General features: G+C 43.3%; 5 protein-coding genes across 7 annotated transcripts; 1 reads left to right on the forward strand and 4 right to left on the reverse strand.

The window, feature by feature from the left end:
• Positions 1 to 2,970: 2,970 nt before the first annotated feature.
• On the reverse strand, positions 2,971 to 11,662 carry LOC121533999 (zinc finger CCCH domain-containing protein 6). Of its 2 annotated transcripts, none has more exons than XM_045217030.1 (12): positions 11,578 to 11,662; positions 11,155 to 11,273; positions 10,849 to 10,984; positions 10,164 to 10,395; positions 9,750 to 10,072; positions 9,488 to 9,604; positions 9,189 to 9,303; positions 8,809 to 8,918; positions 7,043 to 7,179; positions 4,977 to 6,703; positions 4,761 to 4,871; positions 2,971 to 4,529 (listed from the first exon to the last, which is right to left on the reverse strand). In XM_045217030.1, exons 2-12 carry the CDS (start codon positions 11,226 to 11,228, stop codon positions 3,862 to 3,864), a joined length of 3,750 nt encoding a protein of 1,249 aa, XP_045072965.1. In that variant the 5' UTR covers positions 11,229 to 11,273; positions 11,578 to 11,662; the 3' UTR covers positions 2,971 to 3,861. The 2 variants fall into 2 exon arrangements, with proteins under 2 accessions (XP_045072965.1, XP_041696339.2); XM_041840405.2 differs by having other exon boundaries at positions 11,155 to 11,270; positions 11,578 to 11,605.
• Positions 11,663 to 13,542: 1,880 nt separating this feature from the next.
• LOC123485904 (group XIIB secretory phospholipase A2-like protein) lies at positions 13,543 to 16,392 on the forward strand. Its single transcript, XM_045217047.1, has 4 exons — positions 13,543 to 13,923; positions 14,870 to 14,958; positions 15,691 to 15,856; positions 16,229 to 16,392. Exons 1-4 carry the CDS (start codon positions 13,668 to 13,670, stop codon positions 16,345 to 16,347), a joined length of 630 nt encoding a protein of 209 aa, XP_045072982.1. The 5' UTR covers positions 13,543 to 13,667; the 3' UTR covers positions 16,348 to 16,392.
• Positions 16,393 to 22,432: 6,040 nt separating this feature from the next.
• LOC123485903 lies at positions 22,433 to 24,404 on the reverse strand. Of its 2 annotated transcripts, none has more exons than XM_045217032.1 (3): positions 23,088 to 24,404; positions 22,804 to 22,908; positions 22,433 to 22,633 (listed from the first exon to the last, which is right to left on the reverse strand). In XM_045217032.1, the coding sequence occupies exons 1-2, from the start codon at positions 24,093 to 24,095 to the stop codon at positions 22,822 to 22,824; spliced, it is 1,095 nt and encodes a 364-aa protein (XP_045072967.1). In that variant the 5' UTR covers positions 24,096 to 24,404; the 3' UTR covers positions 22,433 to 22,633; positions 22,804 to 22,821. The 2 variants fall into 2 exon arrangements, with proteins under 2 accessions (XP_045072967.1, XP_045072966.1); XM_045217031.1 differs by having other exon boundaries at positions 22,800 to 22,908.
• Positions 24,405 to 33,493: 9,089 nt separating this feature from the next.
• Positions 33,494 to 47,985, reverse strand: LOC123485905 (peptidyl-prolyl cis-trans isomerase G-like). Its single transcript, XM_045217048.1, has 5 exons — positions 47,752 to 47,985; positions 41,209 to 41,754; positions 37,918 to 38,064; positions 34,741 to 36,489; positions 33,494 to 33,880 (listed from the first exon to the last, which is right to left on the reverse strand). Exons 2-5 carry the CDS (start codon positions 41,701 to 41,703, stop codon positions 33,494 to 33,496), a joined length of 2,778 nt encoding a protein of 925 aa, XP_045072983.1. The 5' UTR covers positions 41,704 to 41,754; positions 47,752 to 47,985.
• A 153-nt stretch (positions 47,986 to 48,138) lies between these two features.
• Positions 48,139 to 51,690, reverse strand: LOC121533996 (YLP motif-containing protein 1; the record flags this gene model as incomplete). Its single annotated transcript, XM_041840402.2, is given in 3 exon segments — positions 48,139 to 48,575; positions 48,771 to 48,845; positions 49,012 to 51,690. Coding segments are annotated over 2 exon segments (2,736 nt in total), but the record flags the coding sequence as incomplete, so codon positions are not given.
• Positions 51,691 to 57,518: the final 5,828 nt, after the last annotated feature.

Here is a 57,518-nt window from a genome sequence, read left to right on the forward strand (position 1 = left end):
AAAGAGTTTGATGCATCTGGTGGACATGAGGCATAAAGCTTGGGTCTCCTAATTTAATCTATGCAAATAAGGGCACACAATTACAATTCTGAATAACGGCAGAGCTATTTATTGTAGAAAAGGGGCCGCAATACATGCCATGTTGACATGATTTTCAGTTTGCTTCCACATGACTGATTTCACATTAGTCTCCAGTGATCATAGGGAAAAACCATCTAAAAACAATGGCTGTTTATTTACAATCCCCTTCTCCAAGCTGATTACTCACTAACCTAGCTCTTATCAATTACAGTGCATGGAGAATGCTGTTATTTCTATTGAAAATAATCAAGTATATTAATTTTCCACTCAGGTTCGCTCAACCTAATACATGTTTCCTCATGCGTAAAGGTGTGGCATTAAGTCAAGGTCAGAATATGACGTATCTTTATACACACCTCCACACCTTTATTTCTTAGATCTCCACCCCGAACGAATAGCAGGTGAATAGCATGCTGTTCTCATGCTTAAATTAAAGGTCAGAATAGACAAGACAAAAGTGTATAAAAAAGGGAATTATGAGCGCTTACCTCGAGTCGGATTCGGCCCCATAGAGAATAACTGCTAAATGAATTAATATAGTCCGACCTGACCACAGAAGCAGGAAAATCACTCAGTGTGATTACGTCTGAAAGGCTTTTTCAAAAAACAAAAAAAAAAATATATATATATATATATATATATATATATATATATATATATATATATATATATATATATATATATCTATCTAATGGACATTGTTCGATAAAACATGACCAAAGTCATTCAATATTATACATACTATACTGTTTCTATGTTCATGTCATAGTAAGCATGTCTTTGTATGATTGATGTAATGTTCTTGCTAGAGAAATGTACATTGGCAAAAAGGTAAATTATTTGCTGTTTCAAGTTATATTGTAAGATACATTGCTGTAGAACGCAAAGGCTATTTGTATAAGCTGTGGGTTAACAAGTAGGGAAATAAGCAAAAGGTAATCATGATTCCAACATGTTCGGTTTGTACAGTCAACCAAAATAAATGATCAATGTTGAATGCTTGTGTTGTACAAAACACATTCATTGTATACTTATGAGCACTGAATAAATACAATTAGGTTGATTGATTGACTCAGGTTTGCCAAAAAGAACCTGGAAGATCATCAAGAATCTTGGAAGAATATTCAATTGACAGATTAGTCAACTTTTTGGACGACATGGATCCCATTATGCCTGGCGAAAACCAAACCCGCATTCCCCAGTAAGAAGCTTACACCAACGGTCAAGCATGGTGGTGGTAGTGTGATGGTTTGGGGATGCTTTGCTGCCTCAGGACCTGGATGACTTGCCTTAATAGAAGGAACCATGAATTCTGCTCAGTATCAGAATTCTACAGGAGAATGTCAGGCCATCCATCTGTGAGCTGAAGCGCAGCTGTGTCATGCAGCAAGACATTTCCAAAACACGCAATCAAGTCTACATGAAAATGGCTAAAAAACAACACATTTGAAGTTTTGGAATGGCCTAGTCAAAGTCCAGATCTAATCCCATTTGATATGTTGTGGCAGGACTTGAAATGAGCAGTTCATGCTTAAAAACCCACAAATGTCGCTAAATTAATGCAGTTCTGCATGGAAGAGTGGGCCAAAATTCCTCCACAGCGACGTGAGAGACTGCTCAATAACTACAGGAAGCGTTTGGTTGGAGTCATTGCAGCTAAAGGTGAAACAAACCAGTTAGTGTAAGGGGCAATTATTTTTTCACACAGGGGCATTGGGTGTTGCATAACTTTATGAAATAAGTATGTAAATCTATTATTTATTCACTCAGGTTCCTTTTATCTAATATTAGGTTTTGGTTGAAGTTCCGATACAGTGCCTTCGGAAAGTATTCAGACCCCTGGACTTTTTCCACTTTGATATGTTACAGCCTTATTCTAAAATAGATTAAATAAATACAAATCCTCAGCAATCTACACACAATACCCCATAATGACAAAGCGAAAACAGAAATACCTTACTTAAGTATTCAGACCCTTTGCTATGAGACTAAAAATTGAGCTCAGGTGCATCCTGTTTCCATTGATCATCCTTGAGAAGTTTCTACAACTTGGATTCCACCGGTGGTAAATTCAATTGATTGGACATGATTTGGAAAGGCACACACCTGTCTATATAAAGGTCCCACAGTTGACAGTGCAAAAACTTAACCATGAGGTCAAAGGAATTGTCCAAAGAGGTCCGAGACAGGATTGCAGAAGGACAACCATCTCTGCAGCACTCCACCAATCAGGCCTTTATGGTAGAGGCCAGACTGAAGCCACTTGGAATTTGCCAAAAGGCACCTAAAGACTCTCAGAACATGAGAAACAAGATTCTCTGGTCTGACGAAACCAAGATTGAACTCTTTGCCCTGAATGCCAAGCATCCCTTCTAGAGGAAACCTGGAACATTCCTACGGTGAAGCATGGTGGTGGCAGCATCATACTGTGGGGATGTTTTTCAGCTGCAGGGACTGGGAGACTAGTCAGGATCGAGGCAAAGATGAACGGAGCAAAGTACAGCGAGATCCTTGATGAAAACCTGCTCCAGAGCGCTCAGGACCTCAGACTGGGGGCAAAGGTTCACCTTCCAACCGGACAACGACCCTAAGCATACAGCCAAGACAGCGCAGTAGTGGCTTCGGGACAAGTCTCTGAATGTCCTTCAGTGGCCCAGCCAGAGCCTGGACATGAACCCGATCGAACATCTCTGGAGAGACCTGAAAATAGCTGTGCAGCAACACTCCCCATCCAACCTGACTGAGGTTGAGAGGATCTGCAGAGAAGAATGGGAGAAACTCCCCATATACAGGTGTGCCAAGCTTGTAGCGTCATACCCAAGAAGACTCGAGGCTGTAATCGCTGCCAAAGGTGTTTCAACAAAGTACTGAGTAAAGGGTCTGAATACTTATGTAAATGTCATATTTCCGTTTTAGCAACATTTTCTAAAATCCTATTTTTGCTTTGTCATTATGGGGTAGTGTGCAGATTGGGGAGGAAAAAACAATTATCCATTTTAGAATAAGGCTGTAATCTAACAAAATGTGGAAAAAGTCAAGGGGTCTGAATACTTTCCGAAGGCACTAACATTCAGTATAAAAAATATGCAGCAGTAGAGTAAATTAGAAAGGGTTGGCAAATACTTTTTCACAGCACTGTACCTTACTATAAGGAGGGAGAAGCACTACATGCACATAGAGCAGAACTGGTGCGGCATTAGTTTAAATAATTACATTTTCCACATGGTAATCAGAATCAGTTGAGTGTAATAACTAATTGTTCACTCAAATAAGAGGAAATGTAGAAGACAGGAGTGGAGGAAGAGGGCAACGGTTAATTGTTACTAGTTAACTGACTAAGTGTTCCAAAAGGTTACTTTCTGCTTGAATAAAATGTATGAAATAAAACGTAATTTGTTTTTTTAACCTTAATGTACATGATTGATAATTTATTACGTAAAGAAACATCAACATTTGCGAGCTGTATGCCTCATCTAAGAAAATCCCTAAAACAATTCACACGAGACAGACTAGGCTGACTATTCATCAGTAACATTAGCTGATACTAAGTAATGATATTAATATGAGTAACACTGTTTATCAAATGGAGTTAAGGAGGGTTTTGTGTGTGAGCGCGCAATGGTTTCCTCCATTTTATACAATCATTTTGCAATTAATTGCTTTTCTGATCTGTTAGCGGGAAAATACACTAGAGCAAAAGCATTCATATGAAGGCTAAGTGTTTGTGTAAGTCTTTGGGTGCGTAGTCCATTGACAATATGAGCCATAGTCCAAATGCAGTTACTGTCCGAAGGGAGATGATGTGGGGTCAAAAGTCTTAAAAAGGTCTTTCAGTGTTTTTTTGTCACGTAAGTCCCCACTTTTGCTCCTCATTTGTCCAGACAGTCGCTTTGGTTGTACATCAGTGTGAGGTGGAGTCATCCGTACCATCGCTTGGATTGGTAGGTTGTGAACGCCGGGGGTATCCACCTGGACCGGACTCCTACCTGAATTCCTGGAGGGAATGAGATGCTCTCCTGCAGCCTCCTGGGAGTTGGAGTCCTGTGGGGAAAACTGTGGCCTGAGTCCTGCAGGGCTGGAGAGTCCAACAGCAGGACCTGATGTTCTTTCAGTAGAGGGGGAGGCCAGAGGGACAGACAGCTGGTGATTGAGCGAGAGGGAGATGGGAGGAAGAGGGGCAAGGTCTTCAAGGGACCAAACCACATCCTGGGCCAATGTGGACCGTGGCAGGGTGATGTCCACCTGGTGATGGTGGTGAGGGTCACCGAGTGTCACGTAAGGTACTAACGGTTCTAATGGATTTACCAACAGCTCATCTCTCAGATCGCACTCCTCCGGCTCACTCTCCATCTCATCAACCTCCTCCTCCACTTCCTGGCTCCGCTGTCCTGTAGAAGTAGATCCTCTGGTGATTTGGTCCTCATCACTGGAACACAGGACATCGCCTCCTGAAATGGGTCACAACAGGTCTGACACACTTCCAGCGGTAATGGACACAATCCTGAATATATTTTGATACACACTAAGAGCACCCCCCAAAAAAAAACAACAACAGTTTAGCCAGAAGTAGGTGAGAGGAAATAAGTATAAAACATGTCGATGCAACACCAAGCACACCACAATGCATTTATGTTCCAAAAAAGACAAATGCACTACTTCTAGCATGTGTCTGACAGTACCTGGATCTTTGCAGCCGTTACTGCTCACCTGCTCCCCCTCCTGGCGGCATGGGCTCAGGCGTAGGAAGAGGGTCCTCAGAACAGAATTGGTTGTGGTAGGCTCTGGAGGCACTGCATTAATTCAAGGAGGGTACGAAGTGGTGATGAAATACAGCAAGATGCATTTCACACAAAGAGACAATTAAAGTATTGTTATTGAGTAAAGCAGGCCCTTACCAGTGAGTGGTGTTGGGTCTGGAACCTCATGTTCAGGCTCGACTATGCAGGGATACGGCCGGGTCTGTGTTGGAGGGTCAGGGAGGGTTGTCTGGCTGATGGGCCCTGCAAAGAGGCTGCGAATGGGTTTTCCCAATTGCGTCTGAGTCTCAAGCACAGCCTCAACTGAATGAGAAGCTGGTCTATTACAGCCAGTGACATTTCTGGGGGGATCTGGTTGGATCGGTGTTGGATGGCCGGAAGTGGAGGTCTGTGTGAGGGGGCCGGCAAAGAGGCTACGGAAGGGTTTTTCCATGGACTTCTGGGACTCACTGACAGCCTCAACTGAAGATGTCCATCTCTTGCAGACTGGAAGAGGCTCAGAAGACCGAATGGGGTCTGGAGGACCAAATGTAGTGCTGGGGGGATTTGGCCAGGTCTGTCTGGGTCTGGGAGGGTGGTTAGTGGAAGTCTGGCTGATGGGACCTGCGAAGAGGCTACGGAAGGGTTTTCCCATGGGCTTTTTAGAAGCTGGTGCCTTACAACCTGGGGAGTTCAGAGAGTGTGAGGGAGGGTCAGGAGCGGTCTGGCTGATGGTTCCTGCAAAACGTCTGCAGAAGGAGTTTTCCACGGGCTTACAGGGCTCAAGCACAGCCGTAACAGAATACGAAGCCGGCCTTTTACAGCCCGCAGGAGGAGCAGAGTCTGAAGGACCCAATGCAGTGCTAGGGGAATCTGGTTGGATCTGTGTGGGAGGTTGAGGAGAGGAGGTCTGGCTGATGGGGCCTGCAAAGAGGCTGCTGAATGATGGTTTCAAAGATTTAGGAGACCCAAGCACAGCTGAATAATAAGCCGGCCTCTTATAGACTGAAGGAGGATCAGGGAGCCGAATGGAGTCTGGAGGATTTAATGTAGTGCTAGGAGGATCTAGTTGGGTCTGTATATCAGGGTGGCGAGTGGACTGGGTGATGGGGTCTGTAACGAGGCTGCGGACAGGGTTTTCCACAGGCTTGTGGGACTGATGAACAGCCTTAACTGAATAAGAAGCGGGTCCCTTACAGCCTGGCATGTTTATGGGAAAATTAGCAGACTTCTGTATGGGAGGTTTAGTGGAGGTCTGGCTGATCGGCCCTGCAAAGAGACTGCACAATGGTTTTTTCACCGGCTTCTGGGCCATAGAGACAGCCTCAACTGAATAAGGAGCCGGCCTCTTATTCATACGAGGATCAGACGACCGAATGGGGTCTGGAGAAATTAACGTATTGCTGGGGGGATCTGATTGGATCTGTGTGGGGTGTGGGAAGGTCTGGGTGATGGATCCTGAAAATTGGTTGCAGAAGGCTTTTTCTACAGGCTTCTGGAATCCAAGCACAGCTTCGACTGAATAAGGTACATTTATCTTGCCACATGTAGAGTTTAGGGGTGGATCAGGGGGGCAGATAGAGTCTGGAGGAACCAATGTAGTTGCAGGGGGATCTGGTTGGGTCTGTGAGGTCTGGCTGATAGAGGCTGCAAAGAAGCTGCGGATGGGTTTTTCCAGGGGCCTATGGGACCCAAGCACAGCCTCAACTGAATAAGAAACCGGTTCCTTAAAGCCAGGAGAGCTTGGGGGAGGATCAGGAGACTGAATGGCGTTCGCACGACGGGCAATGTCCTTCTCCACGACCTCAGCTGACACATTCTGACATATCGGGGAACTTTCCTCAGCATGTGGCTCAGAGGGGCATGAGCTGTTGTAAAAGTTTGGCCTGAAATCCAGACAAAAATGTAGTCAATAAAACACTAGTGAATAACTTATTTACTATCAACAGTGTAAAATGTAAAGCTCAACCACATAATATACACTACTATTCTACTACAGCACTGTGGTGTGTTGGCTTCCATTACTATCCTTGTGGGTACCGGAAATCCCCAAAAGTTGTAAAACAATGAAAATTCTCCTTCGTGGAGACATTTCTCAGGTTCCCATGAGGACTAAGGCTATTATAAGCTTAGGGGTTAGGGAAAATGTGAATGGAAATACATTTTAGGTCCCCACAAGGATAGAAAAAGAAACGTGTGTGTGCATGTGCACTCGCGTTCTTAACCTTAGTGGATTCAGGAATATGTCAATGACAGGCTTTGTCTCAGCTGTCGCTGACTCCTTTGTGGCCACTGGCTCCTCCATGCTGATTGGCTCGTTCTTTTTCGCCAGTTCCTCAATGTCCTTGTCCCTCTTCAATGCCTGCATAGGAGAAATAAGCCCTAGTTTGTAGATAACAGGGAACAACAATATGTCAGTCTAAGGGCAGGAGTGTCATCTCAGGGTGGACATACAGTGAGGGAAAAAGTATTTGATCCCCTGCTGATTTTGTATGTTTGCCCACTGACAAAGACATGATCAGTCTATAATTTTAATGGTAGGTTTATTTGAACAGTGAGAGACAGAATAACAACAAAAAAATCCAGAAAAACGCATGTCAAAAATGTTATAAATTGATTTGTATTTTAATGAAGGAAATAAGTATTTGACCCCCTCTCAATCAGAAAGATTTCTGGCTCCCAGGTGTCTTTTATACAGGTAACGAGCTGAGATTAGGAGCACACTCTTAAAGGGAGTGCTCCTAATCTCAGCTTGTTACCTGTATAAAAGACACCTGTCCACAGAAGCAATCAATTAATCAGATTCCAAACTCTCCACCATGGCCAAGACCAAAGAGCTCTCCAAGGATGTCAGGGACAAGATTGTAGACCTACACAAGGCTGGAATGGGCTACAAGACCATCGCCAAGCAGCTTGGTGAGAAGGTGACAACAGTTGGTGCGATTATTCGCAAATGGAAGAAACACAAAAGAACTGTCAATCTCCCTCGGCTTGGGGCTCCATGCAAGATCTCACCTCGTGGAGTTGCAATGATCATGAGAACGGTGAGGAATCAGCCCAGAACTACACGGAAGGATCTTGTCAATGATCTCAAGGCAGCTGGGACCATAGTCACCAAGAAAACATTTGGTAACACACTACGCCGTGAAGGACTGAAATCCTGCAGCGCCCGCAAGGTCCCCCCCTGCTCAAGAAAGCACATATACACAGGCCCGTCTGATGTTTGCCAATGAACATCTGAATGATTCAGAGGAGAACTGGGTGAAAGTGTTGTGGTCAGATGAGACCAAAATTGAGCTCTTTGGCATCAACTCAACCATGTTTGGAAGAGGAGGAATGCTGCCTATGACCCCAACACCATCCCCACCGTCAAACATGGAGGTGGAAACATTATGCTTTGGGGGTGTTTTTCTGCTAAGGGGACAGGACAACTTCACCGCATCAAAGGGACGATGGGCGGGGCCATGTACCGTCAAATCTTGGGTGAGAACCTCCTTCCCTCAGCCAGGACATTGAAAATGGGTCGTGGATGGGTATTCCAGCATGACAATGACCCAAAACACACGGCCAAGGCAACAAAGGAGTGCCTCAAGAAGAAGCACATTAAGGTCCTGGAGTGGCCTAGCCAGTCTCCAGACCATAATCCCATTGAAAATCTGTGGAGGGAGCTGAAGGTTCGAGTTGCCAAACGTCAGCCTCGAAACCTTAATGACTTGGAGAAGATCTGCAAAGAGGAGTGGGACAAAATCCCTCCTGAGATGTGTGCAAACCTAGTGGCCAACTACAAGAAACGTCTGACCTCTGTGATTGCCAACAAGGGTTTTGCCACCAGGGGTCAAATACTTATTTCCCTCATTAAAATGCAAATCAATTTATAACATTTTTGACATGCGTTTTTCTGGATTTTCTCACTGTTCAAATAAACCTACCATTAAAATTATAGACTGATCATGTCTTTGTCATACTTTTTTCCCTCACTGTAGTTACTGACCGCCTCCAGTAGCTGTTTGGTGAGCTCAGTCAGGGGTTCATGGGAAAACCTGCACTGGTCTCCTTGGTAGCACTTCCCGTGGGTATGGAAGAACTTGCAGGGGAAACTCTGTGGGTACTTGGTCAAGGAGAGAAAGCTAAAATGTCTGCATCTACCCCTACGGCAGCCATTTTGTTGTTAAGGTACTGTTCGCTATGGGTCGTTAAGGTATTATTTTGCGATCAAATTCTAATTTTTTCACAAAATATAGCAAGAGGGAGAAAGACAAACACACAAGGATACAGTATAAAAACATAACCAGAGTACAGTCATTTCCCACTCACCCACCCTGTGGCAACCACTACATAAGAGACATTTAGAATAAGCTGAGAAAAGGATATTGTGCATGTATATGCAGCTCTGTCCTTTCGAACAGGATCCCTGGACGTAGAATTTACACACTTCGTTGATAGAGTAGTTGATGTCCAGAGCATGTTCTAGCTGGCAGTCATCACCCTGCAAAACACACAGAAAATAAGTTGTTGGGGTCTCTATACAGATGGGTCATGCCACTGACAGTATATACTGTAAAAGATATCAACATACCTGACTATCATTTGAATATATTGGGTTTAGGTTCAATGACAAGGGCCCATTAATATTGTTACAATTTCTAATAATAAAATATATAGAAACTTGCCTTGATGCACTTTCCCCTGAGGAAATGTCGACAGATTAACCTTCCGTCAATCTCCAAAGCATTCTGGTCTTTGAATTCCTTTGTCATGTTCTTTTTCCCCTTTCCAGTCAAAGTTTCCTGGAAGAGGTTGGAATCAGCTGTTAAAATGTACATAAGACTGAAATCACTGGCTTGGGTTACTTAGCTGTAACCGAGCACATCGTAAAGCTACAAATGAAATTTCTATGGATATTGACAAGGAAGTTTGCATGATATAATTTACTAGTGTTAAACGTCCATCTGGGAAATGTCGTCCACCTCTACGTGACTGGTCAGTGCCTCGCTTTGACCAATCGCCCCTCTTGTCACAGCCCGGGCCTCTATTGTTCCACTCTCCACCCCTGTTGGAACCACCTCCACCCCTGTTGGAGAAGTCTCTGGGCTGGTTAGTGCCGCGTCCACCCATTCCGGTAAAATCCCCACCCCTCCTGGCAGAGTTTTCCCCTCTGCCTCTGGCCTGGTTGTCAAGTCTCTGCTGCTGAGGCTCCCATTGCTTCCGTCCTTTCTTCCTGTTTATACCTTGAACATCCTTGTTCTGATCAGGATCTGTGGAAAAAGTTAAATAAAAATCCTACACACCTTTTAAAGTCTGAATGCATTGCTAATAGTAAAGGGTTAATGATCCATAAAAACCCACCCTTGGCTTCTCCGGGCCTCATGTTCTTCCTACCCGACTTCTCTGTATTGTGTCCTGGGTGTTCACCTTCCTTGTTATGGCTGTAGAAGTCCAGTTCTCTACTGAAGTCAAGGCTTGGTTGCTCGTAATCACACTTCACCATGTTGTAGTCTCGGGCCACAGAGTCAAAATCTTTATAAGATTGTGGTGGGCCTTTATGAATCGTACTTTTCTTGGCCTGGCCAGACTGCTCCTGCGGAAAAAACACGAAAGGGTAACGTTATAACCTCAAATCACAAGGAAAGGGGCAATACCAAATCGTAACAGTTTGCGGCCTGTTTCTATACGAACATTATAATCTACAGCAGGGCTCGCCAACCCCGTTCCTGGAGCGCTATCACCCCAACCCTAATCTAGCGCACCTCATTCTAATAATTAGCTGGTTGATAAACTGAATCAGGTTAGTTACAACTGGGATTGGAGCGAAAACCTATCGGAGGGCAGCTCTCCAGGAACAGGGTTGGAGAGGCCTGATCTACAGGTATGTGGTGTGCAATTAGCCTAGTAGTGTAAAGCACTGCACAAAACACACAATTACAGGTCTATGTTAGTTAGGCTTACGTCAATGTTTAGTAAAAAAACTTAAAAAAACTTCTCCATTCTGAATTGGCCTGTTCAGCATCTGTTTAGTACATGACAAGTTCACCTGTTGGTCCCCTTTTTTTCTCTTCCTGGGGCCACTCTGCTGACCCCTTTGCAATGGCCTCTTTCTGGACTGGGCATCTTTTTCGTTATCCTTCTCCATTTTAACTGGTTCCAGTTGCCTTTCATCCCTTTGAAATCTGAGAAATTGTAGAATCAATAAATTCTCACAGTTGGCTATGTACTCCAATTCAAAGCTGAAACACATGACTAAGTTAGTTAACGTTAGCCAAGTTACATGAATTCAGCATAGTAGAAAAGAGAGTAGAAATAATTACTATTTGTATTATAGCTAACGTTAGTAGCTTACCTCTCTCTCGACTCACAAGGCGTCGTGTCAAATTCTTTGTTTGGAAGACTTGAAAAAAGGCTGGTGAATGCCATGTTGCTGACATACAATGTTGAGTAGGGTAGACCTACTCCTCTCTCCTCAAAATAGAAATGAGAGGTTATTAATTCATGACCACTACAACATGTGTCTAGGTCATAGCTATATACAGCAAAAAGCTAGCTAATGTAGTGTGTTGCTACTAGTCGTGCTGCTGCTCACTACAGACAACATTGCAAGTGCGTGTTGGCTCGCGCACCTGCACCCCGCTATCTTGAGGCTCGCGCACTTCACTTGCAAACGTTTCGTCTTGTTAGATGAGCGAGCAGCACTAATACGTTTTATATGTTTCCATAATAAGCACACCCAAATATATAATTTCGATAACGAAGCCAGTGCTCTCACCAAATAAACAGCTCACTAGAGAACGGCATGACGTTTTCCTTGCTTACTTCCGAGCACGTGTGCACTACGTCGCCGCCTATTTGTCAACTGCGTTCCTTCATAAATTTAGCATTTTGAAACGTTTTGTGTCTGTCGCTGGCTACGTCAAAAGGATACGTTCAGTTGATTAAACGTTTTGCTACGGTTTGAAACAGTAACGGTAGTACTAATCGAAGGGCAGTGGCGGCTCCTGAAAAAATTCTCAGGGGGGGCAATTTTTCTGATGATTTAGGTGACCTACACACATTTAAAAAAAGATATGTCCAGCAACAATATGAAGACAGGGGCAGCATATAAGTCAATACCAGAAGCATTTATTGACTGATCTCAAAAGTGTTGGCTTACAAAAGCAAAATAAGTTATCACAGTAAAAATAATCAAGGGTGTTCTTTCACATTCCTCAACACTGCATATGCATTTCCATAAAACACCTCATCTAATTGTGCCACAAAGTTGACAAGTCCAAGAAAAATACCAGGGTTGGTGGAGCCCTCAGTTTCATCTTTGCCTCGCAAAGCTAACTCAAACACTCCGCAAAACTTCACACACTGGATTAGCCGGCTGAGGATGTGGCGGTTCTTGCTAACCTCATCGTTGTGGCGGCGGACAGCTAGCCTGTATCCCTCATCCAGTTGAGTGGCAATGTTCACTCTCCCCAAAGCAGACAATCTCAAACAGCTATCCATGTGGGTCTTTGACAGCTCATGTTTCTTTATCTTTTCTGAAAGATGGTGCATGTCCGTTACACCAGTCGCTGTCCAAGCGGTGCTGTCTGCCGTGCCGCCTTCAGGGTGAAAGAGTAAGCAGGGGTAGCAGAAGACTGCATTAGCTACATCGCAGCCTGCTAGCCAGGTTTTTCGTTCGTACCAATTTTTGGAAAATCCTCGGGTGTAGGACTTTCCCCCTTTAGTAGAAACCTGTTGAATTATTAAATTTGGTCTGGGAGGTCCTAATTGTTTCGTTGCCAATTTATCTTGATTTGTTCGCCGACAAAAAGGAACTTCTTTCAAAGAGACAATCGAGTTGCACTGAACGCTAGCCATCTTGACAGTAGTACGTGAATTGATTGACACTGCTACCCGCTCTTTTCTTAGTTACGTTCATGGTTATGTTACGTATGACGAAAGCGCGTAAGTGCAAGCCCTCCCGGAACCCATAGAGATTGTATTGAAAGCTCTGATATTTGAAAAAAAAGATTTTACATGAGAGTCTATGAGAGACTTCTGGGGCGATTTTCAACCTGACTGAAATCGCCCCCAAAAAGGGGCGGGGCCATTTGAAGCACGACTTTAGCCTGATTGGACATTTAGTGGCAGATCAGACGTCTAGATTAGAACACTGATAACTACTGTTGCCGTGATATAATTGATTAGAAAAAAAATCCCTTCCTTTTCCCGTTTGGCAGTGCGTCGCCCATATCGCCCTAATGAACACACCGCCCCTGTCGAAGGGCACTAGTAAATTTACACTAGTAAATGTTGAAAGATCATTTATCAGTAGAATTCATGACACCATTAGGTCTCTGGGCCAAGCTTTACCAATATTATCTTTGAATTTGTTCAATAAGTCATGTCTAGTAATGCAATGCATTGATAATTTTTCAAATCATCATTTGTAAGAAAATTGAATAGTCAACAAATGTGAAGTACAATTAGTTACTTGACTGTTTCATGCCATAATCATCAGTCTACTGATATAGTCAAAATTGGTGACAGAACATCAGTCTTTATAGGAGCATAGTCAAAACATCGAAACCAATATGATTACAACGAAACACATTATCATTACTAACAGACAAATATAGCACACCTTGGGCACCTTTAAAACATAAATACAATCTAGATAGGCACTGACCTTCGTTCCTCCACAGTGGAGGCTGTCCCGGTATCTAGCTCAAAGTCCAGGTCAGGGTGCCGGTTGACGCGACAGAGTGAGTTGTCTCTTTCTCTCTCTCTCTGTGTGTGTTTGTGATTCTCTCATTCCCCCAGCTGAACTCTGTGGATCGTCAACGCTGTGTCCCTAGCTGCCCCTCTGCTTCTCTGAACCTCAATATGACACACTGGGCCTCACTTGCCCTCCTTCTGGTTTTGGGCCTCTCCATCCAGGGGACCCTCTCCCAGGATGCTGAGGAACCTGCACCAGTGGACCCAAGCCAGGCCCCTGTCGACCCCTCCCAGGCAGAGGATGAGGACGAGTGGGGACTGAACTCCGTTAGGGGAAGCTTCGAAGCCGTCAATGGATACTTTGATTCCATGCTGGAGCTTATGGGCGGACGCGATGGAGTGTGCCAGTACCGCTGTCGATATGGTAAGAACATGACCAACTCCTCTGGCTAGCCTATCATACATGTATCATATGCGTGGCATGCCAACGATAGTCAGAGGAGTTAGCTAAACAAGCCCATCTAGATATAGACCAGGCTAGTGATTAGTTAGCCAAGATATTCTGTTTTGTACAGACCGCTTCAATGTGATCCTATAGTTCAAATTGTGATTATCCGGCAGGTAGATCCATTATAGATTAGGGAGATGGTACACAATGGAGGTACACATGGACATTAAGATTTTCTGAAGTCTTAACACATCGTCATCTTAAAGCCATTCAAACTCTTTAATGCAAGAACACCATATAACTGATTAGGGAAAGCTTACACCTGGAATTCCTTTGACATTACTAATAACCTTTATCACCTCACATCTGATAATGCACCTCAGTCACTGGACTATGAGCAAGGGAGAGATAGCTGGCAGAGGTGTCATGAGGTAAAGTGTGAAAAACTCAGCGATTCACAGCTAGGCTGTAGTCTTCACCAATGATATCGCATGTCCATGGACTTTACCTGTATTGACATTGGATCCTGTTTTGGTTACCACCATTGATGAACTGATAATCTTTCCCAACAACGTCTGACGGACATCCAACCTCCCACTGGGCACACACTGGTTGAATCAACTTTGTTTCCACATCATTTCAATGAAATTACGTTGAACCAATGTGGATTAGACTTTTAATTGACATCTGTGCCCAGTGGGCTCCCTTCGCTGGGTTAGTCAATCAAGTGTGGATGGCGATCAAGGTTGGGTTCAGTTCCATTTCAAGTCAATTCAGTCCATTTATGAAATAAACAGAAATTCCAGTTCCATTTTTCCTCATTGGATTTAAAAAAACATAAAAGTGGAATTATTCCTAAAATATTCCTAATTTCTTGAATTGAAGGGAACTGATGTTGTCTCTAACATTCTTTCTACCTCAGGTAAAGCTGCTATTCCTCGCCCTGACTACCAGATGCCAGAGCCCAATGGATGCAGCTCCTACTTCCTAGGTCTTCCGGTACCCAATAGTGTATGCATATGTGGATGATTGGAAACACACACATCAATGCTCAGTGAAACATTTCCACAATGAAGTATTTTTCTAGAATGCAAATCAAAATAGTACATTGGTCATACAACTCCAATAATATACAGATTGAAGTGTACACATACACTGAGTGTATAAAACATTAGGAACACATGCTCCTTCCATGACAGACTGACCAGGTGAATCCAGGTGAAAGCTATGATCCCTTATTGATGTCACTTGTTAAATCCACTTCAATCAGTGTAAATGAAGGGGAGGAGACAGGTTAAAGAAGGATTTTTAAGCCTTGAGACAATTGAGATATGGATTGTGTATGTGTGCCATTCAGAGGGTGAATGGGCAAGACAAAATATTTAAGTGCCTTTGAATGGGCTATGGTAGTAGGTGCCTGGCACACAGGTTTGAGTATGTCAAGAACTGCAATGCTGCCGTGTTTTTAAACGCTCAACAGTTTCATGTGTGTATCAAGAATAGTCCACCACCCAAACGACATCCAGAGAACTTGAGCATTGGAGTCAACATGGGCCAGCATCACTGTGGAACGCTTTCGACACCTTGTAGAGTCCTTGCCTGACAAATGGAGACTGTTCTGAGGGCACAAGGAGGTGCAACTCAATATTAGGAAGGTGTTCCTAATGTTTTGTACACTCAGTGTATAACACCATCATAGCGCACACACACACATACTCACCACCCTTGTCCTGTTCCATCAAGGTTGATCTGGGTATCCCAGCCATGACTAAGTGCTGCAACCAGCTGGACATATGTTACGACACCTGCGGCTCCAACAAGTACCGGTGCGACTCCAAGTTCCGCTGGTGTCTCCACAGCATCTGCTCTGACCTTAAGAAGAGCCTGGGCTTCATGTCAAAGGTCGAAGGTCAGTCAACCTGATGCAGTGTACATGGAAAGTTCCACAGTCTGAAAAGTGTAGAAGCCGTCAAGCCCTTGATTCCTCTGTTCCTCAACTCCCTCTCAAAGTCCATTGCAGGAGGCTCCAACGTCCCTCCCCTCAAACCACCTTCTCCAATGAACTTTGAGGGGGGGGGGGGGTGAGGATGGGGGGGCAAGGAATTAAGGAGAAATCAAAGATTTGACAGCTTGTATACTTTTCATACAGAGCCACAGATTACACCTACAGCCCTATACCTGAACTTCATTGCACATTCATCAGGCCTATTGATATTTTGTTCAAGATGTTTAAATAGGCCAGTAATTAACTCTCATCCCCATGTCCCTCTTTACCTTCTAGCCTGTGAGACGGTAGCAGACACCCTGTTCAACACAGTCTGGACTCTGGGCTGCAGGCCCTACATGAACAGCCAGAGAGGAGCCTGCCTCTGTGAAGGAGAGGAGAGGGATGAGCTTTAAATTAGGGTTATAGACACACACACACTCACATATGCACACAACACACACACACACACTCACGTATGCATGCACGCACACACACATACAAACAAACACACGCACATAAACACACACACGGCTCTCCTATTCACCAAGTAATATGGGAGGATATTTCACTCCAAATGACTGCTGGAGATGCAACTTGATTAGGGTTTTTTCAAAAGACTCCTATTTTGGTTATTTGTGTAATTTATTTGGAGGTGTGTTTTACTAGGTTTTGTTTAACAGAACAAGTGCTGTATATTTGCAACAACTGTTGGTTTCTTTTTTAAATCTGCAAAAAAAGACATACTACAGTACAATCTTGTATTTGTCTTCTTGAATTGTAGAAAATCTGAAATGACATGTTCCATGCCATGTGCTTCAGACTGTATCTCTTCCTGAAAACAGAGGAACACAGAATACTATGGATAATTTTCTAGTACATATGTTGTAGAATGAAACACCTATATGCCTTAAATGCTTATGGATTAAGAACCAATTAAAGGGTTAAAACAGAGCAGAGACATTTTTTTGGTGCAAATGCTGTGGTTCTAATAATGGATGATTCCCTCTAACTCCCTGCAGCTGATCTGGGTATGGCAATGAAGAAGAAAATGTATCGTTGTGGCTGTGTGGAGATAGGAGTAACAATGGAACTGGTGTTATCACTTGTTTGTGCTTATGACCTGATGCACATAGTCACAAGGAAAAACCAGAGGGTCCTGGGAGGATGGCTGTGGAGAATGGGTTATGAACACGACATGTTTAAACCATGTTTAAGTATTAATTGATATGTTTTATAATGTGTTATGAAATGATAAAGGTAAAACAGAATGAACATGATTGATATTTTGTACTCCAGATGCATGTCTGGATAGTGAGTATAGTCAATACAGAGTGTGATTGTTCTTTAACGTACGTATGTATATAATTTTTTGAGTCACGCCACTAATAAGAGACAGAAGCCCCACTTAGAGAAATGCACGTAGCCTCGTGAGTAACCAACATGTGACACTGAAAGATGTTATTCATTCACATAGAGAGGAGTAACTATGTATGTTGTATAAGCTTGACTATGCATTTGTGTCTGTATAAAAAGAGAGCTTCAAGTCATGGCAAGCAGCTACTCCATGGACCAGCTCAGCTTTTGTTGCTTCATGTAATAAAAGTCTGTCTTGATCCAACAAAAACTCTGGAATAACTTTTTATTGTTAACAAGTATAGTGATAATTATCCACGACAATACACACAAATCTAAAGTTCAAACTATACACTATCTACACAAATATAATGTACATGAATTTACAAAGATGTATTATCTAATATTAAGTTCAAATGTGTTTTATGTCTAGACATAACTTAATTCATGATTAATTTTTAACCCCATTAGGTAGAAATTATACATTACTCCACACTTAGTCCTGAGATACAAAGAAATCTGTTTATTAAGTTAAATATATACAAAGTGAAACAGGACAGGATCTATAGAAATAGAAGCTTGGAATTGAAAATAGTCAGACAGTTTCCTGTCTTTTATAACTAAAACAACCTCTTGGCACTGCCAATTCCATAATAACATAAAAGCAACCTGAACTTACAGTACACTGAAAAAAACGTCAATATGAAGCCTCAGAGGACATGGCCAGAAGACAACAAATCCTATGGTAGTATTATTATACATGCAACAATTTCTCATTTTTTACTGAGTTAAGAGTTCATATAAGGAAATAAGTCAATTGAAATAAATTCATTAGGCCCTAATCTATGGATTTCATAGATGATCCTGCAGGTGAAGAAGCCGGATGTGGTGGTCGTGGGCTGGAGTTGTTACACGTGGTCTGCGGATGTGAGGCCGGTTGGACGTACTGCCAAATACTCTAAAACAATGTTGGAGGCAGTTTATGGTAGAGATATTAACATGAAATTATCTGGCAACAGCTCTGGTGGACATTCCTGCAGTCGGCATGCCAACTGCATGCTCCCTCAAAACTTGAGACATCTGTGGCATTGTGTTGTGTGACAAAACTGTACATTTTAAAGTGGCCATTTACTGTCCCCAGCACAAGGTGCACCTATGCTGTTTAATCAGCTTCTTTATATGCCACACCTGTCAGGTGGATGGATTATCTTGGCAAAGGGGAAAATCTCACTAACAGGGATGTAAACAAATTTGTGCACAAAATTTGAGCTAAATAAGCTTTCTGTGCAAATGGAACATTTCTGGGATTTTCTTTTTCAGCATTTACATGTTGTGTTTATATTTTTATTCAGTGCACAAATCTAGAAATATTCTGGTGGTAGAATGCAATGACATTCCAGGTGGTAGAATGCAATCAGTGGTGGAAAAAGTACCCAATTATCATACTTGAGTAAAGGTAAAGATACCTTAATTGAAAATGACTCCAGTAAAACACTCCTTGAGTAAAAAGTCTTAAAGTATTTGGTTTTAAATATACTTACAGTGGCTTGCGAAAGTATTACCCCCTTTGGCATTTTTCCTATTTTGTTGCCTTACAACCTGGAATTCAAATGGATTTTTGTGGAGTTTGTATCATTTGATTTACACAACATGCCTACCACTTTCAAGATGCAAAATTAATTTTATTGTGAAACAAACAAGAAATAAGACAAAAAAAAACAGAAAACTTGAGCATGCATAACTATTCACCCCCCCAAAGTCAATACTTTGTAGAGCCACCTTTTGCAGCAATTACAGCTGCAAGTCTCTTGGGGTATGTCTCTATAAGCTGGCACATCTAGCCACTGGGATTTTCCCATTCTTCAAGACAAAACTGCTCCAGCTCCTTCAAGTTGGATGGGTTCCGCTGGTGTACAGCAATCTTTAAGTCATACCACAGATTCTCAATTGGATTGAGGTCTGGGCTTTGACTAGGCCATTCCAATACATTTAAATGTTTCCCCTTAAACCACTTGAGTGTTGCTTTAGCAGTATGCTTAGGGTCATTGTCCTGCTGGAAGGTGAACCTCCGTCCCAGTCTCAAATCTCTGGAAGACAAACAGGTTTCCCTCAAGAATTTCCATGCATTTAGCGCCATCCATCATTCCTTCAATTCTGACCAGTTTCCCAGTCCCTGCCGATGAAAAACATCCCCACAGCATGATGCTGCCACCACCATGCTTCACTGTGGGGATGGTGTTCTCGGGGTGATGAGAGGTGTTGGGTTTGCGCCAGACATAGCATTTTCCTTGATGGCCAAAAAGCTCAATTGTAGTCTCATCTGACCAGAGTACCTTCTTCCATATGTTTGGGGAGTCTCAACATGTGTTTGGCGAACACCAAACGTGTTTGCTTATTTCTTTCTTTAAGCAATGGCTTTTTTCTGGCCACCCTTCCGTAAAGCTCAGCTCTGTGGAGTGTATGGCTTAAAGTGGACCTATGGACAGATACTCCAATCTCCGCTGTGGAGCTTTGCAGCTCCTTCAGGGTTATCTTTGGTCTCTTTGTTGCCTCTGATTAATGCCCTCCTTGCCTGGTCTATGAGTTTTGGTGGGCGGCCCTCTCTTGGCAGGTGTGTTGTGGTGCCATATTCTTTCAATTTTTTAATAATGGATTTAATGGTGCTCCGTGGGATGTTCAAAGTTTCTGATATTTTTATATAACCCAACCCTGATCTGTACTTCGCCACAACTTTGTCCTTGACCTGTTTGGAGAGCTCCTTGGTCTTCATGGTGCCGTTTGCTTGGTGGTGCCCCTTGCTTAGTGGTGTTGCAGACTCTGGGGCCTTTCAGAACAGGTGTATATACAGTGGGGGAAAAAAGTATTTAGTCAGCCACCAATTGTGCAAGTTCTCCCACTTAAAAAGATGAGAGAGAAAAATTTTCCAGAAAATCACATTGTAGGATTTTTTATGAATTTATTTGCAAATGATGGTGGAAAATAAGTATTTGGTCACCTACAAACAAGCAAGATTTCTGGCTCTCACAGACCTGTAACTTCTTCTTTAAGAGGCTCCTCTGTCCTCCACTCGTTACCTGTATTAATGGCACCTGTTTGAACTTGTTATCAGTATTAAAGACACCTGTCCACAACCTCAAACAGTCACACTCCAAACTCCACTATGGCCAAGACCAAAGAGCTGTCAAAGGACACCAGAAACAAAATTGTAGATCTGTACCAGGCTGGGAAGACTGAATCTGCAATAGGTAAGCAGCTTGGTTTGAAGAAATCAACTGTGGGAGCAATTATTAGGAAATGGAAGACATACAAGACCACTGATAATCTCCCTTGATCTGGGGCTCCACGCAAGATCTCACCCCGTGGGGTCAAAATGATCACAAGAACGGTGAGCAAAAATCCCAGAACCACACGGGGGGACCTAGTGAATGACCTGCAGAGAGCTGGGACCAAAGTAACAAAGCCTACCATCAGTAACACACTGCTTAAGCCAGTACATGTCCAGGCCCGTCTGAAGTTTGCTAGAGTGCATTTGGATGATCCAGAAGAGGATTGGGAGAATGTCATATGGTCAGATGAAACCAAAATAGAACATTTTGGTAAAAACTCAACTCGTCGTGTTTGGAGGACAAAGAATGCTGAGTTGCATCCAAAGAACACCATACCTACTGTGAAGCATGGGGGTGGAAACATCATGCTTTGGGGCTGTTTTTCTGCAAAGGGACCAGGACGACTGATCCGTGTAAAGGAAATAGCAAAGGGGGTGAATACATATGCACGCACCACTTTTCCGCTATCTATTTTTTTGCATTTTTTGAAACAAGTTATTTTTTGCATTTCACTTCACCAATTTGGACTATTTTGTGTATGTCCATTACATGAAATCCAAATAAAAATCCATTTAAATGACAGGTTGTAATGCAACAAAATAGGAAAACCGCCAAAGGGGATGAATACTTTTGCAAGGCACTGTAAGTATAAGTATCAAAAGTAAATGTAATTGCTAAAATATACTTAAGTATCAAAAAGAAAAAAAATAAGAAAAAAAAATCAAATTCCTTATATTAAGCAAACCAGACGGCATGTGTTTTCTTAATTTACGGATAGCCAGGACACTCCAACATTCAGGCATAATTTACAAACAAAGCATGTGTTTAGTGAGTCTGCCAGATCAGAGGCAGTAGAGATGACCAGGGATGTTGTCCTCTGTAGCTCAATTGGTAGAGCATGGTGCTTGTAACGCCAGGGTAGTGGGTTCGATCCCCGGGACCACCCATACGTAAAAAAATGTCTGCACACATGACTGTAAGTCGCTTTGGATAAAAGCGTCTGCTAAATGGCATATTATTATTATGTTATTTTGATAAGTGTGTGAGTTGGACCATTTTCCTGTCCTGCTAGGTATTCAAAATGTAACGAGTACTTTTGGGTGTCAGGGAAAATGTATTGAGTAAAAAGTACATTATTTTCTTTAGGAATGTAGCGAAGTAAAAGTTGTCAAAAATAAAAATAGTGAAGTAAAGTACAGATACCCCCCAAACACTACTCATCGGCCAGTTTATTAGGAACACCACCCCATTTACGAAAATGGATCGCTCTTACAGACAGTGAATCACGTGGCCGTGAATTGCTATATAAAGCAGGCAGACAGGGATCGAGGCATTCAGTTACTGTTCCATTGAACGTTAGAATGGGCAAAACGAGTGACCTAAGCGACTTTAAGCATGTTATGATCGTCGGTGCCAGGCAGTATCTCAGAAATGCCGCCTTCCTGGGCTTTTCACGCACAACAGTGTCTAGAGTTTACTGAGAATGGTGCGACAAACAAAAAATATCCATTCAGCGGCAGTCCTGTTGGCGAAGAAACAGCTTGTTGATGAGAGAGGTCAAAGGAGAATGGCAAGAATCGTGCAAGCTAACAGGCGGGCCACAAACAGACAAATAATGGCGCAGTACAGCAGCGGTGTGCCGAACAGCATCTCGGAACGCACAACTTGTCGATCCTTGTCACGGATGGGCTATTGCAGACCACACCGGGTTCCACCCCTATCAGCTAAAAACAAGAAGCAGCAGCTCCAGTGGGCATGTGATCACCAACACTGGACAATTGAGGAGTGGAAAAACATTGCCTGGAAAATGACAGCAAGTCCAGTTTACTTGAGTGGCCTGCACAGTCCCTAGACCTCATACCCAATAGAGCATCTTTGGGATGAGATGGAACGGGCAAAGGAGAGTCCGACCAGAACCTAATAAACTGGCCATTAGATAAGAAGGATGTTAGCCAATGGATGTCCACAGGGTCTGGATGGGTCAGCAGCAGGTTCGAGGGGGAGGTGAGCTCATGACGCACTGTGAAGATCAGCAGAAGAGAAGAAGAGTTGAGATGAATGTTCTTTGGATTTGACAAGCGTATCATTGCATAAGTGTCACAAATAAAAGACTATGGGTATTATTAGTGACATCTTACTTTTTAAGGTGTGATATGAAACATATGTTGTATTTCAAGCTGTTTTACCTACAACAGCTGCCCTTTCAGCTTATGTTGGGGCTTCTGTTGGGGCTTCTGTTGGGGCTTCTTTTAAATGTGTTGATTTCTTCTTCATCTTCAGGTTGAACTCGCCAAGCTGGAAAACCCCCAGAATTATTGTCTTTAAAAGCCAAACATTTTCTAATCTATCAAATCTTATTGGCAACATGCGCCGAATACAACAGGTGTAGACTTTACCGTGAAATGCTTATGAGCCCTTCCCCAACAATGCAGAGTTAAAAAGTATGATTCTTTAGAGCAAATGTAGTCACAAACCTTTTTCTTTAATTTCGCCTTCATCTCTTCGTCTGTCATTTTCTGCTCCGTCTCCCCGTCAGGCTTTATCTCAGCCTCTGGTTCAGAGAGGGCAAATAGGTCCGTTGCAGCCACTTTCGCCACAGAGTCTGCAAACAGTCTCTGCCATTCTGTCAATGATTTGTCCTCTGCTTCTGGTTCTGTATGACAAGGCAGTTTCCGCCTTGTCATATAGGTTCTGTTTACCTTGATGGATAAACCTGGGTTGTATATACCTCCTTTTTCTTCCAGTGTTTTCCCTTTTCTCCATTTTCTATTTTGGGGTCCTGTTCTAGAGGGTGCCTCAGAATCCTTTGTAGCCACCGGAGGGACCACAGAATGCAGTTTCTCCCCTTCTATGACTGCTTCTTCTTCTGGCTCTTTCTTGGTACCTGGCTCAGAGGGGGGCTCCTTGGCAGCCACCTGAGGAGTGTCTTTAAGCTGTCTCAATACACCTTTAAAAGCACGTTTGCGATGCCTCAAATTAAACGTATAGCGTTTCCTCTTTATAGTCCTCTTTGTTCTCAAATGGTTTAGTCCAACAGGTTTTGAGTCCTGGTTTATGCTGGGATCGACAAGTCTGGGCCACACAGTCTCTATGTCCTGTTCAGGGATGCTCAGGGATGGGTCTGGGTCCTGCACTTGTACATCCATGTTTGTGAACTGGGGGTTGCCAGTGGCCTGGGTGTATGCCTGGAAAAAGGTTTCTGAAGTGCCATTATAGTAATAAGGTGGGCAGTTAGGGTAGAGTGGATACCCAAGAGGGTTAGGGAGGAGGGGCATGGTACCATGGGGCATGGTACCAGGTGACACGGTACCAGGGGGCACGGTACTCGGGGGCATGGTACCAGGGGGCACGGTACCAGGGGGAAAGCTACACCCTGGAGGGAAGGCGTAGTGCCTGCTGTGGTATGCCATGTACTGAGAGTAGGTTGCCATCAAAGATGCATGAGGGTGTGTAGGATCGTTGGAGTATGGGTAAAGCCCCATGAAGCTTTCCTTGTCCCCATCCCAGTCTTTGCCTCGCTCCCACCATCTCTCTCTGTCCTTGTCTCTCTCAGATCTGTCTTTATCCCCGTCTTTCTCTGATCCGTCTCTGGTACTAGATGTTCTGTTTCTCTCAGATCTGCTCCTGTCCCACCCTCTGTCCCCGGCTCTAGTACTAGAGCGTATTTTTCTGTCTGTCTTCCACCATCTATACCTATCCAGGTGTCTGGTACTAGAGTGTCTGTCTCTCTCTCTGTTTCTCTCAGACCTGCCCCTGTCTCTCTCTCTGTTTCTCTCAGATCTGCCCCTGTCTCTCTCTCTGTCTCTCTCTCTGTTTCTCTCAGACCTGCCCCTGTCTCTCTCTCTGTTTCTCTCAGATCTGCCCCTGTCTCTCTCTCTGTCTCTCTCTCTGTTTCTCTCAGATCTGCCCCTGTCTCTCTCTCTGTTTCTCTCAGATCTGCCCCCGTCTCTGTCTCTGTCCTGGTCTCTGGTGCTAGAGCATTTGTATTCCTCGGCCTGCCGATGGCGAGGGGGGCTGGAGTTGGAGCTATCTGATAACAAGGAAATACTGTGACATTTGCATGCTCTCTCCTCTTTCTCGCTCTCCTTCATGCTCTCACTCTCCTGGTCTACCTTGTGTGAGGGTGCCTTCTCCTTCTCAACCTCCCAAACACTTTCCTTCTCGCCCCCCTTCTTCTCCCGGTCTCTCTTCTTCCCATACAGCCTCTCCTGGGTCCTGTCGGTCAGTTGGCCCAACTCCTCCACCCCCAGATCCAGCCCAATAGTCTGCAGCAGGCTCTGGATCTGTCCGTACTTCTGCTCATCCTCAGGCCTCACTTTCCTCTTCTCCTCCACCTGTGGAGACTTGGACTTCTGCCTCCCTTTCCTCTTCTCCTCAACAGGTGGAGACTTTTTGCTTTTTTGGATATCCTTAGCCTTAGCTTGGGCTTCGTCCAGGCTATGTTGCCCAATCTCTCCTTCTCCACTTTGTAAGAGACTGTGGTCCTGTGGCAGAACGCTAACTGCTGGGACCACTTTACTCAACAGACCCCCAAGCGGATTGGGCTGAACCCAATTGAGCCAACCTGGCGGGAGCTCATCAAACCGGGAGTGCCTTTTGCGAGAGGCCACCTTCCTCTCACTCTTACAGGTGGTCTCAGGCTGGCCATCAAGTGGAGTCGGCTGACCTTGTGGCAGTTCCTCTCCCACAGAGGGTAAATCCTTGAAATTGTTGACAATCTTTGAGAGCTTGTCGATGTCCACCCCTTTGTTGAGGACATTGAGGAAGTACTGGAAGCCCTTGGCTGCTTTGTCCTGAACGGTGGGATAAGACACCAAACGGGAGACATGAGGAAATATCAACAAATAACCATCCACTGCAACAGCTACATACATTTAAAATGTGTATGCTGGTCCGCTTCCTTAAGAGTGAGGTGACTCTCAAACACAATTGATCCCAGATATGCTACATAGTACATACCTCATTCACAGTGGAATTGCGTCGCTGCTCAAATAAAGCCTCCACTTTGAGTTTCAGAGGATGCTCCTCTTCATGGAAGTCCAGGGTAAGGTTGTTCTTCACTATTCTGTCTTTGAGCAGGATGGATTCGTTCATCCGTTCCACAAAGCTTTTGACCACTTTGGGAGGATGGAGAACAAGCTTGGGAGGTACCTGGTGGTAAGCAGCCTCCTGGAGTAAATTGAGGAAAATATTGACATTACCAGTACCACCAGTATCAGAGAATTAAACTAACCAAAAATAAAACATTCGATTTTTGAAACCATTCGATTTTGAGATGGGGGTGAAATCCAAAGTTGTGCTATTCATTGGCTATGTCATAGATAATCTGTAAATGATAAATATTGAGACATTACTAGCTCTAACACTTAAGCCAAAATGGCTTAAGGACAACAGATTCAAGGTATTGGAGTGGCCATCACAAAGCCCTGACCTCAATCCTATAGAAAATGTGTGGGCAGAACTGAAAAAGCGTGTGAGAGCAAGGAGGCCTACACACCTGACTCAGTTACACCAGCTCTGTGAGGAGGAATGGGCCAAAGTTCACCCAACTTATTGTGGGAAGCTTGTGGAAGGCTATCCGAAACGTTTGACCCAAGTTAAACAATTTAAAGGCAATGCTACCAAATACTAATTGAGTGTATGTAAACCTCTGACCCACTGGGAATGTAATGAAAGAAATAAAAGCTGAAATAAATCACTCTCTACACTATTATTCTGACATTTCACATTCTTAAAATAAAGTGGTGATCCTAACTGACCTAAAACAGGGAATTTGTACTAGGATTAAATGTCAGGAATTGTGAAAAACTGAGTTTAAATGTATTTGGCTAAGGTGTATGTAAACTTCAGACTTCAACTGTATGTATATGTGGTGATGTTGTGCTGTTGAGTTTGAGATGTAAGACAGTTTTCCTGAAAGGCACACACAATAAAGAAATAGAAGATGTATGACACTGATCAGGCCTATGTTGTCCCTGAATACTGATCTAAGGTCAGTTTGGTATTTTTACCTTCAATTGGTTAATGCAGAAGGGAAAAGGGGATACCTAGTCAGTTGTACAACTGAATGTATTCAACTGAAACGTGTCTTCTGCATTTAACCCAACCCCTCTGAATCAGAGAGGTGCGGGGGGCTGCCTTAATTGACGTCTACGTCATCGGCGCCCGGGGATCAGTGGGTATGGGACAGGGTTATGGGTAACAGATTCTAGATCTGCACTTGGGGGTTATTCTACTGCCTCTCCTTAGTCCATGTAAACAGAACAGTGCATCCAAACATCAGGAAATACAGTGGGGGAAAAAAGTATTTAGTCAGCCACCAATTGTGCAAGTTCTCCCACTTAAAAAGATGAGAGAGGCCTGTAATTTTCATCATAGGTACACGTCAACTATGACAGACAAAATGAGAGAAAAAAAATCCAGAAAATCACATTGTAGGATTTTTAATGAATTTATTTGCAAATTATGGTGGAAAATAAGTATTTGGTCAATAAAAGTTTCTCAATACTTTGTTATATACCGTTTGTTGGCAATGACACAGGTCAAACGTTTTCTGTAAGTCTTCACAAGGTTTTCACACACTGTTGCTGGTATTTTGGCCCATTCCTCCATGCAGATCTCCTCTAGAGCAGTGATGTTTTGGGGCTGTCGCTGGGCAACACAGACTTTCAACTCCCTCCAAAGATTTTCTATGGGGTTGAGATCTGGAGACTGGCTAGGCCACTCCAGGACCTTGAAATGCTTTTTACGAAGCCACTCCTTCGTTGCCCGGGCGGTGTGTTTGGGATCATTGTCATGCTGAAAGACCCAGCCACGTTTCATCTTCAATGCCCTTGCTGATGGAAGGAGGTTTTCACTCAAAATCTCACGATACATGGCCCCATTCATTCTTTCCTTTACACGGATCAGTCGTCCTGGTCCCTTTGCAGAAAAACAGCCCCAAAGCATGATGTTTCCACCCCCATGCTTCACAGTAGGTATGGTGTTCTTTGGATGCAACTCAGCATTCTTTGTCCTCCAAACACGACGAGTTGAGTTTTTACCAAAATGTTCTATTTTGGTTTCATCTGACCATATGACATTCTCCCAATCCTCTTCTGGATCATCCAAATGCACTCTAGAAAACTTCAGACGGGCCTGGACATGTACTGGCTTAAGCAGTGTGTTACTGATGGTAGGCTTTGTTACTTTGGTCCCAGCTCTCTGCAGGTCATTCACTAGGTCCCCCCGTGTCGTTCTGGGATTTTTGCTCACCGTTCTTGTGATCATTTTGACCCCACGGGGTGAGATCTTGCGTGGAGCCCCAGATCGAGGGAGATTATCAGTGGTCTTGTATGTCTTCCATTTCCTAATAATTGCTCCCACAGTTGATTTCTTCAAACCAAGCTGCTTACCTATTGCAGATTCAGTCTTCCCAGCCTGGTACAGGTCTACAATTTTGTTTCTGGTGTCCTTTGACAGCTCTTTGGTCTTGGCCATAGTGGAGTTTGGAGTGTGACTGTTTGAGGTTGTGGACAGGTGTCTTTTATACTGATAACAAGTTCAAACAGGTGCCATTAATACAGGTAACGAGTGGAGGACAGAGGAGCCTCTTAAAGAAGAAGTTACAGGTCTGTGAGAGCCAGAAATCTTGCTTGTTTGTAGGTGACCAAATACTTATTTTCCACCATAATTTGCAAATAAATTCATTAAAAATCCTACAATGTGATTTTCTGGAGAAAAAAAAGCTCAATTTGTCTGTCATAGTTGATGTGTACCTATGATGAAAATTACAGGCCTCTCATCTTTTTAAGTGGGAGAACTTGCACAATTGGTGGCTGACTAAATACTTTTTTCCCCCACTGTAAATCTATTCATAAATACAGATGGAGGACATAAATACAACAAGGACATACCTTTGAGCGACATTCATTGGTCCATGCCCACTTTCTCAAAATGGTATTCACCCTCACTTTAAGAGTAACATCCTTATTGTAAACATTTTCTGTGAACATTTCAAGGTCCTTGTCCTTTGTCTTCTGTTTAGGGATGGCGTTTGCTTCAGGCACAACCGTTTCCATAGCAAGAACAGCTTTCTTGCGGGCTATCTGTTCCTCTATGATCTCCAGCTCCATCCTCTTACGAAGGAGCTCCAGATCCTCCACACGGAGCGCCACTTGTGCGCCGCCCATGAGTCTCCCGGTCGCGGCCGGCTGCGACAGAGCCTGGATACGAACCAGGATCTCTAGTGGCACAGTTAGCACTGCGATGCAGTGCCTTAGACCACTGCATCGCAGTTCATCTGAATGTCACAATGGATGTATTTGGTTGCATTCTGTCAACTGCTTTTTACTCATAATTACTCATTCAGCAATGATTGGCTTTTAGCTGGCTAGTTATGCTACAAGTCCATCTCAATGACTGTTCGCATGCTAGGTAGCAATTGATGCATCAGGTGGTTGACAGGGATAACAGTAATATAGCCGTGACATTCTAGAAAAAACTATAGGCCTATAAGAACACAAAAAATATTATGAAGCGTACAAGTAGGTAGACACTTTATATCTAGCCTATTTGGAATGGGTGTCAATGGCACAAATCCATTGTATTAATCGGGGGCCATGGTTTTCTTGACTTCCTCCTTATGATTATTTTGCCGGTCTCTATGTTTTGTTATGGCTACATACCTCCTCATTGTTGGGATAGCGTCGTTGGTTCGTTAAAGCCCTCACCCTCAGTCTCAGAGGATGGGCCTCTTCATTTTCTAGGGAAGCGCTAATCATCATCTCCAGTGCTCGTATTTTGTTTCGTTTTTTCGGCTTGGCAGGGGTATCCTGGAGGAAAATAGAGACAATATTTTAGTATGTGTAATGCAGTTGCCCCTGAATAGTGATCTAAGGTCCGTTTTTATTTACCTCTTAATGGTTAATGTAAGTTCCAGGATTTGGGTAACTGATCCTAGATCTGTGTTAGGGGAAAGGGGGGGGCATTGGTGCATTTTTTATTTTTGCTATGCATAAGCCATAAACAATAAAGGCTTTCTTTTTTTCCACTACACGCTAGTGCTTTGATTTTCTGCTTTTTTTTTGGCATTGTTTACTATCCAGCAACTTCTTTTTGATCTATCAGGGAAGATCTATTCATAACAGTGTTGAGGTCAATTCGGAATGTAATTAAATTCAACCCATTAATTGAAATTCAAATTTGAATTGTTCACACCCCACAGGAAGCAGAATTTGAATATACTTTTTAATAAAGGAAGTAGAATTTTAAATAAATTCAACTGTGACATGAATATATGAGTCTCAATCCTTTGACAAATTATTTGCCAAAGTCACCTGCCACCTCTTACTAAAGAATACAGATACCATTTTAAATGTTAGTTTGATTAAAACTCAATGATGTCAAACAGTATTTTGTTTGTATTTTTGTCATGAAATGTTCCCTTCCATTCTGGAGTGTTTGATCTAATGCATTCTGAGAAATGTATGTTTTTCTATCATTACATTTAATAACATTTAAAGTGAATGATTTTTTTGTTGTTGTCATTTTTAGCAGACGCTCTTATCCAGAGCGACTTACAGTTAGCCCCCTGTGAGCCAACTGAGCTACAGGAGGCTCTAAATTATTACAGACAACCTACATAATTATCTTTGAATATCTCCAGACCACTAATTATAACTTGTTTTAGGAGGTTGAGTTTTAAAAATGAAATGTTTTAAGAACATGTTTAGCCCAGGGGTTTAGCAGTATAGCACTTTCCCACCCTGCGTCTTATTTCCCGACCCTAGACTGTGCCTGTTTGGTGACACTTTTCCCACGTCGGAGGGAATTTCCGTGGTTGGTAGACGGTTCTGATTTGCGTTGCCAAGCAGTGCCCAGGAAATAATTCAATTCAATTGATGGATGCTACCTTCCCTCCCCTCCAAATCAAACTCAAACACGGATTCCATGTTGTGTTATTGCTTTGTGCACACGCTTGTCTGTGTTTTACACCTGTATGTCCCAACTAATCAGCCTTGCAATAAGGGTGCTGTGCTGCAACAGGCAGGAAGTAGAAAGGGAGTGCGTGCGCGCAAACATTGACATTCATACTTGATTTTGTGAGGGATGCCGATTTAATAAGAACTGTGTTCCGACTATGGATATATCTTCCAACGTCAGACACACGCTGCTAAAACAGTTAGTAATTTCAGCATGACTTAACTTAAACAATTCTCCAATGACATGCCCCAAGACCGAATGTTAGATAAATGTACTTACAAGTTATGAACTGTATACATGACGACGAGCTTGTAGGGCTAGAACATGTCAAACATAGTATTGGTCACCATACATGATGTCAACATCAACATAATGATGTATGGAATAAATGATCTATTAGAATTATATTGAATTCAATTCTACAGACAACTGAAAGGGGAATTCGACCCAAATCTAGATTTTACATGAACTATCCCTTTAATTCAAATTCAATTCTGCTTCCTGTGGTGTGGCCAATTCAAATCCAATAATTTTATGGGAATTAATGACCAATTAGCAATATAATTCAGAATTGACCCCAACCCTGATTAATACATTCAGAACTAATAGGTACATACCTTCCGAAGTAGGTAACCTACCGGTGTTCTTCTGAGCTTATTCACAATGTCCAGCACCCTCTGTTTAAGAGGTAGGCGTGACGACTTGTCCGCAACATTATTGTATCTTTTGAATGTTATATTGTTCACCTTCCTCTGTTTAGACATGCCCTTTGCTGTTGTGGACGCAATCTGTGATTTAGGCATGTCCTTAGCTCTGTGTTTAAGCTCTCGCATAGCAAGAACAGCTTTCTTACGAGCTATCTTTTCCTCTATGACCTCCAGCTCCTTCTTCTTACGAGCGAGCTCCAGGTCCTCCACACTGGGCTGCACAGGATCCCCATCATCTGTGTCTGGGGAGAAGGGAGCACCGCTACCCCTCAATGAGCCTTTGCTCCAGCCTCTGGACGATGGGTCCATGCTGTAGTTCATAGCAGAGGAAGCACCATTCTCTTCCCAACCTTCTCTAGTCCTCCTCATGCTGGAGTATTCACTGTAGGGCTCTCTGGCCATACCCTGGCCGTTGCCTCTCTTCTCAAGGCCATTGTCCCATTGTCCTGAGCTCGGTTCTCCGTACTCCCTCCGCCGACTGTACCTCTCTGGTTCCTCATACTGCCTCTGTTGACTGTGCCTCTCTGGATCCATTGGGTATATCCTGCCAAGGTGCCTGAGCTGGGCTGACATTCCAGATTCACTGCACATAATAAAGAGGTGGTGAACTTTACTGTGTGTCAACTATATAACAGTAAGTATGTGATGTGGTTGATTATGCTATATTAGATGTTCTTTGCCCCGATATGCATGTTCAAGGCAAGACAAAAGGACTCAAACTAATTAACAGGCTTCTAAACAAACAAATTGAGTTCCAATATATAGGTAATTGCATTTCACTTATATAATGCTAGCTTGCTTGTACGTTATTGTTTTGAATGCTCCCGAGTGGCGCAGCGGTCTAAGGCACTGCATCTCAGTGCTTGAGGCGTCACTACAGACCCCCTGGTTCGATTCCAGCCTGTATCACAACCGGCCGTGATTGGGAGTCCGCACAATTGGCCCAGCGTCGTCCGGTGTAGGCCGTCATTGTAAATAAGAATTTGTTCTTAACTGACTTACCTAGTTAAATAAATGTAAAATAAACCTGGAATAGTATAAAAGTAATCCTTCTACCCCCCCTCCCCTCACAAAAAAAAGTGGTTGTCCCACTGGCTATCATAAGTTGAATGCACCAATTTGTAAATCGCTCTGGATAAGAGCGTCTGCTAAATGACATAAATGTAATGCCAGTTGAAATGTGCTAACGTTAGCCAGCTAGCTATAGTTAACTACCTAGCTAGTTTGTAATGTAATTTTCAGAGCAGGCTGGCGTATACCTTGCTAACTATTGTAAATGTAAGCATGCAAGATAGAATATCGATAAAAAATATATGAAATTGTTACATTGCCACTTATTATGAAAATGTGCAAACATTGATTGTAGCTAATGATGGTCTACCTCGAGTCTGCCCGCTTCTCCTGCGCTGATGCTACCCTCGCGCAGGCCTTTGCGTTCACCGTCTCATTCTGGATCTTGAGGTGTCAAACAACTTGCATGCACACTACCAGTCTCTCTTAAAAATCGGAGTGGTTTGACTGTAATATAAATTGTATAGCTTAAATGTGTTATAAAGGCAACTGGTTAACCAACATAAACTCGTTTCCTCAGTCGACTACGTCTATAGTTCTATGGTTTCAGCTTCATAGGATCGACATTGCAATACTGCCACCAATAGGACAGAGTACAAAGAGCATGGAATTTTCTAATAATAAACCAATAAATTACTTTGACATACTCCACACTTACAATATTAGACATATTTTATTCAATTAAATATATACAAATGAAAGATGATCTATAGACTGGACTGGGGAGTGAACCATGGGCAGTTTTCTTGCTTTTAGCTATCATGCACGAGAACTTATAAACATGACGCCTTCAATGGTCTTTTCATCACATTGATACACATGTACTATGCCCAGGGCCAGGAGTTTTCCTGACCACATGACCAGACCAAGTAAACTCCACACCCTTATTATTTGGTTTATAATAGGTGAGAAAATGCATATGCTGAGCAGATATCATAGTCAATAAAAACTCTTGGCCCTACCCATACCACATAAACACACAATACAAAAACATTACACTGAAAATAGCTTCAACATGAAGCATTTAAGGATGAGGTTAAACTATAACAAATATTTTGCTAGTTTCATTACAAATATAGCTTCCTGAGAGACCACTTATTCTACCGTGTCAGCATGTAGTTTCTCCCCATCTATCATTGCTACTCCTTCTGGGTCTTGGGCTCCGGTTCAAAGGGGAAATCCTTTACAGCCACCTGAGGGGCCACTTTCCCTGCTGCTTCTGCAAGCAATCGCTTTATTTTGTGCTGGTGAGCCTTATTCCTCCTCTTCGCAAGCCGTTTCAACTTATATTGACACTTCCTTAGATGACTGTGATAACTCTTCATGAATATACCTGTGAAGAATATAATGTTTCCCCCCTTTGCTTTCTTCATGGACCATGGTTCAGAGGGGGACTTCTTTGTCGCCATCTGACAGGACACTTTCGCTACGGCTTCTGCATGCTTCTGTCTCTTTTCCTTGCGGTTGCTAGCAGGCTGGGTGTATGCGAGATGGTGGTTGCTTGAGGCTTGGATGTATGTGTATCTCTGAGTTAAGATCAATCCATCAAATGTATGTATTTATAAAGCCCTTTTTACATCAGCAGATGTCACAAAGTGCTTATACAGAACCCAGCCTAAAACCCCAAAGAGCAAGCAATGCAGGAGCATGGTGGCTAGGAAAAACTCCCTAGAAAGGCAGGAACCTAGGAAGAATCCACAGAGACGAACTGATATCTTTCCGACAGATAAGATCTAAACCAGGCATGACCTTGTCCGCGTAGACCAATTAGGGTTTGCAATCTCTCCAAAAGAATGTGGTGATCGATAGTGTCAAAAGCGTCTCTAAGGTCTAGGAGCACAAGGGCAGATGCAGAGCCTTGGTCTGACGCCATTAAAAGGTCATTTACCACCTTCATAAGTACAGTCTCAGTACTATGATGGGGTCTAAAACCATACTGGAGCATTTCGTATACATTATTTGTCTTCAGGAAGGCAGTGAGTTGCTGCGCAACAGCTTTTTCAAAAAACGTTTGAGAGGAATGGGATATTCGATATAGGCCGATCGTTTTTTAGATTTTCCGGGTCAAGGTTTGGCTTTTTCAGGAGAGACTTTATTACTGCCACTTTGAGTTTGGTACACATCCGGTGGATAGGGAGCCATTTATTATTTTCAACATAGGAGGGCCAAGCATCATAGAACTTCATGAATTCATCACTGCTGAAGTGAAGTGAAGGCCATCCTCACTTGGGGAATGCTGCTTTTTAGTTAGCTTTTCGACAGTATCAGAAATACATTCTGGATTGTTTTTATTTTCCTCAATCAGGTTGGACAAGTAGGCTGATCGAGCAGCAGTGAGGGCTTTTCGATATTGCACGGTACTGTCTTTCCAAGCTAGTCGGAAGACTTCCAATTTGGTGGAGCACCATTTCCGTTCCAATTTTCTGCAAACTTGCTTCAGGGCTCGGGTATTTTCTGTATACCAAGGAGCTAGTTTCTTGTGACAAATTGGGGGGTTAAGTAGGAGGGGCAAGACTGCTGCAGGGCTGGCAGGCTGGGTAGATGAGAGCTGGAGGTTGCTAGCAGGCTGGGTAGATGAGAGCTGGAGGTTGCTGGCAGGCTGGGTAGATGAGAGCTGGAGGTTGCTAGCAGGCTGGGTAGATGAGAGCTGGAGGTTGCTAGCAGGCTGGGTAGATGAGAGCTGGAGGTTGCTAGCAGGCTGGGTAGATGTGAGCTGGAGGTTGCTAGCTGGCTGGGTGTATGCGTATGTCTGGTTTAAGGATGTGGTGCCATTAGAGTAATATGGGCTAGGTAGGAGGGACATTTTACCAGGCGGTATGGCACCAGAGGGCATGATTCCAGGTGGCATGAATCCAGGTGGCATGGTACCAGGGGGCATAATACCAGGAAGCATGGTACCAGGGGGCATGGTACCAGGGGGATAACCCCACCCTGGAGGGAAGGCGATGGTGTAGGGGCTGCTCTGGTATGCCATATACTGAGAGTACTGGATGGGGGAGTAGGTTGCCATCATAGATGCATGAGGAGGATGAGAAACAGGGTATATAGGGTTCATGGAATATGAGTTGAGCTCAATGGAGCTTTCCCTGGACTCATCCCCATACCTATCCTTCTCAGATCTCTCCATGTCCCAGTCTCTAGTACTAGAGTTGCTATCCCAGTTGCTCTCGCTGTCCCAGTCTCTGGTCCTAGAACGTTTGTCCCTTTGCAGCCACCTGTCTCTCTCAGATCTGTATCTGTCCCTGTCTCTCTCAGATCTGTCCCGGTCTTTCTCTGGGTCTCTGTCCCTGTGTCTCTCAGATCTGTATCTGTCCCTCTCAGATCTGTATCTGCCTTTCTCTCCATTTCTTTCTGATCTCTTCGTTTCTCTGACTACTGGTAGGTCCTTGTCTCTCTCTCTGGTACTAGAGTGTCTGTGTCCATCTCTCTCTCCATCTCTTTCAGATTTGTCAATTTCTCTGACTATATCCTCCTCCCTCGCTCTGTCCTTGTCTCTGGTACTAGAGTGTCTGTGCCTGTCTCTCTCAGATCTGTCCCTGTGTCTATCTATGTCCCATACCCTGTTACTAGAGCTGCTGTATTCAACGGTCATGTTTGAGTGCTGGTTTAGAAGGGGGCTAGGGCTGGCGCTGTCTGATGGTAATGAGGAAGTACTGAGATGTTTAAATGAGGGCTCTCTCTCCTCTTTCTCCTTTCCCTTCTCATTCTCCTTCCTTTTCAAGTCTCCCATCTTCCCGTACAGCCTATCATTGGTCCTGTCTGTCAGCCGACCCAACTCCTCAACCCCCAGGTCCAGCCCAACGATCTCCAGCAGGGTCTGCATCCGCTCGTACCGCTGCTCATCCTCAAGCCTCACCTTCTTCTTCTCCTCAACCGGAGGAGAAGACTTGGATCTACTGCTGGAGTCAACATTACCCTCGAGCAGAGTGGGCCAAACTTGTGGTAGCTCCTCGCCCACAACGGGTAACTCATTTACATCATTGACTATCTTTGAGAGCTTGTTGATGTCCACCCCTTCGTTGAGGACATTGAGGAAGCGCTGGAAACCTGTGGCTGCTATGTCTTTCTCCTGTGTCCTTAGTGAGTGAACTGGTCTCTGAATGGTTGGTTTATGTTGTTTATCATTAGGGACCACCTAACAGGATACATGAGGAAATATCAATGAATATCTATCCACTTCAGCTATAAAGAAACAAAATGTGTTTGATCTGCTTGCATCATCAAGACTGCCTATCAAACGTAGCCTTCATTTACGTATGGCTTATGTGTGCATTTCAAACGACCTTGGTGTTATCATGGGCTTGCTCTGTTCATCTGAATGTCACGATAGATTAGTGCCTTTCGTAATTATTAGGAGAGTGAAGCAGTTTTTCTTCTTTTGGCTCTATACTCCAAAAGTTTGGATTTTAAATCAAACAATGGCTATGAGGTTAAAGTGCATACTGTCAGCTGTAAATTATTTATCCATATCCGGTATATTGTGTCATTTTAGAGTCACTTTTATTGTAAATAAGAGTAGAATATGTTTCTAAATACTTCTCCATTAATGTGGATCCTACCACAATTACGGATAATCCTGAATGAATCGTGAATAATTATAAGTGAGAAAGTTACAGACGCACAAATAAATCATACCCCCTAGAAATGCTAACCTCTCACCATTACAATAACGGGAGGCTAGCATGGGGGTATGATATTTGTGCATCTCTAACTTTCTCACTAATTATTCACGATTCATTCAGGATTATCCGTAATAATGGTAGGATCCACATTAATGGAGAAGTGTTTAGAAACATATTATATTTTTTATTTACAATAAAAGTGACTCCAAAATTATTATACATTATTTACCATTCATTTCTATTGGGCACAAAATAATCTGAAACGCAACCAAAACAAACAGCAAATGCATCCAACAAAGCTTGATGTAGTCATTGCGAGCTCTGAATGTTGGACCAAATACTTACATTTTTACTACTTTAATAGACATAAGGGAATTTGTCCCAATACTTTTGGTCCCCTAAAATGGGGGACTATGTACAGAAAGTGCTGTAATTTCTAAACGGTTCACCCGATATGGATGAAAATTGTTTAATTTCAAATTCAAACTTGTGGAGTAGAGCCAAAAGAAGATACAATGCTTCACTGTCCCAATAATTACAGAGGGCACTGTATTTGGTTGCATTCTGTCAACTGCATTTTACTCATAATTACTCATTCAGCAATGATTGGCTGTTATCTGACTAGCTATGCTCCAAGTCCATCTCCATGACTGCTAGCATGATAGGTAGCAATTGATGCATCTGAAAGGATAACAACATTTTCATGCAAGTGGTTGACAGAGATAACACTAATATAGCCGTGACATTCTAGAAAAAACTATAGGCCTATAAGAACACAAAAAATATTATGAAGCGTACAAGTAGGTAGACACTTTATATCTAGCCTATTTGGAATGGGTGTCAATGGCACAAATCCATTGTATTAATCGGGGGCCATGGTTTTCTTGACTTCCTCCTTATGATTATTTTGCCGGTCTCTATGTTTTGTTATGGCTACATACCTCCTCATTGTTGGGATAGCGTCGTTGGTTCGTTAAAGCCCTCACTCTCAGTCTCAGAGGATGGGCCTCTTCATTTTCTAGGGAAGCGCTAATCATCAGCTCCAATGCTCGCATCTTGTTTTGTTTCTTCACCTTGGCAGGGGTATCCTGGAGGAAAATAGAGAATATTTTAATAGAATATATGCCATTTAGCAGACGCTTTTATCTAAAGCGACTTACAGTCATACGTGCCTACAATTTAGGTATGCGTGGTCCCAGGAATCGAACCCAATACCCTGGCGTTACAAGCGCCATGCTCTACCAACTGAGCTACAAAATACCACATACTACCTACCTCTTTAAGGAATACCTGGAATAGTATAAAGTAATCCTTCTTCCCCCACAAAAAAAAAAGGTGGTTGTCCCACTGGCTATTATAAGTTGAATGCACCAATTTGTAAGTCGCTCTGGATAAGAGCATCTGCTAAATGATGTAAATGTAATACTAAAAGGACCATTTTATTATGTGAAGTTGCCCCTGGATAGTGATCCAAGGTCAGTTTTTATTTACCCCTTAATAGTTAATGTAAGAACCAGGTTTTTCTACTGCTAAGTCCATGTAGTAGAAACATCAGAATCCAAACATCAAGAAAGATCTGGTGGTCACCCTGATGGTGTTTTCTTTTTTATTCTTGCTATGCATAAACCGTAAACAATAAAGGTGTTTTACGTTTTTCCACTACACAGAAAACTGATTAATTCTGGAAATGTTTTGCACAAAAGCTTTTTTTGGCATTATATATTATCTAGCATCAACTTCTTTTTGATCTATCAGGAAATATCTATTCATAACAGGGTTTATGTCAATTCGGAATTAAAATTATATTCAACACATTAATTGAAATTTGAATTTGTCACAGGAAGCAGAATTTGAAATAAAGGAAGTAGAATTTAATTGAAAGAAATTGACATGAATATATGAGTCTCAATGCTTTGACAAATCTTTTGCCAAAATAATCTGCCACCTCTTACTGAAGAATACAGATACAATTTTAAATGTTAGTTTGATTATAACTCAATGATGTCAAACAGTATTTTGTTTGTATTTTTGTCATGAAATGTTCCCTTCCATTCTGTAGTGTTTGATCTAATGCATTCTGAGAAATTGATGTTTTTCTATCATTACATTTAATAACATGTAAAGTGAATTGTGAATTATAGTGAACAAAAATATAAACACAACATGCAACAATTTAAAAGATTTTACTGAGTAAAAGTTAATATAAGGAAATCAGTCAATTTAAATAAATAAATTATGCCCTAATCTATGGATTTCACATGACTGGGAATACAGATATGCATCTGTTGGTCACAGATATCTTTAAAAAAAGGTAGAGGCATGAATCAGAACCAGTCAGTATCTGGTGTGACCACCATTTGCCTCATGCAGTGCGACGCATCTCCTTCGCATAGAGTTGATCAGGGTGTTGATTGTGGCCTGTGGAATGTTGTCCCACTCCTCTTCAATGGCTGTGCGAAGTTCCTGGATATTGGCGGGAACTGGAACACGCTGTCGTACACGTAAATCTAGAGCATCCCAAACATGCTCAATGGGTGACATGTCTGGTGAGTATGCAGGCCATGGAAGAACTGGGACATTTTCAGCTTCCAAGAATTGTGTACAGATCCTTGCGACATGGGGCTGTGCATTATCATGCTGAAACAAATGGTGATGGCATCGGATGAATGGCACGACAATGGGCCTCAGGATCTCGTCACGGTATCTCTGTGCATTCAAATTGTCATCAATAAAATGCAATTGTGTTTGTTGTCCGTAGCTTATGCCTGCCCATACCATAACCCCACCGCCACCATGGGGCACTCTGTTCACAATGTTGACATCAGCAAACCGCTAGCCCACACAACGCCATACATGTGGTCTACGGTTGTGAGGCCGGTTGGACATACTGCCAAATTCTCTAAAACGACATTGGAGGTGGCTTATGGTAGAGAAATTAACATTAAATTATCTGGCAACAGCTCTAGTGGACATTCCTGCATTCAGCATGCCAATTGCACGCTCCCTCAAAACATGAGACATCTGTGGCATTGTGTTGTGTGACAAAACTCCACATTTTAGAGTGGCCTTTTATTGTCCCCATCACAAGGTGAACCTGTGTAATGATCATGCTGTTTAATCAGCTTCTTGATATGCCACACCCGTCAGGTGAATGGATTATCTTGGCAAAGGGGAAATGCTCACTAACAGGGATGAAAACAAATGTGCGCACAACATTTAAGATTAATACGTTTTTTGTGTGTATAGAACATTTCTGGGATCTTTTATTTCAGCTCATGAAACATGGGACCAACACTTTACATGTTGCTTTTATATTTTTGATCAGTGTATAAGGGAGACAACCTACAAAATAATCTTTAAATATCTCCAGACCACTGTAATTATAACATGTTTTAGGAGGATGAGTTTAGCCCAGGGGTTTAGCAGTATAGCACTTACCCACCCTGCGTCTTATTTCCCAACCCTAGACTGTGCCTGTTTGACAACCCTTTTCCCACGTCGAAGGATATTTACGTGGTCGGTAGATTGGGAAATAATTCAATTAAATTGATAGATGCTACCCCCCCCCCACTCCAAATCAAACATGGATTCCATGTTGTGTTATTGCTTTGCGTGCACACCTGTCTGTGTTTCTCACCTGTTTGTCCTAACTAATCAGCCTCGCAATACAGGCGCCGCAACAGACAGGAAGTAGAACGGAGTGTCTGCGTGCAAACATTGACATACGTTTGATTTTAATACTTTCTTGTGCACAGGTAACGTGAGGGATGCCGATTTAATAAGAACGTTCTTCCGACTCTGGATATATCTTCAATGTCAGACGCGCTGCTAAAACAGATAGTCATTTCAGCGCGACTTAACTTGAACGCCCTTAGACTGAATGCCCCAAGACGGAATATTGAATAAATGTACTTACACTTTATGAACTGTATACATGACGACGAGCTTGAAGGGCTAGAACATGTCAAACATAGTATTGGTCACCATACATGATGTCAACATCAACATAATGATGTATGGAATAAATTATCTATTTGAATTTCATTGAATTCAATTCTACAGACAACTGAAAGGGGAATTAGACCCAAATCTAGATTTTGCATGAACTATCCCTTTAATTCAAATTAAATTCTGCTTCCTGTGGTGTGTGACCAATTCAATTCAAATCCCCAAACTAAATTCAGAATTGACCCCAACTGTGATCAATAAATACAGAACTAATAGGTACATACCTTACGAAGTAGGTAACATACTGGTGTTCTTCTGAGCTTACTCACAATGTCCAGCACCCTCCGTTTAAGAGGTATGCGTGACGACTTGTCCGCGACATTGTTATATGTTTTGATTATTGTATTGTTCATCTTGGTCTGTTTAGACATGCCCGTCGCTGTTGTGGACGCAATCTGTGATTTAGGCATGTCCTTAGCGCTGTGTTTAAGCTCTCGCATAGCAAGAACAGCTTTCTTGCGAGCTATCTGTTCCTCTATGACCTCCAGCTCCTTCTTCTTACGAGCGAGTTCCAGGTCCACACTGGGCTGCACAGGATCTCCATCAACGCCCCCATCTGTGTCTGGGGAGAAGGGAGCACCGCTACCCCTCAATGAGCCTTTGCTGCACTCTCTGGATGATGGATCCAGGATGTAGCTCGTATCAGAGGCACCATACTCCTCCCAACCCCCACTAGCTTCTCCATACTGCAACCGCCGACTGTACCTCTTTGGATCCATTGGGTATGTTGTCTTCCAGCGTGCCTGAACTGGGAAGACTCTTCAGGATCACTGCAGCATAAAATAAAAATGTAAGAAGACAGTGGTGAGCTTAATGTAGGCTACATGTTGTGCTAGGTTGCCTGGCTGCCCAAACTCCTTGCTCCTGCCAAACGCTATGCCCAAGGACGTTAATTTATTTATCTGCAACGAGTCTAGATCGGTTGTCACTAGTTACCACAGCCACAAAGTCAAAATTGGCTATATCGTAAAAATTAAAGAAAACAAAAACAAGCTGTTTGGTCTTAATTTAAGGCTAGGCATGAGGTTAGCAGTGTGGTTAGGTTTAAATATTTAAATACATTTTTGAAATACACAGGGTTTAAGACTTTGTGGCTGTGGTAACTAGTGACGACTGTCTGGATCTAAGTACCTCCCCGACGATTTCTAGAACGCAAACACATACTAACCGTTCTGATTGGTCCCAGTAACCGATCGGTTGGGCCAGAACACATGTGGGTAAAGCACTGTTTTGAAACTGCGTTATTGGCTTTGATACTCTGATTGGTTAGAAATGATATAAATCGCTGATTACTGTTTTGTATAACACCCCTCATTTTGACATCACCACAAACAACGTCAATAATGGCAGTCACTAGCTAAGTTTCCATCCAATTGGAGACAGATTTATGCAAATATTCTAGAATCCGCATTAAAAAAATATGCGCATTTTCCCACCAGTGGTATGTTTCCACCAAATGGACTTGTTGAGGACAAAAATCAGTGCGTGATGATATAGTGGACACAAAATGTAATTTTTTGCTTAACTTTTCATGTACTGAATTCTATCGCATTTTCAACTCTACCGATAGTTTTGGCACAAAAACTGTTGAGTAAAATAGCAAATGTGCCTACTCTGGTCTTGGCACGTGCGCTCTAGCCAACAGCTCCCAGATACAGTGCAGGTAGGCTAGTCTACATGATGAGATTATTATGGATAAGAATATTTTTATTTGTCAAACGGCAGTCAAGCATCGATCATCATGTCACTAGAATAAGACCTTCAATATTTATTGTAAAGGAGCGTCAAGAATTAAATGTCGATTATTTTTCGGTTTTTAAAAACCGAAAAATTGTAGTTGTTTAAACAACTACAACTAATTGACCAATAATAAAAATAATAATAATAATAATAATAATAATAATAAGCCATTTAGCAGATGTCGGTTCAATTACTTGAATTCCATTTTGTTCAAGTTTTTTCTGTTTGCTCAATGCACACATTGCAGTTTCTCTAGAGATAAATCAGATCCAGTCTGAACTGTGCAATGTGGTAGGGAATTTTAGTTTCCAACAGGGCCAATATTCTACATAGTTTATCGCATTTAACATGGTACAGTGGGGGAAAAAAAGTATTTAGTCAGCCACCAATTGTGCAAGATCTCCCACTTAAAAAGATGAGAGGCCTGCAATTTTCATCATAGGTACACGTCAACTATGACAGACAAATTGAGAGAAAGAAAATCCAGAAAATCACATTGTAGGATTTTTTATGAATTTATTTGCAAATTATGGTGGAAAATAAGTATTTGGTCAATAACAAAAGTTTCTCAATACTTTGTTATATACCCTTTGTTGGCAATGACACAGGTCAAACGTTTTCTGTAAGTCTTCACAAGGTTTTCACACACTGTTGCTGGTATTTTGGCCCATTCCTCCATGCAGATCTCCTCTAGAGCAGTGATGTTTTGGGGCTGTCGCTGGGCAACACGGACTTTCAACTCCCTCTAAAGATTTTCTATGGGGTTGAGATCTGGAGACTGGCTAGGCCACTCCAGGACCTTGAAATGCTTCTTACGAAGCCACTCCTTCGTTGCCCGGGCGTTGTAGGATTTTTAATGAATTTATTTGCAAATTATGGTGGAAAATAAGTATTTGGTCAACTACAAACAAGCAAGATTTCTGGCTCTCACAGACCTGTAACTTCTTCTTTAAGAGGCTCCTCTGTCCTCCACTCGTTACCTGTATTAATGGCACCTGTTTGAACTTGTTATCAGTATAAAAGACACCTGTCCACAACCTCAAACAGTCACACTCCAAACTCCACTATGGCCAAGACCAAAGAGCTGTCAAAGGACACCAGAAACAAAATTGTAGACCTGCACCAGGCTGGGAAGACTGAATCTGCAATAGGGAAGCAGCTTGGTTTGAAGAAATCAACTGTGGGAGCAATTATTAGGAAATGGAAGACATACAAGACCACTGATAATCTCCCTCGATCTGGGGCTCCACGCAAGATCTCACCCCGTGGGGTCAAAATGATCACAAGAACGGTGAGCAAAAATCCCAGAACCACACGGGGGGGACCTAGTGAATGACCTGCAGAGAGCTGGGACCAAAGTAACAAAGCCTACCATCAGTAACACACTACGCCGCCAGGGACTCAAATCCTGCAGTGCCAGACGTGTCCCCCTGCTTAAGCCAGTACATGTCCAGGCCCGTCTGAAGTTTGCTAGAGTGCATTTGGATGATCCAGAAGAGGATTGGGAGAATGTCATATGGTCAGATGAAAACAAAATATAACTTTTTGGTCAAAACTCAACTCGTCGTGTTTGGAGGACAAAGAATGCTGAGTTGCATCCAAAGAACACCATACCTACTGTGAAGCATGGGGGTGGAAACATCATGCTTTGGGGCTGTTTTTCTGCAAAGGGACCAGGACCACTGATCCATGTAAAGGAAAGAATGAATGGGGCCATGTATCATGAGATTTTGAGTGAAAACCTCCTTCCATCAGCAAGGGCATTGAAGATGAAACGTGGCTGGGTCTTTCAGCATGACAATGATCCCAAACACACCGCCCGGGCAACGAAGGAGTGGCTTCGTAAGAAGCATTTCAAGGTCCTGGAGTGGCCTAGCCAGTCTCCAGATCTCAACCCCATAGAAAATCTTTGGAGGGAGTTGAAAGTCCGTGTTGCCCAGCGACAGCCCCAAAACATCACTGCTCTAGAGGAGATCTGCATGGAGGAATGGGCCAAAATACCAGCAACAGTGTGTGAAAACCTTGTGAAGACTTACAGAAAACGTTTGACCTGTGTCATTGCCAACAAAGGGTATATAACAAAGTATTGACAAACTTTTGTTATTGACCAAATACTTATTTTCCACCATAATTTGCAAATAAATTCATAAAAAATCCTACAATGTGATTTTCTGGATTTTCTTTTCTCATTTTGTCTGTCATAGTTGATGTGTACCTATGATGAAAATTACAGGCCTCTCTCATCTTTTTAAGTGGGAGAACTTGCACAATTGGTGGCTGACTAAATACTTTTTCTCCCCACTGTACATGGTAATGTAAAAATTTTATGTTTTTGTGATCCAATACGTAATTTGTCCGGTCTGTGTTTCTTTTACGCCTGCTACGCCATTACAAGGGGATATAGAGAGCAGCTATTGCTTCGCAAGGTATCGCTACCTGAAGGTTTTTAGATTTTCTTTGCAAATTTATTGGACATGATTTGGAAAGGCACACACCTGTCTGGATAAGGTCCCACAGTTGACAGTGCATGTCAGAGCAAAAACCAAGCCATAAGGTCGAAGGAATTGTCCGTAGAGCTCAGAGACAGGATTGTGTCGAGGCACAGATCTGGGGAAGGGTGCCAAAAAATTCCTGCAGCATTGAAGGTCCCCAAGAACACAGTGGCCTCCATCATTCTTAAATGGAAGAAGTTTGGAACCACCAAGACTCTTCCTAGAGCTGGCCGCCCGGCCAAATTGAGCAATCGGGGGAGAAGGGCCTTGGTCAGGGATGTGACCAAGAACCCGATGGTTCTTGGTCAACTGACAGGTGTGTGCCTTTCCAAATCATGTACAATCAATTGAATTTGCCAAAGGTGGACTCCAATCAAGTTGTAGAAACATCTCAAGTGTTGATCAATGGAAACAGGATGCACCTGAGCTCGATTTCGAGTCTCATAGCAAAGGGTCTGAATACTTATGTAAATATGGTATTGGGGGGGTTTCCCTTTTTGCAAACATTTATAAAAACCTGTTTTCGCTTTGTCATTATGGGGTGTTGTGTGTAGATCGATGAGGAAATGTTTTTATTTAGTCAATTTTAGAATAAGGCTGTAACGTAACAAAATGTGGAAAAAGTCAAGGGGTCTGAATACTTTACGAATGCACTGTACCATGGTTAAGGGCTGTTATAAAGCACAACGCAATGCGGCGTGCCTGGATACAGCCCTTAGACATGGTATATTGGCCATATACAACAAACCCAGAGGTGCCTTATTGCTATTATAAACTGGTTACCAACGTAATTAGTAGAGTCAAAATAAATGTTGTCATACCTGTGGTATACGTAAGGGATAAATGCAGACGTTTTGTACATTACCTTGGAAATAATGGACGATGCAGCGGGACGAGGTGGAGCCGAGTCCCTTTGCGGAGTTCCTTTTTCCAAGGTAATGTACAGAACGGAGGCGTTTATCCTGCTTTTACCACAGCTGCCAATGAAAACAATATGAAAGCACACATTTACCGGTACAAATAGTGACTGTGTAGCCGTAGCAAGTTGGCTAGCTAGCAGCAAGCAAGGGATAAGAATGTTGCCACTGAGAATGGCAACAGAACATAAAGAACGAATGAGTAGGTAATAATAATAATAATATGCCATTTAGCAGACGCTTTTATCCAAAGCGACTTACAGTTATGCGTGCATACATTTTTGTGTATGGGTGGTCCCGGGGATCGAACCCACTACCTTGGCGTTACAAGCGCCGTGCTCTACCAGCTGAGCTACAGAGGACCACAAGTCTCTCTGTAAATATCAAACTAATCGAAATGAACGACGGGGTCGCGTCTTTAGCAAACCAAAAGATGAGAAAGTCTAAATTTGCTTATAAAAATGAAAATATGTCAGAAGATAAGTATTATAGTGCCCTTTTTGTACATAGTCCCCCAATTTTAGGGGACCAAAAGAATTGGGATAAATTCACTTATGTGTATTAAAGTAGTAAAAAGTGAAGTATTTGGTCCCCACATTCATAGCACGCAATGACTACATCAAGCTTCTGACTCTACAAATTTGTTTGATGCATTTGCTGTTTGTTTCAGATTATTTTGTGCCCAATAGAAATGAATTGGTAAATAATGCATCGTGTCGGTATTGTATTCTATTATTATTTACAATAAGTGACCACAAAATGACCCCAAAAGGGTCGTATTAGATTGTGTAGAAATGCAGGAAATGAGTTTTAGATGTCCCAAAAAATTCTGAGGGAGGACCCCCCGACAGGTTATGTCCCCCCTCACTTCTAAAAACAAAGTTGCGTCCCTGGCGATTAGAATACGAAGATCGCGTTGAGAACATTTACATTTACATTTTAGTCATTTAGCAGACGCTCTTATCCAGAGCGACTTACAGGAGAAGACGGCTCTAGACGCACAAAATTCGCATTGTGGTCTGATTGTGTTCAGATCTGTCTGACCACTTCAGGACGTGGTCAGGGATGCTTTGCGGACCTCAGTCTGGACGCAATCAGGCTACCGAAAGCGCATACAGTGGGCGACGTCATCAGCACTCCTATCACAGTCTCCATAAAATGTGTGTTTTGGGGCCGACTGGCACTTTTTCATTATAACGTTGGAGTAAATACGTTCCTAGCATGTGAGGAACGTGATTGCTTGCCACATAAATACTAGACAGCTATTTTTTGTTTCGCTAGAGTTATGCTAACCTGTTTGCAATCCCTTTAGCTAGCTTCAGTAATTAGATGTTGTGTTATCATGTTGCCTATTCCACCGTTTGTAGAATGCACACTTGCATTTGAATATAGCGTAGGAAAAGGGAATCCGGACACTTAAATGTAGGTGTAGATGCATGACGCGTTCAGAATTCCATGATCATAACTATGATCAGACTACTAAAGCTGCATGAATCTGATGCAGAACCTCTGCTACTAAGCTAGGTAGCTAACGTTTGCTTGTAGCCATGTCATTTTCCGAACAGGCTGTGCGCGTGACAAAAGCATTTTTTTTTTTTATCATAACCAAACACATTACCTTATTCTTAAAAATAATGTGCAAGCAGGAACTATAAAACGATTGTTTACCACCCGTCTGCAACCTCACCCGCGCTCTTGTTTTAGGCCTGAAAGATGGTACCATCTCATTATGTTCGCCATGTCATTTTGGATTTTGAGGCGTCAAGCAAGTTCCACGCACGCTACCAAAGACTGACAGAGTGCTTGACTTGAAATACAATTGCATAAAAAAATATATATTAGCTAGTACAAAAGCAACTATCTAGCTAGCCAAAGACAAAAAGTATTGTATTTTTCTGCTGTACCTGTTTCTGTAGTTGAATTTTTTCACCTTCTTATGATTGAAATTCCAATACTGCCACCAACAGGATGGAGTGTGAAGTATAGTGACGAGCATCAGCATGACTTCCATATTGAAGTTACTTTTTATTGAGAAAAAGAAAGAAATAAAATAACTCTTTATTTGTATATATACACAGTGAAAGAGGATCCACAGAAATGGGTTAGGAGTTTTTCCTGACCAAATGACCAGCCTAGGAAAACCTTCAGGCCCTAATTAAAGCCTATATAGGCAATCATTTTTGCTAGTCAGATCAAGTCGTAAAGAAAAGCCCCTGGCCGTACCCATGCTAGTACAGATAAATCCAATCTGAACATACACTGAAAAAAATTTCTTCAAAATGTAGTCTTAAAGGATGATAACAAATCCTTTGCTAGTGTCATTACAAATCTATAAATGGTTGCTAGCTAAGAATGTAAGCCAACTGATGTCCATAGGGTCTGGATGGGTCAGTAGAAGGTTCTAGTCTAGTGGGAGATGAGCTCATGATGCCCAGTGAAGATCTGCAGAAAAAAGAAAGAGTTCAGACGAATGACTCGCTATGATAGAAAAACAATAATTCTTGATTTGATAAGAGAATCATTGCATAAAATATTCCAGGCTCATTAACTTAACTCCATTTTCCAAATTTCACCAAAGTGGAGTGAATACACATTCTTTGATGAAATAGATGGAGTATTTATACTGCTTTTACTTACAACAAACTGCCTTTGAGTTTATGTTGGTGTTTGTTGTGTCGATTTCCGCTTCATCTTCAGGTTGAACTCTTCAAGCTGAGAAAGGGTATACACTCGCATGTCAATACAAATATGACTGAATGGTGTATAATATCATTAGTAAAAAGACAAGCAATAATGACAAAATGAGAACAGCATAAAAGTAAGCAAAGGTCTTTCATACCAAAGATAATACTGTACTTCCAGAAGTAATTACACAAACCTTTTTCTTTAGTTTCCCCTTAATCGCTTCTTCTGGCATTGTTTTTTTCTCCCCTTCAACATCGCTCTCTGCTTCCGCTTCAGAGAGGGCCCTGGGATACTTTGCAGCCACCTGAGCGGCCACTTTCGCTGCAGCTCTTGCAATCAGTCCATCTCTCTTCTCTTGGAGATCTCGATATATTCTCCTCTTTCTCAGAACCTCTTTCCTGTATTTCTTACACCTTTCTCCAAACGCCTGGCTGTTTCTCTTGACTCTTGACTTGGTGAGCCGTCTTACGCGGCGGTTGCCGCCCTTGGGCACCACCGTCTTAACGTACTGCAGACAGCGGGGGTGTGACGGCTCCTTCAGTTGTTGGGCCTTGCTCAAGGAGATTGGGTCTGGGGTCAACACTTTCAGTGTTGGCGTGAGTACAGCCGAGCTTGTGAACTTGAGTTCGCTATCGGGTTGGGTAGATGTGACCTGTGGGTTGCTAGCAGGCTGGATGTATGTAAGCTGGCGGGTGCTAGTGGGCTTGGTAGATGTGACCTGGGGGTTGCTAGCGGGCTGGATGTATGTAAGCTGGCGGGTCCCACCAGGCTTGGTAGATGTGACCTGGGGGTTGCTAGCTGGCTGGATGTATGTAAGCTGGCGGGTGCTAGCGGGCTTGCTTTTTGGGAGTTGGAGGTTCATGAGCTGGAGCAGGTTGCCAGTGGACTTGGTGTTTAGCTGCTGGAGGGTGCCAGTGGGATGGTTGTTTGTGAGCGGGATATATGTTAACTGGTGGTTTCTGGCAGGCTGGGTAGATGAGAGCTGGAGGTTGCTAGCAGGCTGGGTGTATGTGTATGTCTGGCTTAAGGCTGCTGTGCTATTAGAGTAATGCGGTGGGGCGCTGGGGTAAGGTAGATACCCAGGGGGGGGGTATGGGAAGGGAGGCATGTTACCAGGGGGCATGGTACCAGGGGGCATAATACCAGGGGGAGGGGGCATGGTACCAGGGGGCATAAGGTTTGGGGGCATGGTACCAGGGGGCATAATACCAGGGGGCATGCTCCCAGGGGGCATTAGGCTAGGAGGCATAATGCCAGGGGGCATAATACCAGGGGGCATGCTCCCAGGGGGCATTAGGCCAGGGGGCATAATACCAGGGGGCATAATGCCAGGGGGCATAATACCAGGGGGATAACCCCAACCTGGAGGGAAGGCATTGGAGTAGGGGCTGCTGGTATACAGAGATAACTGGGTGGTGGAGAAGGTTGCCATCATAGATGCATTAGGAGGGTGGGAAAAAGGATACATAGGGTCCTTGGAGTATGTGTTGAGCTCAACAGAGCTTTCCCTGGACTTGTCCCTATACCTATCCCTGTCGCTTTCTTCGTCCCAGTCACCATCTCTGTCCCAGTCCCTGGTACTACAGCGCCTGTCCCTGTCTCTGTCCCTAGCACTAGAGCGCCTGTCCCTGTTACTAGAGCGCCTGTCCCTGTTACTACAGCGCCTGTCTCTGTCCCTGGTACTAGAGTGCCTGTCCCTGTCTCTGTCCCTGGTACTAGAGCGCCTGTCCCTGTCTCTGGTACTAGAGTGCCTGTCCCTGTCCCTGGTACTAGAGCGCCTGTCCCTGTCTCTGTCCCTGGTACTAGAGCGCCTGTCCCTGTCTCTGTCCCTGGTACTAGAGCGCCTGTCCCTGGTACTAGAGCGCCTGTCCCTGTCACTAGAGCGCCTGTCCCTGTCCCTGGTACTAGAGCGCCTGTCCCTGTCCCCGTCTCTGTTCCTGGTACTAGAGCGCCTGTCCCTGGTATCAGAGTGCCTGTCTCTCTCGCTGTCCCTGGTACTAGAGCGCCTGTCCCTGTCGCTGTCTCTGGTACCGGAGTGCCTGTCCTTGTCTCTGGTACCAGAGCGCTTGTCCCTGGTACCAGAGTGCCTGTCCTTGTCTCTGTCTCTGTCCCTGGTACTAGAGCGCCTGTCCCTCTCTCTCTCAGATTTGTCCCCGTCTCTCTCTCGGTCTCTCTCAGAACTGGCCCAGTCTCTGTTTCTCTTAGATTCGTCCCTCTCTGTGTCCTCGTCTCGTTCTCTGTCCCAGTCTCTAGTACTAGAGTGCCTATTCCTGTCTCCCTCCCTGTCTCTCATATATTTGTCTCGGTCTCTATCAGAGTTGTCTCTGTCTCCCTCTCTATCCCAGTCTCTGGTAGTAGAATGGCTGTAATCAAAGGTCAGATTTGAGTGCTGGTGGCAAAGGGGGAAGGGGCTGGATCTGTCTGACGTCAAGGGACTCCTCTCCTGGTCTCTCTTCATCCCGTACAGTCTCTCCTTGGTCCGGTCTGACAGTCGGCCCAACTCCTCCACCCCCAGGTCTAGCCCGATGGACTCTAGCAGGCTCTGGAGCTGGCCGTGTGGGAGACCCGGTCTCCTTTCTCCACGAATGTGTGAGTGACTGTGGTCCTGTGGCAGAGCTCTACTATGGGGCCCCAAGCAATCCTGAGAGCTCTGTGCTGGGGCCCCCTTAATCTCACTCCTGTAGGTAGTCTTTGGATGGCCCTCCTGCATAGGGGGTAACTCATTCACGTTGTTGACAATCTTTGAGAACTTGTTGATGTCCACCCCTTTGTTGAGGACATTGAGGAAGCGCTGGAAGCCCGTGGCTGCGATGTCCTGCTCCTGTGTCCTGAATGAATAAATGGTGGGTTCGTGTAGCTTATCATCAGGAACCTAACAGGAGACATGAGAGAATATCAATGGATAACCATCCACTGAGACAGCTGCTTGCTTTATACCTTAAAAATTGATGAAGGTTGATACGATTCATACTCAATTCATACCAGTTACAGTGGGGAGAACAAGTATTTGATACACTGCCGATTTTGCAGGTTTTCCTACTTACAAAGCATGTAGAGATCTGTAATTTTTATCATAGGTACACTTCAACTGTGAGAGATGGAATCTAAAACAAAAATCCAGAAAATCACATTGTATGATTTTTAAGTAATTAATTTGCATTTTATTGCATGACATAAGTATTTGATCACCTACCAACCAGTAAGAATTCCGGCTCTCACAGACCTGTAAGTTTTTCTTTAAGAAGACCTCCTGTTCTCCACTCATTACCTGTATTAACTGCACCTGTTTGAACTCGTTACCTGTATAAAAGACACCTGTCCACACACTCAATCAAACAGACTCCAACCTCTCCACAATGGCCAAGACCAGAGAGCTGTGTAAGGACAGCAGGGATACAATTGTAGACCTGCACAAGGCTGGGATGGGCTACAGGACAATAGGCAAGCAGCTTGGTGAGAAGGTAACAACTGTTGGCGCAATTATTAGAAAATGGAAGAAGTTCAAGATGACGGTCAATCACCATCGGTCTGGTGCTCCATGCAAGATCTCACCATATGGGGCATCAATGATCATGAGGAAGGTGAGGGATCAGCCCAGAACTACACGGCAGGACCTGGTCAATGACCTGAAGAGAGCTGGGACCACAGTCTCAAAGAAAACCATTAGTAACACACTACGCCGTCATGGATTAAAATCCTGCAGCGCACGCAAGGTCCCCCTGCTCAAGCCAGCGCATGTCCAGGCCCGTCTGAAGTTTGCCAAAGACCATCTGGATGATCCAGAGGAGGAATGGGAGAAGGTCATGTGGTCTGATGAGACAAAAATATAGCTTTTTGGTCTAAACTCCACTCGCCGTGTTTGGAGGAAGAAGAAGGATGAGTACAACGCCAAGAACACCATCCCAACCGTAAAGCATGGAGGTGGAAACATCATTCTTTGGCGATGCTTTTCTGCAAAGGGGACAGGACGACTGCACCGTATTGAGGGGAGGATAGATGGGGCCATGTATCGCGAGATCTTGGCCAACAACCTCCTTCCCTCAGTAAGAGCATTGGAGATGGGTCGTGGCTGGGTCTTCCTGCATGAAAACGACCCGAAACACACAGCCAGGGCAACTAAGGAGTGGCTCCGTAAGAAGCATCTCAAGGTCCTGGACTGGCCTAGCCAGTCTCCAGACCTGAACCCAATAGAAAATCTTTGGAGGGAGCTGAAAGTCCGTATTGCCCAGCAACAGCCCCGAAACCTGAAGGATCTGGAGAAGGTCTGTATGGAGGAGTGGGCCAAAATCCCTGCTGCACTGTGTGCAAACCTGGTCAAGACCTACAGGAAACGTATGATCTCTGTAATTGCAAACAAAGGTTTCTGTACCAAATATTAAGTTCTGCTTTTCTGATGTATCAAATACTTATGTCATGCAATAAAATGCAAATTAATTACTTAAAAATCATACAATGTGATTTTTTCTCACAGTTGAAGTGTACCTATGATAAAAATTACAGACCTCTACATGCTTTGTAAGTAGGAAACCTGCAAAATCGGCAGTGTTTCAAATACTTGTTCTCCCCACAAAAAAGTATTTAGTCAGCCACCAATTGTGCAAGTTCTCCCACTTAAAAAGATGAGAGAGGCCTGTAATTTTCATCATAGGTACACGTCAACTATGACAGACAAATTTAGATTTTTTGTGTGCAAATTATGGTGGAAAATAAGTATTTGGTCTCCTACAAACAAACTACATTTCTGGCTCTCACAGACCTGTAACTTCTTCTTTAAGAGGCTCCTCTGTCCTCCACTCATTACCTGTATTAATGGCACCTGTTTGAACTTGTTATCAGTATAAAAGACACCTGTCCACAACCTCAAACAGTCACACTCCAAACTCCACTATGGCCAAGACCAAAGAGCTGTCAAAGGACACCAGAAACAAAATTGTAGACCTGCACCAGGCTGGGAAGACTGAATCTGCAAAAGGTAAGCAGCTTGGTTTGAAGAAATCAACTGTGGGAGCAATTATTAGGAAATGGAAGACATACAAGACCACTGATAATCTCCCTCGATCTGGGGCTCCACGCAATATCTCACCCCGTGGGGTCAAAATGATCACAAGAACGGTGAGCAAAAATCCCAGAACCACACGGGGGGGACCTAGTGAATGACCTGCAGAGAGCTGGGACCAAAGTAACAAAGCCTACCATCAGTAACACACTACGCCGCCAGGGACTCAAATCCTGCAGTGCCAGACGTGTCCCCCTGCTTAAGCCAGTACATGTCCAGGCCCGTCTGATGTTTGCTAGAGTGCATTTGGATGATCCAGAAGAGGATTGGGAGAATGTCATATGGTCAGATGAAACCAAAATATAACTTTTTGGTAAAAACTCAACTCGTCGTGTTTGGAGGACAAAGAATGCTGAGTTGCATCCAAAGAACACCATATCTACTGTGGAGCATGGGGGTGGAAACATCATGCTTTAGGGCTGTTTTTCTGCAAAGGGACCAGGACGACTGATCCGTGTAAAGGAAAGAATGAATGGGGCCATGTATCGTGAGATTTTGAGTGAAAACCTCCTTCCATCAGCAAGGGCATTGAAGATGAAACGTGGCTGGGTCTTTCAGCATGACAATGATCCCAAACACACCGCCCGGGCAACGAAGGAGTGGCTTCGTAAGAAGCATTTCAAGGTCCTGGAGTGGCCTAGCCAGTCTCCAGATCTCAACCCCATAGAAAATATTTAGAGGGAGTTGAAAGTCCGTATTGCCCAGCGACAGCCCCAAAACATCACTGCTCTAGAGGAGATCTGCATGGAGGAATGGGCCAAAATACCAGCAACAGTGTGTGAAAACCTTGTGAAGACTTACAGAAAACATTTGACCTGTGTCATTGCCAACAAAGGGTATATAACAAAGTATTGAGAAACTTTTGTTATTGACCAAATACTTATTTTCCACCATAATTTGCAAATAAATTCATTAAAAATCCTACAATGTGATTTTCTGGATTTTTTTTCTCATTTTGTCTGTCATAGTTGACGTGTACCTATGATGAAAATTACAGGCCTCTCTCATCTTTTTAAGTGGGAGAACTTGCACAATTGGTGGCTGACTGTATATATATCACTGATTGAACCTACAGTGCCTTTGGAAAGTATTCAGACCCCTTGACTTTTTCCACATTTTGTTACGTTACAGCCTTATTCTCAAATGGATTAAATATTATTTTTTTCTCAGCTATCTACACACAATACCCCATAATGACAAAGCGAAAACAGATTTTTAGACAATTTTGCTAATGTATTACAAATAAAAAAACAGAAATACCTTACTTAAACAAGTATTCAGACCCTTTGCTATGAGACTCGAAATTAAGCTCAGGTGCATCCTGTTTCCATTGACCATCCTTGAGATGTTTCTACAGCTTGATTGGAGTCCACCTGTGGGAAATTAAATTGATTGGACATGATTTCGAAAGGCACACACCTGTCTATAAGGTCCCACAGTTGACAGTGCATGTCAGAGCAAAAACCAAGCCATGAGGTCGAAGGAATTGTCCGTAGAGCTCTGAGACAGGATTGTGTCGAGGCACAGATCTGGGGAAGGGTACCAAAAAACTTCTGCAGCATTGAAGGTCCCAAAGAACACAGTGGCCTCAATCAATCTTAAATGGAAGAAGTTTGGAACCACCAAGACTCTTCCTAGAGCTGGCCGCTCGGCCAAACTGAGCAACTGGGGGAGAAGGGCCTTGGTTAGGGAGGTGACCAAGAACCCGATGGTCACTCTGACAGAGCTCTAGAGTTCCTCTGTGGAGATGGGAGAACCTTCCAGAAGGACAACCATCTCTGCAGCACTCCACCAATCAGGCCTTTATGGTAGAGTGGCCAGACGGAAGCCACTCCTCAGTAAAAAGGCACATGACAGCCCGCTTGGAGTTTGTCAAAAGGCAACTAAAGACTCTCAGACCATGAGAAACAAGATTCTCTGGTCTGATGAAACCAAGATTGAACTCTTTGGCCTGAATGCCAACCGTCACGTCTGGAGGAAACTTGGCACCATCCCCACGGTGAAGCATGATGGTGGCAGCATCATGCTGTGGGGATGTTTTTCAGCGGCAGGGACTGGGAGACAAGTCAGGATCGAGGCAAAGATGAACGGAGCAAAGTACAGAGAGATCCTTGATGAAAACCTTCTCCAGAGGGCTCAGGACCTCAGACTGGGGCGAAGGTTCACCTTCCAACAGGACAACAACCCTAAGCATACAGCCAAGACAACACAGGAGTGGCTTCGGGACAAGTCTCTGAATGTCCTTGAGTGGCCCAGCCAGAGCCCAGACTTGAACCCGATCGAACATCTCTGGAGAGACCTGAAAATAGCTGTGCAGCAACGCTCCACATCCAACCTGACAGAGCTTGAGAGGCTTCCCAACTACCTCATCCCCATATTGTTTTTTATTTTGCTCATTTGCACCCCAGTATCTCTATTTGTACATCATCTTCTTCACATCTATCACTCCAGTGTTAATACTAAATTGCCATTATTTTTGCACTATGGCCTATTTATTGCCTTACTTCCATAACTTTCTACATTTGCACACACTGTATATAGATTTTCTATTTTTCTATTGTGTTATTGACTGTACGTTTTTGTTTATCCCATGTGTAACTCTGTGTTGTTGTTGTTTTTATCACACTGCTTTGCTTTATCTTGGCCAGGTCGCAGTTGTAAATGAGAACTTGTTCTCAACTGGCCTACCTGGTTAAATAAAGGTTAAATAAATAAATAAAATATTTAAAAAATCTGCAGAGAAGATTGGGAGAAACTCCCTAAATACAGGTGTGCCAAGCTTGTAGAGTCATACCCAAGAAGACTGGAGGCTGTAATCGCTGCCAAAGGTGCTTCAACAAAGTACTGAGTAAAGGGTCTGAATACTTATGTAAATGTCATATTTATGTTTTATTTTACATAAATTAGCAAAAATGTCTAAAAACCTGTTTTTGCTTTGTCATTATGGGGTATTGTGTGTAGATTGATGAGGGATAACAACAACAACAACAAAATGTAATAAGGCTGTAACGTAACAGAATGTGGAAAAAGTAAAGGTGTCAGAATACTTTCCGAATGCACTGTATAAGGGGATATCCGTGAACAAATGCTGTGGTCAAGGCTACGACGGCGCCAGTGCAATGAGTGGAGCTTACTCAGGTGTTTAAAAGCGCATATCAGACCAAGAACCTAATGCTTCCAAGTTAGTTTTCTAAACTAAAACTCATAAAGAACTATCTGGGGAACTGGGCAGAAGTGAGTTGTGCTTCAAATACAGCAGTTCTGCAACATCTTTAATTGAGCCTCTCATTCCTTTTAATTGCCGGCCTCAACACGTTACGGAAAGAAATTAACGGTATAGGAAGCTCTGGGGACAGGTCGTCTAGATACTGGACAGACAATAAATTGGCAGATGCAAACAGATGATCATATTTAGTGGACAACTGTTCTTGAGGGCTTGAACAAAAAAAGCGGTTTGCGATTTCGTTCATACTGGTGAACCGGTGTTTAAGTTGTGTGGTTGCAAATTTCAACAGTCCCTTATCTCTGGTATATCTTGGCATGCCTTATTCAAGACTACGTTTACATTGTACATAGGCCTATAATGCACCATGTCTCAGGAAAGACTGTCTGGTTGGCAATACTCCGTATAGAAAACAGTCGGG

This window comes from Coregonus clupeaformis, unplaced genomic scaffold (genome assembly GCF_020615455.1).
Source record: "Coregonus clupeaformis isolate EN_2021a unplaced genomic scaffold, ASM2061545v1 scaf0896, whole genome shotgun sequence".
NCBI lineage: Eukaryota > Metazoa > Chordata > Actinopteri > Salmoniformes > Salmonidae > Coregonus > Coregonus clupeaformis.

Excerpts from the sequence above, each read along its gene's own strand:
- LOC121533999 (XM_045217030.1), bottom strand. The coding sequence starts at position 11,228 with ATGGCATTCACCAGCCTTTTTTCAAGTCTTCCAAACAAAGAATTTGAC. Across the intron at positions 10,985-11,154 it reads CCTTGTGAGTCGAGAGAGAG|ATTTCAAAGGGATGAAAGGC; the intron begins GTAAGCTACTAA and ends ACAATTTCTCAG. Across the intron at positions 6,704-7,042 it reads ATATTCCTGAATCCACTAAG|GCCAAACTTTTACAACAGCT; the intron begins GTTAAGAACGCG and ends TCTGGATTTCAG.
- LOC123485904 (XM_045217047.1), top strand. The coding sequence starts at position 13,668 with ATGACACACTGGGCCTCACTTGCCCTCCTTCTGGTTTTGGGCCTCTCC. Across the intron at positions 13,924-14,869 it reads CCAGTACCGCTGTCGATATG|GTAAAGCTGCTATTCCTCGC; the intron begins GTAAGAACATGA and ends TTTCTACCTCAG. Across the intron at positions 15,857-16,228 it reads CTTCATGTCAAAGGTCGAAG|CCTGTGAGACGGTAGCAGAC; the intron begins GTCAGTCAACCT and ends TTTACCTTCTAG.
- LOC123485903 (XM_045217032.1), bottom strand. The coding sequence starts at position 24,095 with ATGGGGCTTTACCCATACTCCAACGATCCTACACACCCTCATGCATCT. Across the intron at positions 22,909-23,087 it reads AGGCGAAATTAAAGAAAAAG|CTTGGCGAGTTCAACCTGAA; the intron begins GTTTGTGACTAC and ends GGGGTTTTCCAG.
- LOC123485905 (XM_045217048.1), bottom strand. The coding sequence starts at position 41,703 with ATGGATCCAAAGAGGTACAGTCGGCGGTTGCAGTATGGAGAAGCTAGT. Across the intron at positions 36,490-37,917 it reads GCTATCCCAACAATGAGGAG|GTGGTCCCTAATGATAAACA; the intron begins GTATGTAGCCAT and ends GTATCCTGTTAG. Across the intron at positions 33,881-34,740 it reads GGTGCTCCACCAAATTGGAA|AGATACACATACATCCAAGC; the intron begins GTCTTCCGACTA and ends ATCTTAACTCAG.